Below are 51,754 nucleotides of genomic sequence, written 5' to 3'. Positions count from 1 at the left end.
AATTTTTTTAATGCATAAAAGACTTCGGAGCAGTAATTGACAGCGACAGACATTTTTTGGCTAAATTTTTGAATTTCCCATAAAATATGTCTCTTTGACACTTTGAGATTGAAAAATTTTATTGCATTAAAATAAATACCTAACGTACATACTACACAAACTAAAGTACGAACGGAATGGGCAAAGTTTTAGTCGGCAGACTGGAGACTTTTACTAACACTGAACTAACTATCCAGTTCATTTTGACAAAATAATAAACTTATGAGACCTTTTTTTACTATACCCATTGCTTTATATTTCTGACCTCTCGTAAACTATACTTATAAAATGTAACTTTTGTATTGCTCTTCATTTTAAAACCCTAAATATCTAAAGTAAATTTCAAATTTCGGTTTTAGCGTGCCAGTTTTACAAGTTCACACGCCGCAGTTTTACCTTTTGCGGGCCGGATTCCACTTAGTTTTTGTAAAAATAGACGAGTCGTACGTTTCCCACCCTAGACCAGAGAGTATAAGACAGACAGATACAAACTTATAACATGTGAAACATACTTATAACAAGAAAAAGTAGAATACAAAATAAAATGTTGTAAAACATTTTACTATTTTTTGCAATCAAGGAAATATCTATATTTTAAATAACTAAGTAGAGTTTGTTTAATACTATTAATACTGTACCAGAATTATTATTTTCTAATTCTAAATAGTGTTTAGTCAAAAAGTACTTTAGTAATTGTTTATGTAATCTTTTACTGACTAATATTATGGTTCCTTTAAGTTTAAGAACCTATATACTACGATACCTTTATTTATTACAGTTTTTGTAAACTATAAGAACTTGTTTTAATACTTTATTGAATGACAAAATCGCGCTTAAAAAAATATGGTACAGGGACAGGTGTACAAAAAAACCTTTCGATATAATATTTATCAAATACTCTTAAGTTTTATACGTTTTTTAATGCTAACAACTTATTATGATTTTGTTACGTTAAAACTTATTAAGCTAAGGAAGAAAAAAAATAAAAACAAACTCATTAATATATTTAGCAGGCAAATTACACAGTAATCATCTTTATTGTACCGACATATGTTTCTGTGTGTTAACGGATTAACACACTTCAACTGGGTTATGTTATTTATAACCCAGTTGAAGTGTGTTAATCCGTTAACACACAGAAACATATGTTGGTACAATAAAGGAAGATTAATGTATAATTTGTTTTTATTTTTTATTTTAGTAAAAAAAAAAAAAAAAAAACTAATTTTTTCTAATTTTTTCTATTTTAATTTTAGTATTTTTTCTTTTTTTAAATTTTATTTAATATTTTATTTATTTTATTTTTACTTATTTTATTTGTTTATTTTATTTTTATTATTATTTTTTGAGTTTTGTACAAACTTAATAGTTACAAATTTTAAAAACTCTTATTATTTATTGACTTTATTGTTGATATATATGTATATATTATTATCCATACAAGTAGTATTTTTTTTTTCATACTACAGTATTTCTTTATTCTAGTTAGTTTTTTATGTTTTTAGAACTAAATACTTTTAATTAGATATTTGTTTATTTGAGTTTGCAACAGCTAATTGTGAGTTCACACTGGTGGCAGTGATCACATTATTGGATTGTTGGTGTGTTTTTTGTTGTAGCGTCGGCAAATACTAGTGATGTACCGGACCCGAATCCGGACTTTTTTTTTCAAATTAGAATCCGGCCGGACCCGGACCCGGATAGTGAGTCCGGTACATCACTAGAATAAACTAGCCTGAGTCAGAATGAGGTTTTTAAAAACTGAAAAAAAAAGAACTTTAATCTAATAATAAGTAGAACAGCTAGCCACAAGGTTTACAAATTTAGGTGTTAATTACAATTAAAAATCTGAAATCAAGTTCTTGAACAAAATACACTAGAAAATAACAAAATAATGAAAACTGGATCACCATGTGCCACTCTAGTGGCAATTGTTTCTTTTTTACTTTCTTCTTTTCTCTCAAGCGAGTATAAATTCAACAATCTCGCGTAATTTTGACTTTTTTTAGTTTTACTGCATTGCAGCAGACTGAAGTCAGTGCAGCTTTTCGCTGCACTTAAGTTTTAATGGTTTCAATCTTGTTGTCGAGTTGATTTCGATTTTAGAACACTTTTTGAGTTTGGTTTAAACATTTAGTCTTTAGTTTCTTTTATTCGAGTATTGTCGTCTTTTAAACGAATTGATAATTTGGTTTATTAGTGTAATGTTGTGCAGTATTTTATCATCTTTTCGTTTCGCAAATTCATTGTAAATATAATCATTATCACAGATTCTAACTAAGTTTAAATTAGTATAAGTAACTGATTTATTAAACCTTTAGTAAATAGTAAGTAATTCATATTAGTATATTTAAGTCGACTATAATTTAAGCGTTATCTTGGGGCATCTACTATACAAGTTAGAGCGCACGTTGCGTTATATAAATCAGGCCGATAAAATTGTATAAGTAGAAACCCGGGTTAGCGACAAGCTCAAACTCATTCAAAATCTAAAAGAAAACTAGCCTGAGTTTTTATAAAAAACTAAACTAGCCTGAGGCAGTCGAGGTTTTTAAAAACTGAAAAAATTACTTTAATCTAATAATCAGTAGAACAGCTAGCAAAGGTTGACAATTTGGTAGTAAAGTTGTGGACTGATTGTGGTATACTTAACTTATTAGTACTACCCATCATGATTAAATCCTACCTTATTTATTTAATATCTAACAAATACTAAATTCTAACTGAGACTACTTTCTATAATCAGACACGATAGTTTTGAGTGATGAATCTTTTATATAAAACACAGCAAGAAATACTAGCATACACAAAATTATTAATTACTTTGGTAACACTTTAAAAACCGGAAGCTATTTAAATCTATATCAAAAGACTTAAAACAAAAAACTAAAAATTAAATAAAACTTTTAGTAAACAAGAAATGGTAAAATTTTTAATAAACTATTAAACTATAAACCTGGCTTAAATGTTTAAACAATTAAACACCTGTTGAAATATTCACTTTTAAAACAAAACACTACTTACAATAAGCATTCACAAAAACGTTCAAGATATTTTGTTGCTTTAAGCTACACACCAAACTAACTAACTGCTTACATATAAACTGCCTGTCATGTTCTGATGTTTTGTTGCATCAGTACTTAGATTGAAACATTTGGTCATATGGTTCTCATTGGCTCGTACATTCAACCGTATTAAATCTAAATATTCTCTGAGCTCAACTTTAAACAATAAATAATGCAAGTATTCATTCAAAAGTTTTCAATTTTACAACATATGTAAAGAGTTGCATTTCATGAAATGTTTATTTCATGATTTAAATGTAAACAAATGTAAATTAGTCACGTGTACAAAATGAGCCAATCACGGTAGGTGTTTAATTTTAATTGACGAAAATGACTCTTATTAATTTACACAGGGTTTGTTTTTGAAAAAATACTTTTCAGTATGCTCTTTTTTACTAACTAGATCCGGGTCCGGCCGGATCTCTGTTAGGATCCGGCCGGACCCGGACTTTTTTTTTCAAATTAGAATCCGGCCGGAACCGGACCTGGACCTGGACTTTTTTTTTAAATTAGAATCCGGCCGGAACCGGATCCGGACTTTTTTTTCAAATTAGAATCCGGCCGGATCCGGATATCAGACAAAAATGGCAATATCCGGCCGGACCCGGACCCGGATAGTGAGTCCGGTACATCACTAGCAAATACTTACTTGGGGATTTGAGCTTTATGATTTTCCAACACTTTGTGGTTTTTAGTGTTGAGATTTTAACCTTGTGAGTGTTTGCTAAATGACTTGTCACCAAAGGTTTTTTTCAATAAAGGGTTAGGATTAGTTTTTATTTCAGTTAGTTATTTTTTTTTTTCTTTTATTATTACATAGACATTTTTATTTTTAGTTAAAAGGTAATTTTTTTTTCTTGGTAAATTTAAAGATAGGGCAGGTGGAATAACATGTGATGAGCTCAAACTCACTTGCTTGACCTTCAGAAAACGTTTATCGTTGCAGAGGGGAGAGTGAGTATTTTCTGATGTTTTTCTACCTTTAAAAAAAAAAAAAAAAAAAAAAAAACTTGTTTCATTAGCATCTTTTATTAACGATTTTTTAGATAAATTTATATTTTGAATAATATATTTAACCTATTTAAAAGAATAACTGATAATAATTAAATACTTTGTGCTTTTCTTTACATAAAAACAAAGATTCTTTTTACGTTCAAGATTTGGTAAATCAAAATACGTATTTAAAATTTTTTTTTAAAGCAATAAAAGTCATTTTTTGTTTATTTTTTTCTAGTTTTTTGCTACTATTAAAGTGTTTTATAACTTTATCTAATATGTGTATCAAAAAAATATTGAATTAACCAATTTAGTTTATATATGAAAAACTTTTAAGTTTGTTTTAAAAGTACCTATTATAAATAAACTATTGCATTTTAAGTAACATAAATTCATTTTTTTCTACTAATTGCTTTGGTTAGATACGGTTTAAATAATTTGATAATTTAAATTTACAGATCATTTTTCTAAAAGTTAAATACCTTCAACTATTTTTTTATACCAAATAAAAGGCTTGCTTAAAAGGAAAAAGTTATCGAATTTGAACTAAATTTTTTAAAGTAAAATAAAAACTTTATGAACTAAAATAAAAAACAATTGCTTAACATTTAAAATTCTTGTAAAAATTGTTTAACCAGTGTAAATATATTTTTAAATAGGTTAAAATTGAACATTTTTTTGTTAAAAATAAAAAAATTTATGGTATTGTTTTTGCATTTAAACTGTCAAAAGTCCAAGTAATATAGTTTATAATGTCATTTTTTTGATTAAAAAATTGTTTTTTACTTTTACTTTTTTATACATGCATGTTTTAAAAACATTAAATACTCTTTAATGAAGTTTTTTTTTATGCATTTTATTTTCATAATTAATGTAAGTCAAAATCAAAACTTATCTACTTAAATAACTTTTAAAAACATAAGTTTATCTGAAAAAATAAAAATATTTGAATTTCTACACTTTTAAAAGTATAATTCTAACTTTAATTGGTCAGAAAAATTAAATTTGTTTTAACTATTAAAACTAGTCTAAAATTATTTTTTTAAAGCTTATAAAATATAGTGAACTTTAAAAATACATCTACAAATACTTTAGTTTTAGATATTAATTAAAGATATTAAGTTTTTGATATAAACATTTATGATAAATACGTTTTTAATTTTTTTATTGAAAACTTTTTAATAGTTCAAAAGATTTTAATCTCAATTTTAAATTAAAAATTGCTTTTTGTTTCTTCAAAACTTAAAACAATATTTCAAAAAAAAAAAAAATATGTTTTAAATACATAAAAAATGAGCTACAAAAATATCGAGGTTGACGATTATCAAAGAAATTGAAAAACACACATTTGTTAAACCCATTTAATTTAAAAGTATGAACACTTATATTGTTTATTGAACGACAAATAGAAGTGCTCAAAATGTTTGGTCCTAAGACCTGGTGCACGAAAAAACCTTTCGGTTATAATAACTTTTTTATTATATATTTTTTCTTTTAAATAAGATTGAAAGCTGAATTATTTTAAATGTAATCGTATGTTTGATCTTCGTTTAAAATTATTTATATTAGTTAAACTCTATCTTTAAATTTAACTATACAAAACTTGGCTACTTATTATGTTACATGTCAATTAAAATTCTTAAAAAAGTTTTTAAGTTGTAAGATCTCTAAGAGTGATACATGTTTGACAAAAATTAAAAAACGATCATGTAGATAGATGTTATTGATAAAATAAAATTGAAAAAATATTTATAAAAAGAAAAAAAAAATAGTTCCTACACTTTAGTAATTTTAATAACTTATTTTATCCATATCTTAAAAAGAAACTTAAATTAAAGAAAAAAATTCAATTAGTTTAAATTAGTAAAACTATGCTCAGAAAAACTCAGTCTTAATAAACCAACAAGTTTTCTATATTTTTTTTTGTACACTAGCTCTTTGAATATATTTAATTTGACCAAAGTCTTTAAGTCACAAATTAGTAAGATTATGGTTGTAAAATGCTTAATTTAAAAATATTCATTTTAAAATATCGTTCACATAAACTCATAAATGATGTAGTTTAAATTGTTGAATTCTCAGAATTCGGGTTGTCGTGCACCCAGCATTTAATAAAAATAAAACAACTGTAATTAAGTAAAGCAAACTAAAAGCTTCGTTAGAAAAAAAAAACTATTTAGTGATAGTACAACTTTCTCTTTAAATTTTAAAGTTTTTGTACATTTTGTTATTATTTGATACAGTTGTCTATATTTTATAACCAGTAAGATTTTGGACAAATACGAAGATGCTCAAAAAATTGGTTCAAGGACCTGGGTACACGAACATACATCTCGTACACCGAGCGCACACCCAACTTAAATTAAAACTATGATAAGCTAAAATAATATTTAATAGTAGCTTTGTAATGATATTAACATCTCATTTTCGTATTTTAAAGCGGATGTTGTAAACTGTTTTACGCAGATTTCGTGACGTGCTTCCAGTATTAAAAACAAACATTTATTTTATTTTAAGGAGTTAATTTCGTTCCGACGCGTATATATCGGCGTTTGTCTGTCAAATAAGCGTTAAAGTGAGTTGCAAAGTTATTCCGCGGTACGATCAAGTTACGATTAAGTTCAACGTTTTACTTCAATTTTCGAGAATAAAGAAAACGTCTACATCGCGGAGTTGATGTTAGTATTTATGTAACTTTACGATTGTTGATACTTTTTATAGATTTTATTTGTGTCGTGATAAAATAGTTTCTTTCTTCAGAACTAGAATTATTATTGAAAATAAAGTAAATTGCATTTATTCAAAGCATGTTTTATTCATAACTTAGGAATAAGTTTGTAACTATATTAAACTATCTCGAAATTAAAGTCCGAATTGGTTAAAGTGGAAACCACGCAGTGTCTATTAAGAACCTTGAATCTTCTGGTTAGGAATCTTTAAGCAGTCAACAGAATAAATGCACACAAACAACAATGACGATATCAATCTTAATAATTCTCATCAAGCAGAGATGATGAATGATAATGCTGAATTTTATCCGTCAAACAGCATTCAACAACAATTTAGAAAATCAAGCGAATTTAAGCAGCTAAAAAATGAAGGAGAGTTAAGAATTTTGCAAAACAAAATTAAAAAGTTAAATAATAGATTAAACCAGTCTAGATCACCACATTACGAACGTGCGATGCTAGAAAAACGCGAACCTTTTTACGATGATTACAAAAATAGTAATCAATATAATTTTAGTAACTTTAGCGACACATTAAAGGCGCAAAGACTAAGTAAAAAGTTTAAAAGGTTAGACTTTGTAAGAAACCCTCGTGATATTATTAGTTTTTTCGATGAGGAAATGTTAAATGAAAATATTTCTAGTAGTACAGAAAAGTATAAATTTTTAACTGGGTTTTGGCCGAGAGAAGAGTTGTCAGACTATTATAAAATGACAGAACGAGGTGAAAGAAACTACAGTTCTTTAAGAAAGTTTTTTATTAATAGGGACAATCAATTAGCTGAAATTTTAGATAAAATCCCAATTTGGGATGATTGTACAAACTTTAATAAAATATTTGCTACAGCCAGAGCAGGATAGAATTAAGTTTTTTCTTGCATACTTAATGCCCTTTTCGATTAAAGATAAGATTAGGGATTATTTTGATGAAAGCTTAGAAGTTTTTAAAAGAAAAGGACAAGCCATGTGGAATGCTTATAAAGAAAACGCATTAATACCTAAGCAAGTTAATTACAATAGACTACAGCAGTATGAGCAAAGTCATTATAAGTCTAAAATAAATTACCATGAGCCAGTTCGTCCTAATAATCAACAAAATTTTCATTTAAGAGATAATGGTATTAATCATAATTACAATTATTGTCAACATAATCAAGATAGAGATAATTTTAAACCAATAAAATCGGTTACATGATAATTCAAATTCGGACAACTCAAATTCCGACAATTCAAATTCTTAAAAAAATATTTAAAAGACTATATCTCAAAAAGTAATAAAAATTTGAAAAAAAAGAAAAAAACTTATGTAGATCTTATTAATATCTACAATATTTTTAAATCTTTTTTCAAAATCTAAAATACTTTTCACGATATTTCAGAATTGCTAAAAAAAAAACTATGTTTTTTACTTTATTTAAGCCATATCTTAAAAAATATTTAATGTATTGCAAAAAGAAAAAAATGGCTTGTAGATATTAAAATGACCTACATAGGTATATGTTATATTTGAAAAATATACATTACTTTTTTATATGTGGCTGTTTCAATTTATTTTAAAGAATTTGAATTGTCGGAATTTGAATTGTCCGAATTTGAATAGTCGTGCACCCAATAAAATCATACAATGGGAATAGTAGTAATAATGTTAACATAGCACAGTGTTTGTCATGTCATCAATACTTACCCACACAAACTTTTAATATAACTAAGGCGTCACAAACAGCCGAAGAAAAAGCCCAGGTAACCAAAAACACTATAGCAGTTGGAGTAACTGGTCAAGTAGTATGGTTTAATGTTCGCAAAGGTTACAGTTTTATTCTTCGTGATGATCAGAACAGCGATATTTTTGTTCACTATACAGCTATCATAAAAAACAACCCTAACAAATTCTTAAGGTCTCTTGCACAAGGAGAAAAAGTCCAGTTTGATATTGTTGTAGGTAAAAATAACATGTCAGAAGCCGCAAACGTGACAGGTCCTAATGGTAAAACAGTTCAAGGGTCTAAGTATGCTGTAGATAAAAATTCAAACTACAACCAAAAACTTCAACAAAATATATTTAACGCAAACCATCATTTTAGTAACCTCGAACAGCAGAAAAGAAAAGCTAATAGAGCTTATAAGCAAGCTTTTGCTTTTACAGCAGAACAAGGTAAACTAAGGGAAGAAAAACATCAAAACCAACAGAAGAAAAATAGCAGTTACAATAAAAAATATGATAGCGAACCAAAACATAAAGTACAAAAATTGCAGCTTAAAAGTTATAAACAAGACTCAGGCTATTACGATTCATCAAAAACAAAATCACAAACTAGCGTATCAAGCAATATATTAGCAAAGAGAAAAACAATTTGACAGTACTTAATTCCTTTAACAAATAAGAAATTGTAACACAGAATAAAAAAGAGTCAGAGTTACTAATAGCAGGTCTAAAACTTTTAATATTTATCATAAAGCCCTTTTGAAGATAAAATATAAATACTTTTACAAAATTAACAAAACAGACTTTAATAAAGGTAAAAAATTGTAATTTTTTAATTAACATGAAAATCTACTTTAATATTTTCTAAACTCAGGTAATTTTTTTAAGAAGTTAAAATGAAAGAAACTATTAAGTGTATTTATTTTGTACTCTTTTCTGATAAAATTTCTTAATTGTAAAGTTTATAGCTTTTTTACTTTTAATGATGTGTTATGAAGTTTTTTATATTTCAAATTATAGTTTAGTATTTGAACTATTAATTAAAAGCTATTACATAAAAATTATACAATAGATAAGTTTCATATGCCTATTTTTTATATTAAAAATTTAGTAACTACATTTTTTTCTAATTTTAAAACAAAACTAATTTATCAGATTTTTTGCTCTTAAAATAATCAAGTTCAAGTTTAAAGCTTTCAAATTCGACTAGTGATAAATTTTTCCTATAAATTTTGAATTTAAAAAAACTTTCAACTCCCATTTAGTTTTGACTGTTAACGATCGAAAAAAAGCACTTGCTAAATTTTTCTCTTTACAAATTTCTATAATGCTTAAGTTTTGTGTTGCTTTCATAGAAATATTTTATACTTGAATCCTTTAAAAGTTTGTGCATGAAAATACTACTTATTGTTTTGTAAAATATTTTAAAGAAAATGTTTTCTGTTTTGTTTATTAAAGTTTGCGAGTTGAATATTAAGAACATATGTTTTTCTAAGTTAAAAAAAAAATTAAAGTTTTTCATGTTTTTTAAACTATTAATTTTCTTTTAATGCATCTTTAAATGCTTAATTTTTGTTTTGTTTTGTATAAAAAAATGGGTTTGAAAGTAAATACTGACAGTTTCGTTATTGTCTTTTGGCATAATAACATACTAGTTTTTACTAAACTTTCTTAAAAGAATATCTCAACTTTTTTTTTTGAGCCGCGTATTTTTTGGAATGAATTCTTTCAAATGAATACTACAATGATGGACAATGAAAAGATGAATATTTTCTATGTCAACAAGTGAATTCGATGAATTTTTGAATTTGGAATTTTAAGAAGAACAAGCGAATTAAAACAACTCGTTCCTGCTAAATAAACCACAGTAAAAGAAGCAGCCCGATGACAAGAAGTCCAAGGATAAGAAGCCGGAAGATAAGTAAGCCGGAGAGAATGATTAAAGACAACTAAATGACTATCATTTTTAATTTGTCCTTATGTTGTGTCTTATCTTAATTTTTGTAAACTATGTAATTTTTGAGATAATAAGTTATACAGTTTCTTTTTCTTACTTTTTTTTTTGACCCCCCCCCTTTTAACACTTATAAAAAAGTTTAAAGTTAAGTAGGATTTTAAGGATTTAAACTATTTAAAACCAGGCTTTAAACGTTAAAATTGAAAATTAAAAAAGAAATAATGTAATGGTATTAACATCTCATTTTCGTATTTTAAAGCGGATGTTGTAAACTGTTTTACGCAGATTTCGTGACGTGCTTCCAGTATTAAAAACAAACATTTATTTTATTTTAAGTAGTTAATTTCGTTCCGACGCGTATATATCGGCGTTTGTCTTTCAAATAAGCGTTAAAGTGAGTTGCAAAGTTATTCCGCGGTACGATCAAGTTACGATTAAGTTCAACGTTTTACTTCAATTTTCGAGAATAAAGAAAACGTCTACATCGCGGAGTTGATGTTAGTATTTATGTAACTTTACGATTGTTGATACTTTTTATAGATTTTATTTGTGTCATGATAAAATAGTTTCTTTCTTCAGAACTAGAATTATTATTGAAAATAAAGTAAATTGCATTTATTCAAAGCATGTTCTATTCATAACTTAGGAAATAGTTTTGTAACTTGTAATTGTAGCTACTTGTAACTAAAGCTGTCAGTTAGTAAGTTACTGGAGACCACGTAGTTAAAACATAAACATCATTAAAATAACCAATTTGGTTAAAGCTTCATCAGTAAAAATAGTTTTCAAGATTTAATAAGATCAATAAAAAATTCCAGTTATTACTTTTTTGCTTAGTTTTAGTACATGCTATTCTTTTCTAGTTTAATTAGTCATCAAAAACTACTTTCAATGAATTTAAAAAGTTTTAAAAATGCCTAATTTTAAATATGTATATTGTCATTTATTTCACTGCACAAGTAAATAACTATTAAGTATTAAACTACTCGTGTTGTGATAAAAAATTGGAAAATATAGAACTTAGTGTTTTAATAATAAAACTTCAATACCGGTTAAAAAAAATATTCCTATATTTAAACAAGATGTAGTAAGCAGCAGCTTATAGTTTTATAAACATGTTTCTTCAGTGCATTCAGCATTGAACCTAGTTTGTAAGAATCTCTACCAGTGATCAAAACTGAGTTATTAAATAGTTAATTTAACAAATATTTTTTGTACTATTTCTTTGTTTTTAAACATGACTTATGAAAAAAAGCAACTTTGAAACAGGGCTCGTTAATTTAAACAGATCTGTTTTATTTTCAACTGTGGTTTATCAAGCTCAAATTGTTAAATAATTATTAAAACTCGTTTTACGAAAGTATTTGTAGTCTATTCTGTTTAATAAATGAGTTAAAACAAGCTTGAACTACTAATTCAAGTATATAATTGCTAAAAAAAATTTCAGAAGAAAGATAAAAAACTAAATTCACCACCGGTTTAAGTACAACAATGAAAAGTACTCATTTAGTTATGGCTTCGCTGAACCCAAAAGTGCCGTTATTAGTCTACTACTATTTTATACTAAATAAAAACAAACATAGTCTAAAAAAAAACAAGCCTTATTGAAAATTTTAATATAAGTGCTTAAATGTTTTTGTTGAATTTAGTCATTTAAGTTGTTTTTAATAAGGTAATTTATAAATTATACTTTAGTTTAATAAGTAGTTAACATTATTATTTAAATGATACTTATTTGACTTAACAAAAGTTAGGTAAGCAGTTTTATTATTTATAAATAATAATTAGTTTCAATGATCTTCTTTTGTTAATATATCCGATATTGATTTAAGTAAAACAGCGGATGTATCAGTTATCTAACGTAATAAAAAATATTGTTTAAATTAATTTTTTGTTTAATTACTAAATATCTATATGATTTCAAATTAACTCAGGCAAAATATTCCTAATTTTTTTGATCCTAGTTTTAGTAAACTTTTGCAAAATTAAGCTTTGTTAAATTGATATAAAATGTTAATTTACTGATCTTCCTTTACAATTTTAAGTAATTTTTCTTATTCTCTTAATATCTTATATATATGTATGAAAGAAAACAGTTACATCTACAAGGATGATACGCCTGACTTCTAATTTATTAAAGATTGTAAAATTTGAAGGATTTTTTTTAGAACAAGTTGTAGTAAGTAAGAAAACTGTTACAGGCAAAATAATCTTTAATAGTATTTAAAAAACAGCTTAATATTTTAGAGTATGTATAAATTACTTTTAATAATAAATATATGAAGCAAAACAATATTTTCTATCAGGTTGTTAAAATATTTTGTCGATAATTTAATAAAAAAAAAATTTTTGATCTAGTATAATAGTTTCTAATCAAAAGTTTAATTCTGTCATTATTATCAGCAATTAAAACTTCTATTCAAAAACTTTATAGTAAAACTGTAACATCAATAAAAAATTGTATTTAATTTAATAGTAAATCTACATAAATTTTAATTAAACAAAAACGTTTTATTATTTAGTAGAAGACGAGTAAGAAGTAAAACAAAGGAAAGAAAAATCTTAAGTTAAAACATAATTTAATAAACTAACAAAATTATGTCCTAAATAAATATACCCATTGTATGTGTCATATAAGTAATGTACATGAGAAAATTACCTAAGAAAAAAAAACAACGAATTATATTCAAAATTAATTTAAATCTATAGATTTAGGTCGAATGCCCTTTTCATATCATTAAATGCTAAATTTAGTGAGATTATTTGTTTTTTTACAAATTCAATTTGCTTTGGTAATGATTTTTCATTTATTTCTTTTTCAGCTAAATCTTGGGACTTTGTGTTAGAGAGATACCGAAGAATTCTTTTATATGAATCTTTGTGTTCTTTCAAGTTGTTCAGTGTAAATCTGAAACATTAGTTTTCAAAATGCGAACTTATTTAAAGTATCTAAAAAATTGTTAAGGAGATAGAAAAAAAACACATATTTTTGTTTAAATAGCTTATCTTGATAAATTATTTATCTTTAACTACAATAGTGCATTAAACATGTTATAAAAGTTATTTAACCTTATTATGTTATAAGTTTATTAGGTCATTTAGATACTTTTTGAATCCATAAGACTAATTAAACTTGATTCTAAGTATGTATTTTATTTAAGTTATCGGTTATTAATACTAGTTTAACTATACTAGTTAAAATTTCTACAAAATTAATATGTATGTTAAAAATATAACTTGTTATCAAAAAACAAAATATAATCTAGTTGAAAATTTATAAAAAAATATTTATATTTATGCTTACTAAAACCTCTTATTGTTCGATTTTTCAACAGTGCTATTTGAGGTTGGTGAAGTTGAAGAAGTCTTGTTAGAATACTGTAGTTTTATGAGTGTTGTATGAAAATTGCATATGTTTTCACGAATTCGCTTAAACTGAGCAAGGCATTTCAAATAATCAATTCTTTCAAAAGGGTTCTTCTACAAAATATTTAGTTTTTTCTAAAAATTCATATCTTTATCAATTAATACAGTTTTATTAATGAACAATTTAGTGTAAAGAGTAAAAGAAAATTTACACAAAAAAAAATTAAATAAAAAAGTAACTGGTTTCGAACTAAAGTATACATAAAAAATATATCACAAGCTTACATTGGTATCTAAAAGTTGTTTTAAAAGTTTAATAGGCACTGAAAATTGAATCAACTTTTGAAATCCTTCTTTGATGAGAGTTTTTGAAACTGTATTTTCCTGCCCTAAATATAAGAAGTTTTCAATATTTTGATAACAAATAAATGTTTAATAGTTTAAACAATGTTTAGCTACACTATAGCACTTTTAAATTAAATAATGGAAGATATAAGTGTAAGAACTAAATTTAGTTTTTATTGAAAAACTAAAGGTAAATAATGAGTAAAAAATTGAAGAACAAAACTTGAAAAAAAAAAAAAAAACTAGTAATTTATTAAGATGTAAAAAGTGGAAATAAATTAGAACTGTAAAATTTTTTTAAACAATAAGTAATAAAGAATGCATAAATAAAACTGGTACAGAGACAAAAAAATAGTAATTTAAAGTTAAAAAAGAAACTTTTTTTAGAAATTTAGATAAAAAATAACAAAACTTATGTATCTTAAAATAATAACGAACTTTTAAAAAAAGTAAGGAACAAAAAATAAGAATCCAACAAAACTTGAGTGAGGTGCTCAATAAGAGCAGATTTAATGTAAAGTTCAGCTGAGGATGTGTAGTGCTTGTCACTTATTTGATACATTCTTCTCATTTTTACATTGTTATTCTGGAAACAACGTATTTAAATTTGTAGTTTATATTACTATATGTTTTACTTAATTGTAAAGATTACTTAAACTTATTTCTCTTAGTTTTAACACAACTACTTGAAAAATAATTGTTAGATAAAATATAAGATGAATGTAAATTAAGTTTCATAAATTAAATCAAATAGTTTTAATAAAGCTAAGAAAAGTATAATTCTTTAAAACTTAAGTTAAATAAAGCTTTTTTTGGTATTTAAAAAAAATTAAACTATCAAAAAAGCTTATGCCTGTATATAAGTTATCTGTACTGCTGAATAACCTTTTGGTTAAACTTGGAATGATGAACAGCCGCGAGCCGGTGATGCAAGTCAGCACACTTTTCTGTGTATCTGCAACAATACTGATCCTTGTTATCAGTGTAGTCCTGCTTCATTAATTGCTTGCTTAATTTCAGAGATTTTTCAAGCAGCCCAACTAACTGAAACATAGTTTACGTTTTAACTGCTAAAAGTAAGGCAACACACTGAATAAACTAAAGAATACAATCATTAACGATATTACCTAAGTTTAAACCAAAAAACACTTTTATAAACAATATAAAAAATGTTTATATGCCCAATAAAGCATCCAACTATTAAAATTTACTATAACTCTACATAAGTATTTCAAAAATTAAAAAAGCTCTAAATCTATACGAATCAAGTTATTTTCAGTTATAAAAAATTCTTAACAGAAGTTATAATTAAAAAATAGCTACCTAAATATATTAAATATAATATTTTTAAATTTAATAATACTACCTTTCGTTCAAGTTCTTCGTTTTGAAACTTTTCCGTAAATTTTTCTTGTATTCTTGCAGCAAAATCTGAATAACAAACACAAAGATCCCATCTAACAGTTTCCAATAAATTAACATTCATTGTATAGTTGTTTTTAGTGACATGCTTTTTATCCCCAGCCAGTAGTGACTGTACCTAATAATTTGTAATCTACATATTTACATGATCTGTAAAATCGTTCAGTAAAAAAAAATCTTAATATAAAAAATACACAGCAAATATTTACCAAGTTATAGAAAAATCGAGCTTAATATAAACATAGAACTATAGAAAAATCAAATACAAAAATTTAATATAGTATCGATTTACCATTAATTAAATTTTTTGTAGGTGAGTTAGTATTAAACATCAATTCATTAATTAGTAATAAATTCTAAATTGAAACTACTTTATTCTATACATAAAAAAAACTAACCAATTATATTAGCTTATTATTATATTATAATTACAATTAATTTTCGAACGAAACCTAAGAATGATATAGATATTTTGAGAACTGATAATAACATTGATTAATCACTCTTGAAATTAAAATAATATTATGTAAAATATTTGTTATCACCATGTGTCTAAATGCTTTGTTTACTGTATTAACGTCTTCTCATTTATAAATAGAAAACTGCAAGTTATACAAGATATAAGAAATAAGACACTAATGACTTGTTTCTAAACTTATTATGGAATTAAAAATGTGTTTAAATCTTCAACGACTGCTTATAAAACATGAAATAAAACTAGTTTCTACTTAAATTAGTTTAAGCAAAAAGTAGTAGTAATATATTAATTAATACTATTTCGACAAAATTATTTCAATTACACGACTTCGTGTTTAAAGAAATTTAACAAGGTATATACATCATAAGAATGATACCTTCAAGTAACATTGTACAGCTTGGGAATAAAAAGTTTCTTCTGTTGTATTAACCGTTTTTTCTTGAATAGCTTGCCAGCATATTTTCATAAACTTCGCAGCATTCATTAAAACTAAAGCCTAAAAATAATTATCATAAATATCTATTCAGTGAGTTTGCATGTTTCATATCTAAATAAATTTGCTATGACTTTTTAGTTAAATGTATTAAAATGTTTGTGTTATGCAGTCCAAATATATTGACAGGTGAAAAAAACTACCTGATTAGTTACATCTTTTATGAGGTAGAAATAGTAGTACGCACTTCGTAAGTAATTTGTAGTTTCAACAAAAACTTTGTTATTGAAATCATTTGTAGACTTTCTCACTAAAAATATACTTTCAAAGTGTAATCAAGAGAACAAGTGTTTCTTCAAAAAGTTTTTAATATAAAATAGTTTGAAAAAAATTACTATACCACTTTAAAGTAAAAATTTTGTAAGAAAGTATTGGATATTTAGATATACCTTTTGAACCAATTAGTACAGTGAATGCCTTTTTCATTCCGCTTGTGCTCAGCTCATTTGCAATGTACCCAAGTTTTCCAATATCACCTCCGGCACTGTAAAGGGTTTTTGTCTTCAACTTTTCCGATAGAAAGCCTTCATAAAACTTTGCAGGGCTCCATTTGGCATCTGCTTCAGCACGAGGATGCTTGAAGCTGAGGCTGCTGTTCAAATCAACAGCAAGTTTGAAGCACTTCATGGACAGCTGCAACGTTCGAAATCTGACTGTTTCATCTGCAACTTCATTCTCCTCATCACTGACTATCTGAGACATCCAGTTGTACACACCTTCTGCAATGTTAGTTTGTACAAGGTACAGAGAAGTATAAGCCTTTTAAGTAATTAAAAAATGATCATTTTTAAAAGTTATAGTCATTTTTATCCATTAGTAGAATATTTAGTTGAAATTTACAAATACTTTAAACGATGCACATATTTATGTGTTGTTGGTAGATTAAAGAGAAGTATTCTTGAGATTCTAAAGTAAAATAAAGATTACATTTTGTTTAAACTTTTTTTATTATCGTTAAATGTGTATGAACTAGTATCTTATTAAAAACCTAGATAGTTTAAATCTGTATAGATTTATCTTTCAACATCTGATGAAACAAAAAAAACTTACTAGGTTGATAAAGAGAATTAAGATTTCTTTGGTTTAATTTTTCCTCGCCAAACACAACTTTCCAGTATTCTGCCACTTGTTTTTCTCTTGCAGCACCTTTCATGTCAATAACTGCCATGTGGCAGTCGCCAGCAATGGATGCGAGTTTTCCAACTAAATTTTCTTTCTGACACAGCAACCTTGACAGCTTGTCTTCTAAATCTAAAAATGCAATAAAATTGGATAAAAAAAAAATTCTAACTCAAAAGTAGTGTAAAACGATTTTTTTATTAGAACCTAAAACTGATGTGAATCTTATAAGTATCCTTGAAATATATTTTTCTAAGGTAAGTAAAACTTTATACTACTACTTTTATACACAATTATATTTAGAGTGACGTATTTTAATTTAAGGGAACTTTAACATCAGTGTATTATATAAACGAACATTCAAAAAAGGCTTAAAAAATTAATAAATACTAAACAGATTTAAACTATTTTTTCAAAACTAGAAATTTTTTTAATAACCAAAAATTATATCATGAGTTAGTTAAGTTATAAACCAAATAGTTTTTTGATTTATTTAAAAAACCCTATCAAATTTTATAGCAATAACTATAGTTATGTAAACTATTTAAGTCATTGTAAAAGTTGTTATAACTTTTTTCTATCTAAGTTCTATAGTGTTGTAAACACAAATTGTAGAGTTAATTTTTAAAATCAATTACTTTTGTTAAAACTAAAAAAACATATTAAATATTCAACTAACTGTCAAGACCATTTTTAGAAGAAAAACTGTCCAAGTACTCTGTGAAAGTTTTAATAATATCAAAGCATTTTTATTGATAAAAAAATAAATTCAGAAAAAAAGAAATAAAAAAAATTAAAATATTTTTAATACAATTAAAGTTTTAAAAATAAATCTTTGATTGATTAATATAATCCTAATTAAATTTTAAATCATTTTACATGGTTTAACTTAGTGTTAACAAGTGTGTTCATGATTTAATAAACAAAAAATAGAAACAAAACAAAACTAGTTGTACCTTGGTTATTAAGTGCTAGTGATACGTAGGCGAGTGATCTTCCGTATTGACACATAGTATTAAAGCACTTTACAGCTAGCTTTTTGTAAATAAGAATAGTGTTTCTCACTAGCTTTCTGTGTACAGGCAACATATCCAAACACTCCTTCATAGTATTACTGTTCACTGTGAAAAAAAAATTATATGTAGATAATGTTACACCATTAAGATGTAAACAAACCAAGTATTTTTTTATTCATTCTTATGTATTAAGTAACGCTAAAATTTACGTATTAAACAGATGATTTTAATAACACTGTAAAAACACAGGTTAAAATGTCTATTAAAAAAATGATTGTTTGAGTTTAAAAATATTACAAATCAATGTAAGACTGGTATCATAAATAGACTTTATTATGTACTTTTAAATTAAACTTTATTAAATCTATTGAAACAAACCTAGCCTTAAAAAAATTTGATTGCTTTCAGAAAAAGGAAAGATCAAATTTAGCTTAAAAAGAGTAAACACAAATAGAACAGTAGTTTAGATAATTTCTATTTATTTTTTTTGGTTAAATAATGTGCTTCTTACCAGAGCATGAACAGAAGACCTGCCAGCCTCGTTGTGCTAAATTAAGAGCAGACTGACAATTATCAATTTCAGATTCTGAGTCGCTAGTTGGCGCATCATTACGGTAACTTTCATCAATACTGGATGTGAGCAATTTCGACACTCGAATATTAGCTACAGCTACTTTATTTTCCTGTTTTCTGGCGACGTGAGATGATACAAGAGGCGGTTTCAGGGTGCTATAACCTATGAGTTGTACTTATTTGAGATAAGTGCTAAAAGTGAAATAGCATACTACTTAAAATTATTAAAATTTCTAGTAAAAGCTTCCCAAATAAAGTTGTATTGTCACCTTATAAATATAATATGTTATAATTAACCTTTATTCAAAACTTTATTTAAAATGATTTGTAATAATTTTTGATGAGTTTTACCTAAAGGCATTAAACAAACTAATATATTCAATTTAAATAGTACTTTTTCAATAAAAATGAAATACTTCACAACTAATTAAAACGTTCTTTTTTAAATAGATTATTTTTAGTTTAAATTAACTTTTTCTAGCAATTGTTTAGTTGTTTTTTAAGAAACAAGTACTTAAAACAATTTTAATATTGAATTGCTTAAAACATTCTAAGACAGAATTAAAAGTAAAACAAACGTTCAGAATCATTAGTATCACTGTCTAGTAAAGACAAAGATGAAAGTATATAAAGCGTATCAGACAATAAGACTGGTGCTAGTGTCAAATCTTCATCGTCTATCAACTTTAAGCAGTTGCGAAGAAGCTTTCTTATTGTTGCTCTCTTCACTTTTAGATCACTTTCCTGCGATGTTAAAGATTTATAAACTTTGTTTGAAGACGTATAACTATATTATCGATGACTTAAGGTTGCTGTAAATTCAGGATTATTATAATTTCCAACTTTTACCTTTTTACTCGAGATCATTTTAAAACTTTTTATTTCGTTTATTGTTTTTCGATTCATTACTAACTTGATTTTGTCTAACTCAATTCGTTTATATATATTTTTTTAGTTGATTCGTTTCTAGTTTATTTATTATCATTTAACTTATTTAAAATATCAATTAAGAGATACAAATTAAGTAAGAAAAAATCAATTTAGAAGAAAAATTGAATTAAAAGAGTAAAATTTTAAAATGATCTCGAGTTAAAAATATAAAAATTTAGAAATATTCGGCCGCTGTAAATTTGTATTCTTAAAATCTTATACATATGCTAAGTTATAACGACAAGTAATGAATTAAGAACCTACTTGCTCTTGTAGCAAATTGACAGCCATTTTGTAAAGAAGTGTTGCCACAGGAACTTTGAAGGGATTGACAGATGAAGATGCATCATTGTTACCGAGCATCGTCAAATCGTACAACTTGACCACATCATCATCGTCTCCCTGTTTTAAACAAAAAAATATCAGTAAAAATGGAAGATTGCTTGTATGAATAAATCTGCTTTGTTGAGATTTATAACTTTATTTAAATCTTGTTCAAAAATTATCTTCAAATAGCTGATGATGACTTTTAGCTATTGAAAATTAAACCTTCGGAACTAAATTTAATGCCCGTTATTAATTCATTTTAGATGTTTTTTTTTCAAATATTGCAATAGCTGTTTAATATTTATTTTAGTTAAAAAGAATTTAGGAGCTTTTTATTTGAAGTATTAAAAATGATTGGAAAAGTTATATGATGATAAGATATTTCTTCAAAATAAAATTTATTGTTATTAGTTCTACATGTTTTCTGTCATTTATTTTTAAAGTAAAAAAGGTCTCCTTTAACCAAAAAATGATAACAAATATTTTTAAACAATATATATATTTACATAAAAAAAAACAGAAAGTCTCAAAAAACTTAATTTGATATTAAAATAAAAAAATTACAAATACTATACATTTCAGTACAAAATTACTTTAAATAGCCAGTAAGTATGCCCCTCTTTAGTACAGTTTGATTTAAGAAACGAGAGCAAATTTTTAGCGATATCTTTAACTACTTGTGGTTGAAACCTGTTAAATAATCAACATGATTTAAAGAAATACTAGCTAAAATAACTTAAATATATTAAAATATAGTAAAGTGCACATTGCGCATTAAAAGTGCATTTTAAACCCTATTTGATAAAAGAAAAAAAAAAAAAAACTAACTTGGAACCTTTAATATTTGGTATGTCTTCAGTTTTTACACTTTCATACCTATCAATGATTCCTGCAACATGAAAGCACATAAGAACTTCAGGAACGTTACAAATAAGATTATCCAGCCAGTAATCCAAACCCGTCAGCACGTTGATTGGCTTTCCTAACTCACTGTTTATCATAAGTAGAATTATATTAGTAATTAAGATAAGCTTTCAGTCAAAAATATTGAGTAAAATTTAATATTAAATCTCTTCAACACTATTTTTAGTTTACTAACTTTTGATGGTATAATTTTCAAACAATTATCTGAGCTTTTCAGCTTGTAATGACCAATTTTGTAAGAAAGCAGATTTAAAAACTGATACAAATAGTTATTAAAATAATTTTAAACTTATCTAAATACTTTGTTTTTGTAAATTTTAAATTAATGTCTTTTAATAAAATCTAAACACCCGTTTATACATTCAATTTCAACAAATATTATCGACTAAGCATTACGTTTCAAAACAACATTTAAAAAAATTTATTATATTTTATTAATAGGAAGTTAAATATTGAAAATCAAGACAACTATTAATAGTGTAACAAAAAATATTGAAGTTTTGAAAGTAATTACTGTCATATTTTAAGACTTTAAAATTTTTAAAATTGATAATTAGTTCAGTGAAGAATAAAATAACTATTTAAAAACATACTTATTAAGTTATGCAAAAAATTAATTATTTATTTTGTAAAAAATTATATCAAAATAAAAAAATACAAAACATAAAAAACCTATTTATGATCCAGACTTCTTAAGTATAATACAAGAGACGCCAAGCTTTTAAACACAATTACTTAAAGATCCAATAACAAACAGAAACTTACTGCAATCGTAAAGTAACAGCCGGGTACTTTCCTCGTCCGAAGATGGGTAGATTTGAACCGAGTACCATCTGCATGTCTTCGAACTTCCACCTGATGCAACGCTCAAACTGCTCCTCTCCCCCTCCTATGTTTGGTGGAGGAACTTTTTTCTTCAAAATAAGTAATAAATAACTGCTATTTTTAATACAGCTATAACAAAATACTTGTTTGTACATTTAACTTTATCTAAAATATTAAATTGAACTGATACAAAAAATATATACTAAAAAAAACATATTTGAATTAAACTTAAAAGATTTACATTGTGAAAAAGACTAGTTACTAATGATGTTTTTAAATAAAAGATCCGAACGAAACAAGCTTGTTGGAATATGATAACACCAGGGTTTAAAGTACTTAATTTATCTACTATCATTACGATAACCGAAAGGTTCCTCGTGCACCAAGTCCTAGGAATAAATATTTTGAGCGTTTTTTTATCGTTCAATAAACTATAGTATTTTAATCTATTACTATAAGGAATCAAACAATACTCAGTCAACTTAAGTTAAAAATAATTCTAAATAGTCTGAGTTATCCTGAGTGTGTGGTAAGCATGTTTTTTCAGACTCTGTATATCTGTTTTATTAAATTAGCATAGGGAAACTTTAATTCGTACATTAATGATTGTTGATATAAAAATAAATTTATAAATTTCAGAATCAGTTATTGTAAGGTTAAACTTTATTTGTTAAAAATTATAAAAACAAGCATTAAGTCAGTAAGTAATTTGAAAAACCTCCTCGTAAATGAAAAAAAAAAAAAACGTAATCTAAATTAAACTAACATCAAATTCAAATTTCGAGTTTTGTTTTTGAGGTTTAGTTGATGACGGTTTTTCTGAGTAAAATTTCCAACGCCGTTCACTTTCAACTAGTCTTTTGTCATTTCTAGTAAATTATATAAACAATCTTCATACTACTTTACGGAATATAGCCTAATTTATCGATTAACTATTCTCAAAAAAGTTGCTTAATATATAAGTATCTATAAGTTCACACTCGTTTTAGACACCGGTTGAAAAAAAAACGAAAAAATTGTACAAGTATATTTTTTGACAAGTAAAAAAGTTAAAAAAATTTATTTTTAACTTAGTTTTAAAATAAGAATAAAATATATCATTGCGTATTAAAACAGAAAAAAACTAAAAATAAATTGATAAGTACAATTAACTCTATAGAAACACTTTAATATAAATATTTTTCTATATTATAGTAATATTGAGATACAAATATGGTTTTTACTCAAGCTATTTTTACAAAACTTTAGATTTTCGTTTAAATACAATACTTGAAAATTCCTACCTTTTTTAAAAAGAAAACAAAAATGTTTAAAAAAACCTGTCTCCCACATTTTCTGAAAACGAAATATTTGTGTTAGAAATCTGAAGCTGTTCTTCTAAAAATATTCCAAAATTTTTCAGAGATTTATTTCCATTTTCTTGAGAATTTTTGATACTAAAAAAAATAAAATCAGTTTATAACTAAAACTATATTTATATAACAAGCAGGAAATATATGAATGTATTACTTTTAGAACTTTTGCTGTTTAAGTTACCTGTGATAATGAAATTTAGAAAGCATTTCCTGTGATTGAAGAGCTGGTATGTTTTTTTTCACAACATCTTCCTGAATTAACTTTTTACTTATACTCTGAAACCACTTCCAACGATCTGTAAAATTGTTGTATTATTAATAGTTTTGGTAATTAAGCTTGTTATTGAACAATATTAGTTTTCCTAATTTCAAAATTTAAGCTATCTTATTCATAATAAACCCGAATCAACATGAAATGAGCTTTGAGAATTCATGTTTTCCAATAACAAAGTTTGGCCTACTCTATGGATTGCCATACTAAGTGAACTGTTACTGTAAGGAAGTTTTATGAGATCCTTGATATTCTGAAAAAATATAAAACTACTAAATTATTTTGTGTAAAGTTTCTTTATATTCAAGACAGCAACAGTGTCTTCACAAAAGTGATTAATAAGCACTAATATCATTGTATTTTGCAAAAATATGATAACTTAAAATCTTGTAAAAAAAAATAAAGATAAATTATAAATAATATAAAAAAACTACCTCTGCATCAGAAACAACATCAATTTCACCAAGTTCTTCTAGATGCTCATTTGCAAGGTTAAAACTTGGAAAACTAAAACCACTTAAATTGATGAGATTTAAGTAACTTTCTTCGCTAAAATAAATATTTGGTCGTATACCAACACCTCTTTCAAGCCAGTTTGATGGAGCTAGGTTGAGATTAGTATGAGGAGAAAGCTTTGTAAAAGGAGGATATTCTAAATTTTTTGAGTGTGTCATGATGGCAGAAGACCTACCGTGAACAAAAGTTAGTTTTTAGTCTAAAATATTGGTTAAAAACTAACTAAACATTACCTCACATTAGACATGATTGAATTATCCTTCACAACAAGGCTGTTTGAACATTTAGTATTTTGTTCGTTCTGTTTTTCTTCTGAAATTTGTAATTGAATGTCACTACCTAGCTTTTTCATATCAAACTCACTCGAATTGTTATCAGTATTCATAATAAGATGCTGCAGAAAAAAGCTTAAAAGAAAACAAACCGTACTAGAAAAACTTGAATCAAGAATTTAACTTAACCAGGTTTTAATTATAAACTGTTATTTAAAAAAAAACTACTATCTAAAAACTTTGATCTCAGTGAAATATTTATAGACTATAAAAGTTTAAGTTCATACAGTTTATGTTGAATATTAATCCAAAAAAGTTTATTATGCTACACTTTAACCGAAAGGTATTTTTCAAATTTAGCTTTTAATGCTTTATGAAACCTTTCGGTCGAAGTGCAGCATAAAAAACTTTTTTGAGTATTTATTACTATTACTATTTATTGAGTACTTAGTCTAATACTTGTTGAGATCTCTTAAGTTGGGATTAAACTGACTGCATTATTAACAATTAATGTTTAAGTACTAAATATATGGAATGATAAAAATAATATACATGGTTAAAAAATTTACTTTCGTGCAAAAAATATTATTTTAATATTCATAAAAAACTAATTTAAAATTAACATAATAAGTCACTAAAAAGATAGTTATTTAAAACTAAAAATAAGTTTATTGCACTAATAAAATGCAAAACCTTAGCAAAACAAATTTTAAAACAAACTAAACATACTTAAACTTAATAAGTTAAATGACATATAACTTAAAAGTCTGAGCATAAATTATACAAAAAAACTGAATAAATAAAATGTATATCATTATAATCACTTTAATAAAAAAATTTAAGAAAGTACTATCTAAAAGTTTTTAGTTTAAATTTATTTAACACTTTTTTCTCTAAAAAAAAATATGAATTATAGAAATTCAAATTAAGTTGTGTAATTTTCTATTGCATAAAATCTGAACTGTCAAACCTTTTATTAATAAATTGAAAGTTTGTTATGGAAAAACTTGAATTAAAGTTAATCTAAAACTGAAAAGTGCAAATGAAAAATCCAATATTTTTATAAAACAGGCTAAGAAAATTAAGCTTATAGACTTTAAATGTTTAAATAAAATACACGTTTTAAAACATACACAATACAGTAAATTTGCATAGAAAAAAAGTATTTTAACGCCAAAATAGTTTTGCTAAAAAGACAATTATAACATAAATTGAAGTGCAAACCATTTCATACAGTAACTTTGGTGCGAAAACACTCCATATAAAAAGATGATATCGCAGAGCAAACATAACAATCAAATAAAATGCTATTGTACTTAATCTTGCAACTACAAGAGTTGAAAGAACAATATTAGATGTTGAAATCTTATTTGATTGACTAGTATTTGAATCATAGTTGCAGTTTTTAATGAGATCAACAATTATAAGCATCATCCACATTATATGTCCAATGTAAGTAGCAAAAACACATTGTAAGATAGCAAAAACTGTATTAAAAGTACCATCACTTGATGATAAACCAATGTAGGCTGAGGACAAGTCTATAGTAGCAAATCCATTTGAATTACCTAACAAAAAGTATAGATGATTGCTAAACCAGTAACCTAATATTATTCTCAAACATCCTTGTACAGGAGTAACATTACATTGTAAAATTTTACCTTCTTTACTAAGTGAAAAATTTATTTCTTTGTCTTCAACAAAAACCGGCCAAAGTCCTTTTATAATTACTACAAATAAAAACAAACTTAGGAGTAAAACTAGATGGTTGTGTGACCTTAGTAACAAAGCAGATATGGCAATTATACCAATTTGAAAAGAATCTAATGCCTTTTCAAGTGATAATGTTTGATTCTTATGTTTTACAAGAAGAACGTAATTATTTGTTTTAGTCATAACATACTCTAAGTAGTTTTTAGCTGATTTTGTAAACAGTAAAAAAACCAAAAAATACACAATGCGTGCTTCAAATACTGTTGCATCAATACTTTTCTGGTCACCACCATATAGTATAATAGATCTAGAAGAGTGACGCTGTTGATATACAGATAAGAACACAATCCATGTAAGTAAAGATCTAACTCTGTCAAAAGAAGTACATAAAATGAAGTCACATACAAACGAGCAACCTAAAAGTCCAATTATGGAAATAAATGACATAAAAGAATTATTTTGAGGCTCATTTAAATAACCTGCTACATCTGGTAAATTTGCATACTTTATACCATTTTGATTCCAAGATTTAAGTAACCTACTAAAACACACGGCTACAAATGCAACAACTAACCAAAGTTTATTTAAAAGTTTGATATGAACTTTACTGTTCTTTTCGAATTTTTCCTCATTTAGCTTGTTATCTGTTAAAGTACTTCCATTTATATGTTCACTCCATCGTTTAAAAGCTGTGCCTGATGGTTTAGACTGATTTAAAAGCAAACTAGAAAATTTTGCATTAGACTCTTCAACAGAAGATGAATAAACAACATTTGAAAAACCAAAAAATAAACTTATCATAATACTGCTAGTAAGAAACTGCCAAATCTGATGTTCCTCTTCAACAAAACTACTTCCGCCAAGTAAAACTATATCTAAAATTGTTCCTACAAACAGAGCAAAACCATACAGTTTAAATTTTTTACATTTTGTTGATCCAAATTTAGTTGTGCTTTGAAGTTTTGAAAAATCAACTAGCCATGCAACTAAAATAAAAACTGAAACAAAACCTGTCAATAACAAGCCACATAAAATTTCAAAATTATTATAATCAGCTATATGAGAACTTAGTTCAGCTGAGAAATATTCTTCGCAAATTATATATTGTTGCCTACTTTCATCAAAGCTAACAGATTTGATTTTTTTAAGATACTTGGTATGGTAGTCTAATGCCCTTTCATAACATTTAAAATGTAATTCATCATAGAACGGTGTTGAATTAAGGTGTTGTAATAATTGGTAGGTGTTATACTGAAAAGCAAGCAATTTTTCTTCATTATTCATACCTTTAATAAAAAAAGGTATTGTTTTTCCCATAGAATTTAATGGTATTGGAATTCCCAATGCCAAAGAAATTGATGGGGCAATGTCTATTTGTTGTACTGTGTTTTTATAAAAATCATTAGAAGTTTGGTTAGAAATTGGTGAAGAGCTTAAAACAAAAAGAGGACATTCCACTTCAGCAGGAGTTGCACCTCCATGACTTCCACTTGCACTCATTCCATGATCACTTGTTAACACTAACAGAGTATTTTTTTCATTTAAAACATTTTTACCTATTTTTTGAAGCACCAAGTCCATTTCTGAAAGTTTAGGATAAATTGGAATAGATGTTGGCCCTGAAAGGTGTCCAATATGATCTAGGCCAAGGTAATGTAGTATCATCACATCCCAATCTTTTTTGCTGAGTTCATCATCTAAGTGCCTTGTAACGTTTTTATCAACTTCTGTGTAGTCATTAACATAAAAGGAAGTTGTACCCTCATAACGTTTAAATGCATTTGGAAATAGCCTAACCCAAGTGTCATCACCATAAAATACAACATGCTTCTTTGAAGATTTTAACTGATTAACAAAATTGTCTTGCTTGAATTCTGCTGACTGTTCCATGTTAAATAGGACATCTATAAATCCTGTTATACTGCCAGATGTTAAAGCTTTAATTCTTGGCATTGTAACTGTTGGAGCTTTAGCAACAGATTTTAAAAGCTTTGCTTTACCTGTTTCTAACATACTTTTTACAAAAGGCATTTTTTCAAGGTAATTTTTATTTGAAATAAAATCATATCTCATAGCATCTACTACAACTAAGACTATTTTTTTTACTGGTGCATCACTAACAGTAATCAATTTTATTTCATCATGTAAAGGATGTAAGGGGCGGTCTTTTATAGTTGCTTGATTAGATGAAACAAATTTAATAGGAAAGAATCCTTTAACAAAAATTAGAAAGCTTATGAATCCTAGAATGAAGTATATAAAAAAATTCATTTTTAAATTTATTTTCAACTACATTAAGATTGTAAATTGAATCTGTGAAACAAATTAAATATTATTTAAAAACCAATTTATAAATTGAAATAGCTTACTACTACGGACAATAAAAGTAGCAAAAACTATGTAAATATCTCAGAAGATATTATTATAGTGAACAATTTTAATAAAAATATTATTAAATTGTTTTTTCAGTATTACAAGACTAAAATATATTTTTAAAAATATTAAAAATCATTGTTTAGATAAAATTTACTTTTAAAACTATGAAATTAATTGATCAGTTTTTAATACATAAAAACAAGGTTTGTTAAATTTAAAAAAGGAAAAATAAGATTTTAACTTAAACAAAGTACATAATCACAGAAAAATAATTTTAGTTTTAATGTTTGATACACAACACCTTTGCAAAAACACCTTTATAGCAAATAGTTGAAGAAAACACATTTATTTAAAAACTTGAACAAATCTATAACACTTCAGTTCCAACAGTATAGAAATTTATCATTAAAATTCAAACTAGTGGCATAACATTTAAGTGTGAAATTAAATTTTATCTAACAATATAAAACAATATGCTAATGCTATTTTGGTTATTTTCTAAATAAAAATGTTATAAAGTAAAAGATGTCTAAACTGAAAACAATATAAACACTTTTTGTTTTATTGATATTTTCTAAAATGCAAAGTTTACTATAGTTATACATTTTTGGATAAACAATAAATGAAGTTAAAGCATGGAAAAGTTAAAATATATCACTTTCTTATTTTCATATACATGAAAGCAAGCAACAAATGTAAAGTCTAATTAAAATTTTAATAAAACTTTAAAATTAAAGGGACAAATGATGTATTCTTAATTCCTACTAAAACTTTAAAAAAATCTGCGTAAATTATAAAAATACATTTAAAGAAATTTCTACAAGAAAGCACTGCTATGTGTATAAATTTGGTAAGTGTTACTTAAAGTTTTTCTGTCAGTTTGGTGTCTTATGAGTTTAGTCAGTGTTTCTCTAAATTTAAACAGTAATGTAAACATGAATTATTTTACTATGTACAGGAATTCAAATGAGCTATTAAACTATTTTTTAAAACATATTGTCTATGTTAACTACTTTTTTTTTATTTCATGACAGTTATTAAAAAACTATATAACTTATTATAGTTTAAAGTACAAACTAACATAACTAAAGTGATTTTTTATAAATAATATAATCTACTCTAACCTGTTTAGTGTTGCCACTCTTTTAGTCAAAAAAACTATCCTGACTGACCTTAAACTGTCCTGAGTCATCCTGAGCTTTTAAAATCTTAAAAAAAAATTTCAAAAACAACATAAGGCCATGGGGGGTAGTCCAACATTTTTTTTTTATAAAAATTAGTATATGACCTTACACTAAAGCTATTATTTATAAGATACAATTCTACAAAATAAAATCAACTTGTAAAGAACAAAGCCGAATTTCTATAGTCTTAACTGTTTTTTAACTGTAATAAAATATTTAAAACCTCATTATCTAAGAGCAACAAAAAATTCAATTCAAGAACCTTAAATCTATAGGAAGAAACAGTTTGGTAACCAGAAAATACTGTGGTTTTGATGGTCAATATTGGCAATAACAAATATTACTTAACCTTTTGTTAAACAACAAAGTTGTTTTCTTTTTTTTTGTTTAAAATAATAACAACCTCAAGTATTTACAACTTTTGATACAAAAAATGTTTAGAAAACTCATATGATGAATAGCTAAGCTCTTCATTCAAATTTTTTTAAGCATAGCAGTTTTCTTGTTCATAACTGTACATCTTTTTATTATTGTTTTCTTTGTAAAAAAAATACTTTTCTGAAAAGTAAATTAAAGATAAATTTTAGATTAATTAACATGTTTAGCTTCACAGCATAAAAAAAAGTAAGACTAAGACAAATTTGAACACAACAACTGTTATAGTAAAACTGTTCTTTGTATTTTTCAAGTTGTTTAAGAGTCATTTTGAACTAAAATACAGTGTGGGGCAACTAATTTTTTAGAAATTTCTACCTCATCTAAAAAAAGTTCAAGTCTTCTTGTCCTCTTAAAAAATATTGACAAATTTTTTAAATTACTACAAAATTACTTATAAAGAGACTGTAAAGCTACAATTTCAATTAATAAAACTTTAATATAAAAAAGTACTGTATATAATAGTTATTTTTTTAACAAACTTAAACTTGTTATTTTTCAAACAGAAACAGTTTTCCAGGTATTTTGTCAAAGTCTTCAAATTTCAGGCTATTTCTGATATTTTGAGATAAAATTGCCACCCTGTAGATAAGTAGGATACTAAAGTAAGAAAAAATATTAAAGTTTTAAGCTTAAGCGATTAAAAAACTAAAACTAGTTAACTTTTAATAATTAAAGTTGAAGTAGAATTTTTGACATTAATAAATGAAAAACTTTTTTCAGATGCATAGATTTATTAAAATAATTTATTGTTAAGATCTTTCAACTAAGGCTTATCAAAACAATGTCTCTGTAAGAATAAATTATTTTGGAAGTTACACTTAGAAAATTACAAATAAAATCTGCTAAACTTTTATTTGCTTACTTCTACAACTAGTTTTGACTATAATTAATAGTCATTTTTCAAGTAGAGATGAATATTAAGTAAGAGCATTTTTAAGTTAGTACAAAAAGTGAAAACATATAATATACAGGGTTGCCACTCGTTTTTTTAAAATTTTTTCCAGGTTTTCCAATTTTCTTCCAGGTTTTTAAAAGTACACATTTTTGAGTCTATTTTTAGTTTAATATTAAGTTAAAGGTAAAAAACTGTGTTTTAAATAATATAAAAAAATTGAAAATGTATTGTAAAGCTACTTTATATATGCTTTTTACAAAAAATATTTTTGATAATGACAAAATTTTTTAATTTATATGATAGATTTTTTGAGTAAAATCAAAATTTTACTACTGAACATGTGAAAATTGTTAAAATTCAAGGTTTTTCCAGGCTTTTTGTTCAAAATTCCAGGTTTTTCCAGGTAAAGTGGCAACCCTGAATATAGTGATGTAAAATTCATTTTTAGTTTTAAGAATTTTTATTATAAAAAAAATTATAGCATTTGTATTAGTTTTCTTGAGATAAAGTAACTTTTGCATGTACTAATTGAACTTCCAAAATACTTTAATACAACAAAGTAAAAGAAATCCAATACAAAAAGATTGTGCAAAAAGGAATAGATTTAAAGTAATTTTCACATTACTTTGTATTCTGTTAGTAAGAATGTATCAAAGCAACCTAAGAAAAACTATTTTTCTGCAATTGGACAACACTAAATTGACAATCATGAGTGTACTAGTAAGTACAAGAAGAATTTTTAATTTTCTATGTGAGCTCAGAACTCATTTCAGCTACATATTCTGGAAGCTGTTTTTTATATCACTAATTCAATATAGGTAAAAAGAAAAAGTTTGTTTATCAGACTTGACTTTTTAAACATTTATAAGTAGTTTTATAGTAATCAATTTCTTAAGTATTTTAAACATTCAATTTTGATATTGTAAGTTTTTACCATCGGTTTCCTTTAGTATAACTTTAAAATTAATAAGTTTTAACAGGAAACAGTAATGTTTTTCTAGCATTAACTTTTGAGTTAAATTTAAATTGTCCACTAAACTTTTAAAGCATTTTATATTTATGTATTTCTAAATGTTTTTACCGTACTATTTTTTTAATATCAGTAATTTATTCTCACTAAGATATTGTTTTTTGATAAACCTTAGTTGAAAGATCTTAACAATAAGTTATTTATTATGAAATGTTTTTTTTAAGTTAATAAATCAAGTGTAAGCAGCCTTTCACAAAAAGTTGTTCAGTTTTATACAAAAAGCTGCTAATTATTCACAATGAAAAAAAATCTTTCATAGGTATAAATTACTAAAAACAATTGCAATTATCATATAATTTAAATGATAACTTCAAAGCTTTTTTGTTTCAAAAAAAAAACTTTAAGTAGAAAGCTGCAGGCCACAACCCAACCTTTGTTTATTCTTTAATTAATTAAAATTAAATGTTTTAACAATAAATACATTATTAACTTACATGTATTTATTACTAAAACATATCTATTTTTAGTTTTGTAACTACCAAAGCAAAACTTAAATCAACAATTAACAAGAGAGTAGTTTATTTTTTATTTTTTTATTATTATTAAAAATCATTGAATCGTTACAAATACTTTTTAGCTACAACTATGGACTCTTAAGAACCTATAAGTAAATTTTTAGATCTTCTTAAAAATAAATATAAAGTACTTGAATGTTTGAAAGAAAATTGCAAAAACCAAAATTAATTCAATTAGCCTACGCAAATCAGTTGTTTGAGTAGTTTTTTTTGAGTGTTTTTTTATCATTAAAAACCATTGAATCGTTACAAATACTTTTTAGCTACAACTATGGACTCTGAAGAACGCTGAGAGATCTAAACCAGTAATCAGGTGCTGTAATCTGTAAATTGGAAGCTTGAAATGGTAAACTGTGTAATAATTAACTCATATTCAGTTAAACTCTAAAATAAGGGGCCTATTATGCTCTTGATTTCCTCTGCATACTTGTTAACATTAAAGGAATAGAGAGATGTATTCAAAATAAATTTGTAAGATTTAGTCTGACTGAAGAAGTTCAACTCCAACATTCATGTTATGTTCTTAGCATTTTCTAAAAAAAAATCCTGGGGACTACCCTTTGTAAAAACTATTTATCTTTTAGTATTAGCTGCTTTCATCGAATAGTCTCAGTTAGCTAAGAATGAATATGAAATGAATAAGAAAAATAATAAAGTTGAAAACAAAAAGGTGAAACTAGATTAAAAAAAAATTTTTGGTGAAAATTTGTATTTTGATAAATGAAGTATTTTATATTAAGATAATTATGTAATATGATTTTAGTAAAAAGACGGCTAAAATAAATAAAAAAACTGTGTAATGTGTATATTTTAATTAATTAAAACTCAAAATATACTTTTAGTTGATTAGATTAGTTTTTCATAAATTAAATTTTAGACAGAATTTAAGACAGCAAAGTATTGTCTCATCAAGAAATTGTTTTACTTTTTAATTTTTTAATTACAAAAACTTTATTTTCAAGGTTTAATTTTTTTTCATTATCATGAAAAATTCTTAAAAAGTAGTTATTATATCTACTAAACGATACTGTATTTTTTCTACCTTTGTTTTGTTCTAGCTATAGTTTATTTATAGAAAATATTAAAGTAACAAAAAACATAACTAGCCTAATTTAATAAACCTATTAATGGTTCATTAATTTAAAAAAATAGTATAAAAACCAAATCATTAACAAACCTATGTTAAAATGATAGTAAACCAATTTAATTAAAAAAAAAAGAAACTTTAGCTAGTATTAAACTAATGCTATAATTAAAAAAGTGTATTTCTTTTACAACAACATAATTAAAATAACTCGCAGATGTTTATAACTGTGCTTTTACACTTAAAGTTTTGATTGAAATTAACTAATTAAAAAAAAATATATATAAATGTTTTTAATTTTATAATTTTTTTGTAAGAAAACCCCTTTAGTCGGAAAGTTTTAAAAAATCATAAGATTAACAATCTAATATTAGATCAAAAAATTGTACACGAAATAGCGGAATAAAGTAAAGTTAGCTTTAAAACTTTTGTTACTTAAACTATTTTTTTTTTCATTCAACAATTTTTCATTAATTAACAAATTAATTTTGTTTTAATAATGTTCAATAGATATTTTTTAACTTGGAAATTTAAAATGACTTCTAATTAAGTCTATAAAACAGAAAAGGTTTAAAAAAGTGTACTGTAAAACAAAAACACTCATGGAAAAATTAAAAAAAAATTATGAATATGGTAAAAGTTATAAAGGACAGGAGTGTACTTTCATCGACTGGAGATCGACACCAAGATCGACTGGGAGACGGAAGGTAAAAGCAAACTGGCGCCAGATCTCAAGCACGGAAAACGTTAAGAAAATGAGCCGGAGTTTTGTGTTTTTTATAGTTTAAAAGGGACAGCGTCAGCTCGTACATGCTAAATTAAAATTCGGGTTTTCCTCTGGTTTGCCGCAGCGATAAAAAGTAAAAAAAAAACAAAGATTGTTCAGATGGCTCAGAGACGCGACTTACAAATAAAAATATTGCGGGGTAGCACTATAATACCGATTCGATCAGAATAACACAAAGCTACGTGCAAATGAAAAATGCGGACCAGTTTCAAAAGGACAAAGGCTTAAAAGTATTTTAAAGTGTGGCTTAGACGGGATTCGTTGCATTGATAATTTTGTCGCTTCTGTTACTAGATTTTTTTTAAAAGTAAGCAAAGTAAATGTAATTATAGGAATTAAACATGTTCGTTTTATGGTATTTTTTTTTGTTATAGTATTAATAGAGACGAGATGGAGACGAGTCAGTTTTGCACGAATGGTCACTTTTGCACGGAGGGTTAATTTTGCATGAGAAGAGAAAAAATGTATTTTACAAAATTAATTACCGACCGAGGGTAAGGGTTAGAAGTAAATGTTAGAAAAAAAAACAAACAAATAAAAAAATAACAATTAAAAAAATACCGATAAAGGGTAACAATGATACTTTTAAAAAAAATTATAAAAAAAAATTATAGTAAGAAGAAAATAAAAGTTTTCGGCCAAGGGTAACAGTGATAGTTTAATTACAGAAAAAAAGTTTAAACCCGTGAAAAAGTGACTCATTGTACAAAAGTGACCCCTCTATAGAAAAAAATGCCTTGCAAAAGGTCACCTTCTGTGCAAAAATGTTCCTTTTTGTGTTTTTGATCCGTATCCAGTATTGGTGGTTTAAAATATAAAGTTTACTGGTTATTTTTGGAGTTTGACAGGATTAGTATTTATTTTTAACATCAACTATTTTCAACAGTAATATTTCTTACACTTCAACTATGTTCTAGCAATATTAATGTTTAATGAGCTTACATGCTGATATTTTACACCGCATATTAAGATGTACGGTTTTAACCTTGCTTCATTTATAAAACAAATAGCACAGTCGCCTGAACGTTTTTAATCCCTTAAGTAGTTTTAAGTACTTTATTATTATTTTAGACTTTAGTTAGTGTCATTGGGTAAAAAGTAAAAGTTTTCAAAGGCAAAACATTGAAAAGTTGCGTTATAAGTAATGATAAAGATAACGAATAAAGTTCGTGTTTAACCATTGTAATTTATGTTTTTCTAAGTTTAAAAAAATTTGTAGTATATAATTCAGGAGTTGGCTGCTCTTTGCAAGTTGCAGGAAAATTTTCCCAGAAAAACTTGCTCGCGCCGCAGCTGTTTCAAAATAGTTCTAATAACCAACAGAAAAGTACTATTTTAAACCAAAAATGTAGAGCCCTTATAAAATTAAGAGACTAACTGTAGGCTTTTGTAATAAAAACCTTTTTTAATTTCGGTTTTAAAAAATGTATATTTTGAGTTGAAAACTACCTCGTAGGTCGCATATTTTATTTTTGAGTGCCGCATTTGGCTTGCAGTTTGGCGACCCCTAGTATAATTTAAAATGCTCTATTTAGAGAGTTTTAGTTGCAATATTTGTCAAGATATATTCAGAAACTAGAAGAATTATACTTCGTTTGTAAGATTTTAGAAAGTTTATCTTTGGACTAATTTTTATTTGAAAACTTATATACAAATCACTCGTTTTTAAAAGTTAATTTAGTATTTTCTTTTAGCTCTCTTCAAAATAAAGTTTGTGTTAGTGTTGAAAATTTCTCAAATTCTAGGTTATTTTTGCCTAAATTTTCAAGTTTTTGACAACCTTGTTAATTATAAAAAGTTTTAAAAATCATCAAAAATAGTTACATCATAAAAGTCAAATGAAAATAGAATGTGTGTATATTTTCAATTAGAGGTATATAGAAACACAATGTTTTAACACGAGATAAAATATTTCTGACCTAGTGGCGGTTACTTTTTAATTCAATAATCATTAAATTTATATCACCTTATATAAAATGCTTTTAACTAATCTAATAAAAGTTTTTTTTTTACCAAGATCTGCTCTTAACAATACCAAGTATATATTTTTCTATTACTGGAACCAAATATAGATTTATTTTGATGTTTTCAACAGTTAAGTTATTTTAAATATAAGAAGGCTCCATTGTTTTGTAAAAACGTTATATCAAAGAAGTTTAGAATCAATGTGAATTTAAATGACATATTAAATTAGTTTAAAATTCGAGGTTTTCCTAGATTTTTTATTGATTTTTGTTTAGTTATTTTAGGTTTAATCTTTTTTTCAAATACAGGTTTTTTGGCAATCCTGTTATGTTAAAATAGTTTTTTATTTAAGCTTTGTTTAAGTGTTTTTAAATGTCTATAAGAATGTAACGATTTTACAAACATAATTTGAAGCATACTATAGTTTTTATCTAGATTATTTTAGATTCTTAATAAAATGTTTTATAGAGTTTTCGTAACAAATTAGGTATAATTCATAAAACAAAGTTATACCTTAATACTTAAAGGAAAACAAGTAGTTTTATCACAAAATAAATTACTTAAAATATTTAAACAAAATTTGAACCTAACCTTTTATTAGCAAAATAGATTTATAACAAAATGAAAAAATATTTATAACAGGAATTAAATTTAGAACAGTTGTAAAATAAATAACACTGTGATAAGATTTTTAGTAAAAGCAACTTCAGTCATTTAACGACGGAAAATAGTTTTTCAGTCTTATTTAAACAATAAAACTTAACTTATAGTTTTTATGATAATTTTAAATAAAATGATTGAAACTTAACTTTTTATGGTAAAAAAAAACTTCTTTGCAAAAAAATGATACTCTCAGAAAAATGTTTTTTACACTATCTGTTTTAGTGATATAAACGATGGTATATATTAAAACAATAAAAAGCATAGAAATTATGATAATGCTATAGGAAAAATGACACATGAGTATCAAAAAAAGTATATTTTAATTATAATTAAAAATTATTATATTACTTAAAAAACTGGTTGTTATTTAAAAACAGTTTAGTATAAATTCTTATCCCATGTTGAGTTAATAAATAAGGTTTTTATGCACATTAATAAAACTTATATTAAATTAACTCTTTCAACCAAACTTAAAAAACTCTGTAACTGTCTGTACTAAAAATAAATACAGTCTTTATTAAAATATTAAAAAAGTAAATCTTTATTTGAAAAAAAAATCGAAAAAGTAACTAAATTTACGTTGATTTCATTAATTTATTTTTGCTACATTAAAAAACAATTTGAAAGTATTAAAAAAAATATAATAGAGTTATACTCACGTAATGATTAAAGCTTAAAATAATATTAGAAAAGAAATGTGTATCAGATAAACTTTATATATTTCTCACGAGCCCTAAGTCATATAATAACAAGTATGTACAACAAAAAATTAAGACACAGAAATATTAAATAAAAAATTGAAAACATCTTAAAAAGTATTTTAATACTATACTTTTTCGTTGTGTTACTAAATGATAAAATGGTTATAAAATTTTAAGGTGGATGTTACGATCAATAACAGGTAGTATATCACAATCTTGAAACTAATTTTGAATGATTTTAGTGAAATACAGATTTTTACAGAAAAGCATGATTTTTATTAATAAGGTTAGTCAACATTTTATTTGTTTGAAACTTCATCACTTATTAAATAAATAAGTTTCAAAACATTAAAAATAATTTCTAAATTTATCTTAAAATAACAAGGTTTTAACAAATCAAAATGATAAGAAAACTTTCAAACATAAACTTGCATACAAAATAGATAACTTTGAAATTGAAAAATATAAAAGAACGGCTAGTGATATAATTTCAATAGTTTAAGCTTTTCTAAGTTATTTATAAGAGGAATGGTTTCATCTAATCCAATTCACATTCAAAACTTTTGCTAATTCCTAAAAAGTATTAACATTATGTTAAGTTATTAGTACTATAAAGTTAATAAAGTCACATTTAAATTGAAACAAACATAAGTTTAAAGATCATCAAACAATAGCATATAATAATTTTATTAATTTTTTATAATGTAAAATTGAGAAACTTATTAGAAAACTATAACTTTGTTTGTATTTAGTACCTATAAACCTACAAAAAACATTAAATATTTTACTTATAATTAAAACATAAAATACTACTTTGAAAAAATTTATACAATGATGTAAACTAAAAGTTTTTAATGATATTATATGTTTTGGTTTTAACTTTAAGAAAACAAATAGAGATCTCAACTACTGGAGGAGAAACAATGAAATTATTCTTTCAAAAACTTATTTTACAAACTAAGTTTCGGTCAAAGACCTCGTCAGTATTTAAATTTTTTAATCAGTTTTTAGTGATAATAAAAGTTTTTTAGATAAATCAAAGTCCAGCTTTGGGATAACTTAATTCTGTAAGCATGAAAACAACTATCGCTTAACAACAAAATTAAGATTTATATAGTAAATAATAACTCTTTTATTTTGACAGTGAATAAACAATAGTAATTATTTTATTAAAATTTTGCTTAGAGATTTGTTTTGTTTCTCAAGCTTTGTTTTACGATCAAAGAAAACATCGGCAAAAGATTAAAAAAGTCAAAGCCTGGATTTACATGTTCCGTAAAACATCTTCAAGTTAAAACGAATTATTGATTATACTTCTTCGTTTATCAGTCCACAAGCTTTCAGTAGACTGAGACCCGAGTTTCAATAAGACGAAACCTCAGTCTTAAAATGAGAAAGGTCTCAGTCTTCAACAAGCTTGTGGTCTGATGATCCAAGTGGTATGATCAAACTTTTATGCTAAGATTTAAACTATAATTAAAAAAAAATTAATGAGTATAAAAATTTACAAATTAGTCAGCCAACTTAACAATAACTGACATATAGCAACAAATTGTGTTTTGAATATTTAAATTCGATAAAAAGTACAATACTTTTTATATTTGAAAATGAAGAGGCTACACACCATCTTTTACTAGCTTTTTTTATCAATGTAAACTGAGCAAAGTTTAAATACAGTAAAAGAAAGATAAAATAATAAACCAAAAATTTTACAATCAAAAACTTACACGTTATAGTATTTTTGGAAGCATTATTTTTGTTATAATTGCCTTTTTTTATGCTGTTTTTGTTATTATCACCGCTGCTATAATTTTTCTGTAAAAATTGTTTAAAAAAACTGTTGTAAATAAAAACTAAATACTCAAAAACACCTTGAAAACTAGTATTATTCAAAAACATATATTTTTTTATAAACATAATAAACAATTTTTTAATTAAACTTCCAAAGTTATAAACTTATTCGAAAAACACAAATAACTCATACTTCAAAACTTAAATAAACCTAATTTTTAAAACAATCAAAACTTAAATATACACTTGATAAGTATTTTTGAATAAGTTTTAAGTTCAAAATAATACTATTCTAAATATTATGATTTTATAGTAAAAGTGTTATAAATATAATTCAAAAAAATAATAACAACTGCTTGCACGGTACTTTTCTTTATTTAACTGACATATGTTTCCTGTGTTTAAGACTTAACACGGTTCCATGGAGTTTTGTAAAAAATAAGTACTTGCAAAAAAGAATAATAGAAGATAAAGAATATGAAAATGTTTATTTAGTAAAATATAAGCCATAATTATTATCGTTTAATAACTAAAATAGTATATACAACATATGTTAATCATTGTGTTGTAAAATGGAGCAAATAAATAAGCATTAATTATTAAATTCTAACTATAGTACTTATAAAAGTTATATGTTGATTTTTTAGAAATACATTAAAGTTTTACAATTAATTTCATTGTAAAGTAACGAGAAAACTAAGTTTTTTTACAAGCCTGCTTAAAAAACTTGTTGCTGATCTTTTAAGCGTAGGAGGTAAAAAAAAGCATCTCAAGCTTAAGTTAATATATAACATTATATATATTTTATATATGTTATGCTTTACTCTCTAATCTGTTTTCTGCCTCTTATTTCATTACATTATGTTTTAACTTTCAACTATAACTAAAAATCTGTATTCTAAATCACAGATAAGTCGTGCTTTTTTTACCTTCTACGCATAAAAGATCAGCAAAACGTTTTTTACACCAGGTTTGTATTTAATACATAGTTGCCTCAAATCAAATCAATTGTAAAACTTTAATACAAACCGGATTAATTGTCAAACCTTTATTTAATTATAACTTTTTAGCTTGGTTTTAAACACAAATAGTATATAACGATATGCGTCTGTTTATAATTGTAAGTAAATTATGAGCACAATATTTTGACATATTTGTTGTTTTAAATTCTATAACTTAACGACTACTTTACTTTGTGATTTAGTCACTTTCGAAACTTTATCGTAAGTGTAGTAGTTTATTTTTATTTTATTGTAACTTAACTTTAATCCTTGTTAGTATCATAACTGTTTTATATTACTCCTAACTTATATAGCTTTAGATACAATAAGTAATTATTATACGTTGCATCAATTAATATTTAATACACACATAGTTTTTAGAATCACTACAGATTTAATTTATTAAGTTGCAGTGAATAATCAGCATATAACTTTTCAAAGTACAATAGTTTAAATTTATTAACTACTGCATACTGACTAACTCCATTTTACAATGTGAGTGATTAACATATATTGTATCTACTATTAGTTATTAATCTATAATAATTATGGTTTATATTTTAGTATAACACATATCTATGTTCTTTATATTCCATTCTTACTTGCAGTACTTATTGTTTACAGAACTCTGTGAAACTGTGTTAATTGTTAAACATAGATAAACATATGTCATTTAAATAAAGAAAAATCAAAATTGTTGATATCATTGTACATTTCAACTAACTTGTTTCGTTAGGAAATATATAACAAACTGTTAGCTAGTAATTTTTTAATATTTATAATTCAAAAAAACATTTTTTTCTAACTAGAGACTTTATAAAGTAATAGCTTATAACTTAAAAAAGTTTTGCACAGTAAAAGTAGATTTTTATAAGTAATAATATAATTTCTTTGTTAAATACAAGCCCTTATTATTTAAATTTTGTTTAAAATAGTAGTCAAAAGTGTAAAAAATTATCCAAGGTAAGTACTAGTATTAAGTGTAAATAAAAAAATTTAAGAGTAAAATTTATTTTTGATAAGACTTAAGTAATTTTAAAAAACTTTTAAATTTTATCAAATATCACAGTATATTCACATAAATAATAAATGTATGTCATTAGTTGTGACTAAGCTATTGATATTTAAATATGTTAAGAAAAACAAATACAATTTTTAATGGAACTTTTTAAACAATATTTGGAAAAAATAAAATCCAAAAACATAACAAGAGAGTACTTTTTAATTTTTTAGACGGTTTTTGAGATGCAAATTAGAAAGGAAAAGCTATAACAGTTATTAAATTTTTGTTAACATAATTACTTCTGATATTAGATTTTATAAACCTACAAACCAGTGTTTACCCTCTGTGTACAATAAGTTTTGGGAAACACTGATATACTCAATAAACACAACTCACTTTTGGTGCAAATTTAATGCCAGTAATATTTTTATCTTTTTCTTTCAGATTAACTTGGCTGATGTCAACACTTTGGTGGTTTTTCCGTAAAATTGGAGGTACAAAAGCACTTTTTTTGACTACTTTTGAAGAACTACTGGACTGATTTTGATTAAAACTTGCAACACTTGCGGCATCATCGTCAATATACTTGATAGTGTTTGCGACTAAGTTTACATCTTTCAAAATGCTGTCAAATTCACTGTTTATAGCTTCAATTGAATACTTTTTGTTTCTACCAACTAAATCAGAATCGTTGCTTTTTGATATGTTCGAAATATTTTTAAAGCCTGTTAGTTTGCTAGGGCTCTGTTGTAATTCTTGAGCGGAATTTATGCTTTGTGGGCAATTATTAGAGGAATCTGGTAAATGAACGGTAGATATTGTCGGTGTTTGCAAGTTTCGTTTACCCGTAAACGGATCAACAAAATCTTTTGAGGTGTAAATGAAAGAGATCAGCACCACCCAATGATATAACTGTAATTTAAGAACGTTAAACAAAATTAAAGAACCTTAAATTTGCAGTTTAAACAATTTGAAAGCATTTATAATTATTCTACAAGTTTAAAAGATAAATTAAATCTTTAAATTGATAATAAATATTCAAAAAGTTTTTTATGCAACAATGTCTTAACCTTGCGGTGTTATCAAGCATTGAAACTCTGTAACATGAATATTAAGGTCAATAGACAAGTATGACGGTAGAAATGACTATAAATAATAAAAATCAACCCAATACTAATAACTAAATCTAAATATAAGATATTTCATACAGACTATAACAAATATAATTTATTTATATTTATAGTAAAACTTTAATACATGTTAATTAAAAATTTTAAACAAAATTAAGTTTAACTTAAAACACATAGAATTAAAGTTTGTTGATTAAAATAGTGCCAAAAAAATTTGTTTTAAAGGTACAGTTTAGTTAAATATACTATGAAAGTTTAGTCTCATAAAGTTTCAGAAAAGCTTTAATATAATTTCTTCATAGTCTTCGCATAGCTAAAATAATATGTTCTTAAAACTTTAAATTGTAATTATCAAAATGGTTTATACAAATTCATTCGACTTATTGTTTATTTTAAATACTAATAAAATATAAAACTGAATAAAAAAAACTATTTTAAATTTTCAAAATAGTACTTTGTTAATTCATTAAGAAAACAAATGATTTGTTTATTTAGGCACTTTCTTCTAGCTGAAGTTAATGACATGCTAGTAACGAAAACATTACATAAAGGCATATATAAACATAACGTATCTTAAAAAAATGATTAAACGTATCAATTGTTTACTTTTGGACAACATTTTTAGTCGTAATTAACATTGCTAAAAATCTTCAAACTACAATAACAAATTTAATAAAAAATTAAGATTATTAAAAATAATTTAGTGAGTCAAAAATTAATTTAGTAGACTGCAAAAAATTGTTAAATTTTTAGACTGAAAGAAAGTTAAACGGTTATATTTTTAATCAACTTTAGTATAGATTTTTATATAGATTTCATACTCATTTGATCTAAGAAAATACTAATAGTTTCTAATAGAATAGTCTTTCAGTAGTTTAACATTTGTCGGTATATATTGATGATAATAAAAAAAGTTATGTTTTTAATAGGTTTGTCAAAAAAGTTAGTTATTTTACAACCAGTAAATTTCAATAACTATAAACTAAGCAAACTAAAACTATTGTAATATTTCAATAAAAACAGATACTAACATGGTCATTGTAATTTCTTTAAAAATAAATACTGTGATAGAATTAAAAGAAGTGAACTTAAATTTTACAAACTAATCACGTTATATGTTATTTTATAAGTTCAGAGTGAGCTAACTTTGTTAAAAAGGTACTTTAAGTATATTTTTTGGCAGTAGGCTAAATTTATATACAAAAAAGTTTACAATTTAACTTTAATTATTATTCGTATATTATGATTTTATACGATATAAAATAGTATTGATAGAGTTTGTAAATTTAAGTATATTTAATTAAAACTTATTTTAAATTACATCGCTATAAGCACAAAACCTATATACTAAAAATAAATATACAAAAAAAAATGCGCTGCAAATTTTACACTTATCTATAAAAAATTGTTTTTACAAAATTTAGTTTTTTTTACAACAAACAACTAATCAGTATACCAAACTTTAATTGTTAAGAAACGCGTCAATATATAATAAATTTACATACATAAATAGTTTTTTAAGTTTTCTGACGAATATGCTCATCTGTATCTGAGTAAACCAATATACTATCACATTATTTATGAATTTTTAAATGTACAAACAATTTTCATTAATTATTTAACCGAACAAAAATTCATATAATTTATTTTAGATTGACAGCCTTTAAATGCAAAGGTTACCATTTAAATTTGATAAAGAAACTTACTAATGTTATATGCCTCCACCAAAGTTCAATAAGTGAAAATATTCCAAAAAGAGTTATCTAAAAAAGAATTTTTTAATGAATAAAATCACTTCAATCAACGAAAAAAAAAACATTACATAATAATTTAAAATAAAGTTATTTATATTGTTTTTAATTTTGATAGTCAAATATGTACTTTTTTAGATACAATCTATTAATACTGCCTTGATAAAGTTAATATTAAGGAAAAGTAGTTTAAAACAAAGTATGTTAATTTTTTTTTGATGTACTTTTATTTATTGTTTTTAAATTGTAGTTTTGCTTTTAAACAAAAAAATATATTAAATTCAAGCATAATATACAACATTAAAAGTTTAGAAAAGTAGGTATTATTACGTTAATGAAAAAAAAAAAAAAGAAAATAATTGTTTGCCTTTTTTATAGCTGAGATTGGACAGTTTTAAAAATTGTAATTTACAGGTAATGAAACTGGTTTAAAAAACCATATGAAAAAACTGTCTCAATTCTTTTACAAAAACAAAAAACAACAGATACAAAGATGTATTGTTTATCATAGAAACATTTCAATGCTTATTCAAAAAAGAATATTATTACTTAAAATTAATTAATAATAAATGTTATAATTTGTATTAAGTATTTCTATCTTGAATGCTCCATCATTAAATTTTAATATAAAATTCTATTTAATTTGTTTGATAAACTAGTTTATACAGCTTCTAATCATCTAAAGTTCATTAAGATCAAAGGTCATAAAAATAAGCATAAAGTTCTTTTTTAAACATAATAAAAAACATTATAAATGTAAACATGAAAGTTTTATAATTTTAACAAGTATTCATTCTTTAGTTGCTGTAAATGATGAAAGAAACATCTAATTCTATTTTATGAACAAGAAAACTTAGGTTAAAAACTAAAAAACAATTAAAAAATAAACAAGTGGTAAATTTTAAATTTTAAAGTTTTTTATTTATATTTAAATATATTGTTATATTAACTACAAGTGGTGACGCTTTATAGTGTTATAGGGGTGCAGAGAAACATAAGTTAGCAAAATAAAATCATCTCTCATATTTAAGCCCTTTAAAAAAAAATTAAACTTAAACAGTATAAGCATAAAAAACGACAGAACTATTAGTATCTAATGATACTTCACACCCATATAAGAAATCATCAAGCGTTCTCACTGCAAACTTTTAAAATTAAATATTCTATTTAAATTAAGTAGCTTAATAAAAATAGGTAAACCTTACTTATCTAGAAGCATGTTTATAGCTTGAACAAAACTAACATACGGATACAAAAAAAGATAAGCATAGCATGTTGCTTTGAGACCAAAATCTATTAGAAAGCATAGAGGTATAGAAACAAGGGCAGGATAAAGAAGTGGTATTTTTTTCTGCAAACAAAAAAACATTAATTTAATTCACTAACTTAAACTAGTTTTAATGTAAAACATTTTATGTATATGCTTATTTTAAGTTCAAAAAATATTTATAGTAAAACAATTATCTAGTAAGTTTTTTAAATATATTTTTTTAATGTTGCTTTAACACTATTATTAATTTTAATGCTGAATTGAATATCAGTTATTTTAACAAAAACAAATTGATGAAAACTCTAACTGAATAAAATTAAAAGCAGCAGAAAAAAATCTAAAAAATTTAAAAAAAGGTGATTTAATTATAGCTATTGAATAAAGAAAATGCACAAAAAAAGTATAAACTAGTGATCAAACAAATCTGGATTACTTAAACTTTCAAAAACAAATAATGCTGAATTGCAATGTGAAGGTAATCATGTTATATTCTGTTAATATGTTGTAGTAAATAGTAAGATAAATTTCGATAAATAATTTCTGGATTATTGATTATAAACTTAATCAACTTTGTTAAATCAGGTAGTGTTCTACCAGATCCAAACCCTTGATCCTGCTGGATCTGGCCATGGTTTGCCAAGATCTAGATTTAACTCGACTTTAATTTGAAAAATAGATTCAAATTTGGTTCCTGCTAGGTCTGAATTTGAAAAAAAAATCCTATCTGGTTCTAGCTCGATCTCTATCTAGATTAAAGATCTGGATCTAGCCAAGAATTTTAACTGAGTTTTGCCAGATCCCAATCTTTTACCTAAATTCAAATCCAACCAAAACCAGATATAACCATTTTTTAAAATCAAGACCTAGCAGGAACTGAATTCAAATACATTTTTGGAATTAAAATATGGTTATGTCTACATCTTTGCGAACTATAACAAGATCAAGCTTTTGAATCTGGTAGAACACCAGTTTCAGGGAACAACAAACTACGGCCCTCAGGTTAGATTTAGCTTACCTAGCAGAAACATTTTCCCACAAAGTAGTTTTTGGCTTGAAACAAGTTAGGAAAACAATTAAAATTAAGCTTTATAAAAAATATTTACAAATGAGATCTTAATTGATTTTCAGTGAACAATTTTCTTTATATTATAGGTAAATTGCTATTTTTATCTAATACAGTAACCTACAACCTAGATACCGATTTCTTAGGTACACACTATTGGGCTGTGTTAAAAGTGCATAACTAAGCGGCAAGTTACTGTACTGTAAAATTGTCAGTGCTTGATGGTTTATTAGAGTTTATTTTCGCAGGGAATTTTTGTTATAAATTTGGTTTGATCATTTTTTTAATTGCACCTACTTTATATCTACTAAAAACTTTATTTATGCTCTCTATCAAACTAATAGGGTTTTGATCTTTTTTTTGGAATAGAGATCCAGCTGGATTTGTTACATTACTAGTACTAACTTACATAAAAGTATGCCATTAGTGTGATTCCTCCAATAAAAACACCAACACCTAAGGTTGCGATTTCAATATACACTGCAATCATTTTTTGACCTATAAATGTTTAAAAAATATAAATTTGTTTTTTAACCAAAACTAAATAAAGCTAAAACATAAAAACTCTACTATAATTAAGTAGATATTTTTCTTTTGAAGTTAAATAATGTTGCAACATTTTTTGTTAAAAAAAAATAAAGATAAGTTAAAATTTTTAACTTTAGAAGAACTTACTAGATAAAGGATAGTTGTAGTTGATGTTCTGAAACCCCCACACACATAACAAAACTGTTCGAAGTGCATTCTGAAACTATTTTTTAGTTTTATATTAAAAAAAAGTTTTTGCCTTGAGAATTATAAAGTTTCATTAAATAAAAATCAGCTTTTTTAAACTAACATTATGCTGAGTTATTCTTGAAAGTATTAACATTTAAAACTTAACTTTTTTTTATAGTTTACTTAAGAAAACATATTATAACTTGTTTAAAAAATAAATTAGGAGATAGACAAAAACACTAAATTTAAAAAATAATTTTATAACAAAATTAACAGTAAAGTAAAATTTTGAGTTCGGCCCATTGGATGAAGTCTTCCAACCCCTGATATAAAACAATAAAAAAAAAAGTCATGTTTGTATAGTTTTTGTTGTAATAAAATTTACAATTTAAAAGCTTCTTTACGTTTAAACCTAGCATCATTCTGAAATTTAGGTTGAAAGACAATTATATTTGTTTTAGGTATACTTTTATTACTTGAAAGAAAAAATAATCAGTTTTTTACGACTGTAACTAAAATTCTTGCATACTCCAAATCTATTAATGCATAGGAAGTTAATGGATATTAAAAGACTTTTGTTAAAACAGCAATAAAATGCAATAATTGGAATTAGGTATACGTTAAAAAACTGTTTTTGATAGATTAACTTATAAGAAGTCATGAAAAGAGAGAAAACTATATTTCTATTTTAGTTTTTGAAATACAATCAAAAAGCTCACGTAATTTTGCAATTAAATAACTTTTAATTTTTCAAAAAATAAATGCTGAAATAATGTTCAAAAAATTATTTAAAGCTAAATTTTAGCTAAATTCAAATGCATAAATTCATTCAAAACCTTTATATTATTGACCTAGAGTTAAATTTGTAAGTTATTTTAAACAATTAAATTAAAAAACGCTAATTATTATTGCTAATGTAATGAAAATAATATAGAAGTTGTTCAAGAACTTTCATCATTTTAAAGTTATATAAATAGTATGTGAGAAAAGCATATATGAAAGCTGTTACTATAAGTGTGATAACTTTGGCTTTTGTAGAAATTTTTATTTAGTTTTTAACAATAGCAATTTTCTAATTTCATTTATTAAAAGATATTAAAATACTTGTTACATACAAATTTAAAATCTAAAAATTTCTATTTTAAATTTCATTATAGTCCAATGTGAAACTCTCTAATAACTTTTAATATGGTATTAAAAGTATTTCAACAACTTATTAAAACAAAAAAAATGATTAACAAAACTTACAATTAGTTTTACTGCAGTTGCTATAACACATTTAGACAAATCAAATGTTTTCCATATGAAAAGTGAATCTCTATATCTAGTTAGTAAAGGCAGATGTATGCAACCATAGGAAATAGTCCTCATTGTACTCCAACATTTGTTAAAATGATATTATACACATAAGCTAATGATATTAATAAAATATTATTAAAATGATATTATACAGATATAAAATTTTAAGCATTTTAAATCAAACAAAATATTTATTTATATTATTAATTAAAACAGCTATTTCTTTGCTATTCTTTTATTTCTATATAAAACAGATTTTTTTGAAACTTGCAGAGTTTGCAGTTGTGGTGATTTGTTAGTGAAGATGTTTGAAATGTTTCTGAAGTTTAAAAATATGTTTGAATGAGTTTTCATCTTTCTTAGTCCTTAAATGGCTTATCTTTTGCCACATTTTATTACTCGTTTCAAGTTCAAGTATAAAATTGTGTTAAAATTTTCCCTTTGAAAGAAACCAAAAATAAACTCCCCTTAAATTTAGCAGTCGTCATTTGTTAAATAAATTGTTGCGTTTGTATCTTTTTGAACGTTGTTTGAATCAAATAATTGATTGTCATTTAAGCACACCTAACACCTTGCTGCTGCATGAAACTTTAAAAGTTTTTTTGTTTAAAGTACGACAATAGACAAAAGATTGAATGGAGATTTTGTGTTTGTTCTATGACGTCACAATCAAAGTTCCTGCTGTCATTGTTTCCAAAGCCAATCGATGTGGTGTTTTGCTGATTCTACAAACCAGCTAGAAGACAGAAAGTCAAAAAGCTTCCTAGAAGAACAAGACGTTGTCAATGATCCAAAATTGATGTTTCATAAACCTCTATTAACTACCAGAGGACAACAAGCCCGAGGACAACAAGCCCGAGGACTACATGCCTGAGGACAAAAATCCCAAGAGCAAGAAGCCCGAGGACAACAAGCCGGAAGACAACTAAATGATTATCATTGTTACTTACTTTGTCTTTATGTTGTGTTTTATCTAAGTTTTTGTAAATTATGTAATTTTTGAGATAATAAGAAATACAGTATTTTTTTCTTACTTTTTTTTACCCGGACTTTTAATACTGTTAAAAAAGTTTAAAGTAAAGTAGGATTTTAAGGATTTAAATTATTTAAAACCAGGCTTTTAATACTAGTTTAAAAAAAATAAAATAAGTAATGTAATGAAACTAACATTTCATTTTAGTATTTTAAAGCTTGTGAATAAATATGGAATTTTTTGTAACAATAAAAGCTTTTCCAAAACATTTTTCATTATTTTCAAAACAAGCTTTTCCAAAACAATTTTTATAACTCTTAAAACAATTTTCTAAAACAATAAACAATATTGTTTACTTATAGGAGTTACATTTATTTCAGTGCTTATAAAACAGAATTTTACTTGCATTTACTTGCAGTAGCAGTGTTATTTGTGTTTGGTAAAGCTCGAAATGTTGTATTACAAAATGTTTAAGTTTAAGTCTGAATTGCTTTGTTTTCTTTAGTTTAAGATACTTCTTTTTACTTGTGTTCAACTGTTGTTTTGTTAGTGTGTCGTGTGACTATTTTATATTTGTAAATAAACTTTTGTTGACTTTTAAGTATCTTAAATGTATTTATCTTATCTAACCATATATATCCCCATTTAATTACCCCTTATTACATAAATTGGTTACAATAGCCAACACGTCGGCATCTCTTATCGAGACACTAGCCTAAAGTTATTTTTTATAATAATTTCAAAATAAAAACAAACCAAGTTCATAAACAAAATTGATTATATTAAATAATAACATATTGAAACTGCATTAACTAAGTTTTATTCAAGTTTTAAAAATATCTGTCCTGATATTAAAAAAACTTTAAGGTATCGTGAGTTTTTTATAAAAAAAAAACTATCCTGAGTCAGCCTAAGTTAAAAAACATTTATAATATCCTGAGAGTTGATAAAAATTCAAAACATCATGAGCTGTCCCGAGTGTGTGGCAACTTTGATTCAAGTTAAAGTGATAAAATTTAGGTAAATGTTGGCTTTAGTTCTAAGTGCCTGATAGTTTTTAAAAACAATTATGCTTTTAGGTATCTTATTGGCCATCTGTATTTAATTGTGTCATTATAATTTACAGTTTTAGTGTAGTTTTTGTTTGTTTTAGTGTCTTGTTTTCTTTTTCTTGTTTTGTTTAGTGAAAGTAAAATATTACATATAATTCAATTACTATAAGATGATTGCTTTAACTAAGGACTAGTACAGCCAACGCAGATCTATATGCTTCTACTTTAATACATTCCCTAAACACTCTACATACTTTTTAAATGTTGTTGTAACATATACATTCTCCTCTAAAGATTACTATAAGACTATTTAATATTGATGCTTACTTAAGTTACCAACATAGTGACTCTTAACTACAGGGTAGTTTTATTAATAAAAAATTAACTAATTGTGATGAATTGTTGTGTGCAAATAGACTTTTATGTACAGTGCGTATTCACTTATCCGGACACGTCGGGAAATATTTATCTGTAAACATGTCCGGATAACCAAAAATCCGGATAAGTACAAAAAATTAATTTTTTCATATAAAAATATAACTGCCCCATATAATGCAATGCATAATAATAGTGTTATAATAAAAACAAATACATAGTAATTTTGAGTAATATATAATAAAATAATAAATTACAA

At 25.0% G+C, this 51,754-nt stretch overlaps 3 protein-coding genes across 5 annotated transcripts; all 3 read right to left on the bottom strand.

Moving 5' to 3' along the window:
- Positions 1-13,025: 13,025 nt before the first annotated feature.
- Positions 13,026-24,800, bottom strand: LOC145831257 (erythroid differentiation-related factor 1-like). Of its 2 annotated transcripts, XM_082938434.1 has the most exons (24): positions 24,681-24,800; positions 24,366-24,618; positions 24,061-24,184; positions 23,842-23,956; positions 23,625-23,741; positions 23,072-23,174; positions 22,246-22,394; positions 21,385-21,546; positions 21,150-21,246; positions 20,494-20,631; positions 19,878-20,043; positions 19,238-19,462; positions 18,667-18,831; positions 18,390-18,428; positions 17,642-17,842; positions 16,981-17,310; positions 16,735-16,841; positions 16,475-16,594; positions 15,565-15,738; positions 15,084-15,242; positions 14,637-14,784; positions 14,139-14,242; positions 13,798-13,967; positions 13,026-13,395 (listed from the first exon to the last, which is right to left on the bottom strand). In XM_082938434.1, the coding sequence occupies exons 1-24, from the start codon at positions 24,797-24,799 to the stop codon at positions 13,191-13,193; spliced, it is 3,690 nt and encodes a 1,229-aa protein (XP_082794560.1). In that variant the 5' UTR covers position 24,800; the 3' UTR covers positions 13,026-13,190. The 2 variants fall into 2 exon arrangements, with proteins under 2 accessions (XP_082794560.1, XP_082794569.1); XM_082938443.1 differs by lacking the exons at positions 13,026-13,395; positions 13,798-13,967; positions 14,139-14,242 and having other exon boundaries at positions 14,657-14,784; positions 15,084-15,153.
- Positions 24,801-25,712: 912 nt separating this feature from the next.
- Positions 25,713-28,739, bottom strand: LOC145849283 (GPI ethanolamine phosphate transferase 2, catalytic subunit-like). The gene has a single exon (XM_082954443.1). It carries the CDS (start codon positions 28,701-28,703, stop codon positions 25,887-25,889), a length of 2,817 nt encoding a protein of 938 aa, XP_082810569.1. The 5' UTR covers positions 28,704-28,739; the 3' UTR covers positions 25,713-25,886.
- Positions 28,740-38,082: 9,343 nt separating this feature from the next.
- On the bottom strand, positions 38,083-49,201 carry LOC145843453 (uncharacterized). 2 transcript variants are annotated; one of them, XM_082950941.1, is made up of 8 exons: positions 49,045-49,201; positions 47,755-47,830; positions 47,489-47,577; positions 45,990-46,097; positions 44,702-44,758; positions 42,262-42,777; positions 39,798-39,885; positions 38,083-38,643 (listed from the first exon to the last, which is right to left on the bottom strand). In XM_082950941.1, coding segments are annotated over exons 1-8 (1,059 nt in total). In that variant the 5' UTR covers positions 49,168-49,201; the 3' UTR covers positions 38,083-38,641. The 2 variants fall into 2 exon arrangements, with proteins under 2 accessions (XP_082807067.1, XP_082807069.1); XM_082950943.1 differs by lacking the exon at positions 39,798-39,885.
- Between the last annotated feature and the right edge of the window lie 2,553 nt (positions 49,202-51,754).

The sequence above is a fragment of the Thalia democratica genome, chromosome 1 (genome assembly GCF_965202585.1).
Source record: "Thalia democratica chromosome 1, ktThaDemo2.hap1.1, whole genome shotgun sequence".
Lineage (NCBI taxonomy): Eukaryota > Metazoa > Chordata > Thaliacea > Salpida > Salpidae > Thalia > Thalia democratica.
The sequence above is the reverse complement of the archived record's forward strand: the minus strand, read 5'-3'. Positions and strand labels throughout refer to the sequence as shown.

Bases quoted from the DNA above. Each gene is read 5' to 3' on its own strand.
- LOC145831257 (XM_082938434.1), bottom strand. From the start codon at position 24,799: ATGAAAAAGCTAGGTAGTGACATTCAATTACAAATTTCAGAAGAAAAA. The intron at 21,247-21,384 runs GTTAGTTTTTTT...ATTATTTAACAG, and splicing joins CCAAATATTAAAGGTTCCAA to GTTTCAACCACAAGTAGTTA. The intron at 16,595-16,734 runs GTAGTTTTTTTC...AATTATTTTTAG, and splicing joins TAAAAGATGTAACTAATCAG to GCTTTAGTTTTAATGAATGC.
- LOC145849283 (XM_082954443.1), bottom strand. From the start codon at position 28,703: ATGAATTTTTTTATATACTTCATTCTAGGATTCATAAGCTTTCTAATT.
- LOC145843453 (XM_082950941.1), bottom strand. From the start codon at position 49,167: ATGAGGACTATTTCCTATGGTTGCATACATCTGCCTTTACTAACTAGA. The intron at 44,759-45,989 runs GTTAGTTTTGTT...ATTCTTTTTTAG, and splicing joins ATCTTTTTTTGTATCCGTAT to ATAACTCTTTTTGGAATATT. The intron at 42,778-44,701 runs GTAAGTTTCTTT...CTTAAATTACAG, and splicing joins GGTGGAGGCATATAACATTA to TTATATCATTGGGTGGTGCT.